Raw genomic sequence first — 70,899 nt, 5'->3', positions numbered from 1 at the left:
AATATCAAGATGAGTAGCATCTATATGGCCATAATCAGAATCACCATCTCATAAGCAAAGTGTATTTATATGTTCTTCTCATTATTTGTAAGATGCTTTGGTGTACGACAAGTACAACTCAAATGGCCTTTACCATCGTAATGATAATATATACTTTCATCTTATTTGCCAATATTTTCACATTTTCTTTTCCCTTTTTCACATTATTGTGCCACTTCAGGTGACAAAATTTGTCTGAAATTTTCTTTATAACCATGTCCATAATCAAATACCAATCATGAAAATATAAATCAAATGTTGTTGCATTCACTTTTAGGAATGGAACAGAACCGATTGGACAAGTTTCATGATTTTCCATCAAAATCTTAGTGCTTTGTTCAACCATACAAAGACATGAAATAAATTCATAATATTTATTGCTGCATTCACTTCTAGGAATGGAGCATATTGGATGGATCTTATGATTTTTCATCAAAAGCTTCATTGCTTGGTTCAACCATACAAAGGCATGAAATAAATTCATAATATTTATTGTTGCATTCACTTCTAGGAATGGAGCAAATTGGATGGATCTCATGATTTTTCATCAAAAGCTTCATTGCTTGGTTCAACCATACAAAGGCCTGAAATAAATTCATAATATTTATTATTGTATTCACTTCTGGGAATGGAGCAGGTTTGATGGATCTCATGATTTTTCATTAAAAGCTTCATTGCTTTGTTCAGCCATACAAAGGCATGAAATAAATTCATAATATTTGTGAAATCTCTATTCATAATAGTGTTCTCGTAGGAACAAATTAGTTACTCGGATGCTTTATTTCTTTCTTTAATGGTATCACCAAGACCCATTGCATCTAAATGTATTTCAACATTTAATATCCAATATAAATAATTCTTCCTTGTAATATCAAGGGTCACAAATCCAAATTTTGCAACGTTTTGCGTGTTTAGAACTAGCAGATAAAATAATAATAATAATAATAATAATCACCATCATAATAAAAATAATAATAAGATGAAGAAGAAAATTGATAAAGTCAAACAATTATTATCCCAAGAATAAGAATATAAGATAAAATTTTAAATGAAGAAAGAATTAGAAAGAGCCTGGATTGAGACACGCAAAACATTGTCCTTAAAGAGAAAAAAAACTTCCACTAACCCTTAGTTGGTTGAAGCATCGTATTGATAACGTATTATGAAATGAAGCTAATAAGAGAGAAGGGGAGGAAGAATAGAGGATGAGAGAATAGGGAGCAACTTTCTGTGTATTATTACTAATAGGAAAAGTCATATTTATAGATATAATATGTAATCCATAAAGAAAACAAATCAACTAATTATTACAAATATTTACATAAAGAGTAATGAATCATATAAGTATCAATCATATCAATCATATGAGTAAATTATCAAATCAATGGACAATCATGAATTCATAACAAATATCTTTTTATTTCTTTTATAACACAACATTTAATGTTAATAAATAATAAAACATTAATAAATTATAATAAAGAATAAAAATATTTATTAAGTTATTTTTTCATTTTCTTTCTTATTGTCTTTTGAGTTTGTCACATATTGTTCTCATCTTTCAGTCTTACAATTTTTTTTGTTTATGAAGAAAAAGATAAGTTAGACACAAACTCACTATTTTTACTCTCATTTTTTCATCTATTTTCTTCCATTCTTAAAGAAAAAAGTAACTTTTATTTATCTCACTTGATACTGAAATATTAGTTCAATAGTTAGTATTATCTTTTTAGTCTCATGAGCCTTTGTATATTCATTTTTTATGAATATAAAAGAAAAATAATGTATTGTTTTTTTCATTATCGATATTTAATTGTGGTTCAATTATCATAATTTTTTTTAATAATTGTGTCTTTGAATTTTTTATTTGATTATGATAAATTATTTTTTAATCTTAAACTTAAAAAAATAGATATATTGATGAAAAATAAAAGAATAGATTTATTTTTTTAAAGAATGGATTCAACTTCTTTAAATACTAGTAAGCATGATACTAATAATCTAACCGTTCAATTAGAGGAGTTCTTTCTTAAGGTTCAAATAATAATTACAGGTGAGAAATTTTGTATTTATTCTTTGGAATGTGATTCGAGGAAATGTCTTCAAATATAGGAATATCCTATGCATGATTTCTTTTGTACATTACAGTTATTTTCTTTTGTAGGTACCATTATATTAAATTATATTGTATTAGAGAGAATAATTAAATATATAAATTTTGAGTGTTTTATTTTGACTCCTCCAAAAATTATTGACCAAAGATCTGCCATTATATATATATATATATATATATATATATATATATATATATATATATATATATATATATACACACACACACACACGCACGCACACACTTTTGGCTTTTAGGGTTAGCTTTGTATGTATATATATCACCTCTTGTAACATTTTATATACACTCAATAATACACAATCCCTTTCTCCATATATTTCTTGTTATTTCTTTTCTATATAGTATCAAGAGCCCCAAACGATCCATGATTAAGAAGGGATTCTTGTAGTAGCTCCTCTTTCCTAAACCCTTAGCCCTAAGCCTTAATCCTCTTTTGTAAATTTTATGATTGAGAAGGGATTCTTGCAGTAGTTCCTCTTTCCTAAACCATTAGCCCTTAGCCTTAAGCCCTAAGCCTCTTTCACAAATTTTATAATTGAAAAAGGATTCTTGTAGTAGTTTTTCTTCCCTAAATCCTTAGCCCTAAGCCTTAAGTCTCTTTCGCAACTATTTTATGATTGAGATGGGAGTAGCTCCTCTTGCCTAAGCCTTAAGCCCTAAGCATCTTTCGCAATTTTTCAAGTTTCATCTTATCATAGTTTTGTTTTCTACTTTGAGGCATTTTAAAGGTTTTGCACATGTTCTTTATGCCATTTTAAGGTATTTGCATTCCTCTAATATTGGATTTGTATTATGTTTTGTTTGTTGCTTCCCTAATGTGGTTTGCATATTTTGTATTCACTTTGTTGTGGTGACTTGTAAAATAATTCTCTTGAGTCTATTAGTGTGTAATTGGATAGTAAAAATTATTCCTACTGGAGTTATGTTATGAAAAACTTTATTTGTAGAAAGTCTATGTGGGATTATATTTCAGGTGCTAAGGCAAAATTGATTGACACCGAAGCCGATGATTATGCTACTACTTTAGAGGTATGGGAAATTGACAATTCTAAAATTATTGCTTGTGTCAATAATTCTACCATATACTCGGTTGGCGCTCAATTGACAAAATATGATACTGCAAAGGAGGTATGACTTATTATTAGCAAAGGAAATTATACTTGTTTTCCAATCACATACCAACATAGCTTTGCAATCTCAAGGTACATCATCACCAAATATATCCTCTGACAAATGGATCATTAACTCGGGTGTCACTAATCATATGTCACATCATTTGCCTTCTTTTGTTTCGTTATCAACTGACTCATCCATGTCAATCGCAACTGCTAACAATGATTCAGTTCCCTTATCTGGTATTGGTACTATGGCCACACCATCTTTGTCTTTGTCCGATGTTTACTGCGTACCTGGCCTTGCTATGAATCTTGCTTTTGTTAGAAATATCTATGATTCTGGATATAATGTGTGTTTCTATCCATCTGTATATTTTGTACAAGACCGCACATCTCAAAAGGTGATTGAGATAGGTCGTAGGCTAGGTGGACTCTATGTCTTGAATCAATTCAGGGAATCAATAGTTCCAGCCTCTAGTATAGATTTATCTCTATTTCGTTTGTCTTTTTCTTCACCTTTTTATTTGTGACATTCTTGTTAAGGTCATGTTTCTGCATCTCATTTAAAGTTTTTAGCAACTACAACAGTCTTAGGTACTTTGGACAATCATGATATTTCTGACTATAGTGGTTGTAAACTGGCAAAGTTTTTCGCTTTACCTTTTAATAAAAGTATTTCTTCTTCTCTTGGTCCTTTTGATCTTGTGCATTCTGATGTGTGTGGACCTTCTCCTGTATCCACCAAAGGAGGTTCTAGATATTTTGTCTCGTTCATTGATGATTTTACTCATTTCACTTGGATCTATCTTATGAAACGTCAGTATGATTTTCTCATAATTTTCAAAAAAAATTAATGCTTTTGTAAAGACCCAACACTTTGCTACCATAAAAACCTTTCATTGTAAGTTACAGAGTGAATACACTTCTATGATTTTACCAATTTACTTGCCTCTAATAGAACTATACATCAAACATCTTGCAATGACACTCCTCGACAAAATGGTGTTGCTGAAAGAAAGCATCTTCATCTTGTTGAGACTGCAAGATCATTCTTGTTATCTACAGATGTTCCAAGTGTCTTTTGGGGGGAAGCTATTCTTACAACAATCCATGTTGTGAATCGGATCCTGACTTCACATAATTCTAGTTTGTCTCCTTTTAAAAAATTGTATGGTTATGCACCTGATTACTCTACTTTGTGTGTTTTTAGATGTACCTGTTTTGTTCTAAAACCACATGTTGAGCATACTAAATTATCAGTTAAGTATGCTTTGCACGTCTTTTTGGGATATAGTCTTGGTCAAAAGGGATATCGTTGTTTTAATCCAGTTAGTTAAAAATTGTATGTCTCACGTCATGTGTTTTTAGAACATATTCCATTCTTTTCTATTCCAGCTAGCTCACATTATTTGACTACATCTAACCTCATTAAAATTGATCCTTTTGATATTAATGACACTACACCTACTTCCTACAAACTTCAAAACCTGTCTTAGCACCAATTACAGAAATCGCACCAGAGATTGTACTTGTTGATTCCCCTACTATGCCTGCTCAATCATCCCTTGGGGTTGTGGTTCCTTTACCACCTGTTCAACCCAGTCGTAATCATAAGTCTACTCAACTACCAAATTCTGTTTATTCCTCTTATTCTAGTTCATTTGTTGTTTTTATTACCTCTATTCATCGTCTTCATGAGCATTCATCTTATAGAGAGGGTGTTTGTGATCCACTTTGGTAGAATGCTATGGTCGAGGAACTTACTACTCTATATCAGACTCATACATGGGATCTAGTTCCATTACCACCAAGAAAACGTCCTATTGGGTCTCATTGGGTATACAAAATCAAGACAAAATCAGATGGTTCAGTTGAAAGGTATAAATCTAGATTTGTTGCTAAAAGATATACCCAAGAGTATGGCATGGATTATGAGGAAACATTTTCCCTTGTGACAAAGATGACTATTGTTCGTACCTTAATTGTTGTCGCTTTTATTTTTCAATGGAAGATTTTTCAAATGGATGTAAAGAATGCCTTTTTGAATGGGGATCTACATGAGGAAGTCTAGATGATTCCACCACCAGGTGTCTCTCACAAATTTGTTGAAGTTTGCAAACTTCAAAAAGTCCTCTATGGTCTTAAACAAGCACATCGTGCTTGGTTTCAGAAGTTTTCTACAAGATTTATCTCTCTTGGTTCTGTTGCTTGTAATCATGATTCTGCATTATTTGTCAGGAAAACTAATACAGGACGTATTTTGCTAACCTTATATGTTGATGATATGATTATTATTGGTGATGATTTAGATGGAATTGCATCTTTTAAAACGGCATTATCCCATCATTTTTCTATGAAATATTTGGGTGTATTGTGTTACTCTTTGGGTATTGAGGTTGCTTCCCCTACTAGTCCATACCCATCCTCATAGAAAAAAAAATCATCCCTATCACTGTACCCAAACCCAACGGGTACCAAACTTTTGTCTCATCCCCATCCCCACTGGGTAACAAGTATATTCTTGTACCCATACCCATATTTATTTTCTTACCATTTCAATATTAATTAATTATTTTTTATAAATATTAAAAAATTATGGTAAAGAAAACATAATATTATCAAATATTTAATATTAAAAGAAGGGTTGTTTATTTGATATCAAATATTTAGAAATAAACTATAATTGTATACATTTCAAATTAGAATATCAAATAAAATCTCATGAGAACCAAAACATTTATTAAATTTGTAAGCATTAATGGAACCTAGTTAATAAAATTTAAAAATATTTTAAAAAAAAATATAAAAAGAAAACAAATATTTAAATTAAAATATATTTGAAATGTCTCTTTACTTCAAATTTTTAAATTAAAATGAATCTCTTTTTTTATGTACTAATAGGAGTTATAATACATCAAAATCTCACAAAGAACAAATATTAAACTAATAATAGTAAAATTTAACATAGATCTTATACCTTTTCAATATATCTTAGATGGTGACAAAAAAAAAAATCATAACATTTAGATTAAATTTTTATATTATAGTAAATTAAATTTATTTATACAATTATAGTGACAAAATTATAGTATGATTGATAATGAGTTAGAAAATAAAAAATAATTATATAAAATATTCAAAATAGTATTCTACATGATAAAAATAAACAACAAATAAAAATATTAAAAAAATTATCAAATGTGGGTCTTAGAAACAATTTGAGAGACTATTGGATGAAATTGTACAAAGGAAAATAAATGTATAATTATGGGTATGATAAAATGAAAAATACCTTAGAGATCTAAGGAAACTTTTCAAATATCAACATAGTCAATGGTTGAGAAATAACGAAATTTTTTTTAGTGAAAGAAAAAATTTCTTAAAATAAAACAAAAATTAATAGTAATAGATTAAAGAAGATATTTTTTTTTATATTACATAGTAAATGAAAGGTTTATGCTATTGAACACTTAAATTGAAAGTGTTAAACATTCTCATGTGAAAGAAAAATATACAATAAATAAAAATATTAAAAAAGAATAGAAATATTCAAATGTGATACATAAAAAATATTTAATTGACATACATCATTTGAACATAATTACATAAAAGTCATGATAAGTTGAAAAATGTATTGGAGATGCGAATGAATTTCATGACAAACCAAATAATTAGAAGAAATAAAAAATAGAAAGTGTCTAGTAATATATATATATATATATATATATATATATATATATAAAGATATATAATTAATTGTGAATATTTTAATAATTTAAACGGGGATGGGGATATGGCGGAGACGAGTATTATGGCGGGTATGGGAATGGGGACGAGGCGGATATATACATCCTCATACCCATCCCCATACTCAATTGAAAAAGTCAGGGATTCCCCATACCCATGTCCATACCCAGTCAATGCGGAGATTCTCCGTCAAAATGGGGACGGGTTCGGGCAATATCCACCGGAGCAGGTTGCCATCTCTACTTCTTCTCCCAAAGATTATCTTCTATCTCAGTCCAAGTATATTGCTGACCTATTTGAGCGTGCTCGACTTACTGACAACAAGATTGTTGATACTCCTCTTAAGACATGTGTACGATATTCTTCAGCTGATAGTGTTCCTTTAACTGATTCTACTTTATATCGAATTATTGTTGGGAGTCTAGTTTATCTTACTATGACTCATCCAAACATTGCACATGTTGTTCATGTTATTTGTTTGTTTGTTTCAGCTCCCACAACAGTTCATTGGAGTGTTGTTCTTCGTGTTCTCAGGTATCTTCGGGGCACTCAATTGCAGTCTCTTTTGCTTTCTTCTATGTTGTCTTTAGACTTGCGTACCTATTGTGATGCAGATTGGAATGGTGATCCTAATGATAAAAAATTCACTACTGGGTGGTGTATTTGTTTTTGGTGATTCACTTATATCATGAAAGAGTAAGAAACAAGATGTTACATCTCGATCATCCACAGAAGCTGAGTATCGCGCCATGACTTTGACTATCTGTAAGTTTATTTGGTTGCGTTGGTTACTTGCATATATGAGTATCTATTTGAAAGATCCTACAACTCTACATTGTGACAATAAAAGTGCTATTCATATTGCTCACAACTCTATTTTTTTATGAGTACACCAAGCATATTAAAACAGATTGTCATTTTACTCGTCATCATCTTCAACTTGATACTATATCTTTACATTTCGTTCCTTTGACTCGACAGATTGCAAATCTATTTACCAAGTTGCACTCCATTTTACGCTTTCAGTTTTTATTTGACAAACTCTCAATGCATTTAGCTTTAGCATTGTGAGTTTGAGGGGATGTTAGGCTTATATTTTAGGTCCATTTACTTTTGGCTTTTAGGATTAGCTTTGTCACACTTCTTGTAACATTTTATACACACTCAATAATACATGATCTGCTCTCCATATATTTCTTTGTTCTTTGTTTTCTACATAAATAAAGTTGAAATACTAAACTCAATAAAATCCTTTGCGAACTTAATCTAAAACAAAAATCAAACTTAAAATTATGTTTCAAATCAAGTCCAACTAAATCAAAGTGGACTAATTTTGAATCTTTCTTCCAAAGATAATCATAAAAGGTTGAGCAAATCCATGAACTTGGGATAGCCTCACTCGTTTCCCCATGGTGGCTTTGTGCATTGTTTTCCCAATGGAAATGAATACACTTTCTTCACCTTATTTGCATGCGGTAGATGCGTTCATTAATTTATTATTGCAAGTTTCCAAACACACCTTAATCATTATTCTAATGCTCAATGCAAATTGCAAGGGATAACTACGACAAAAATGGCAACGCCAGAGAATCTTTACTGGTCAAAAGTGAAACACTTGAGCTAGCATCAATATTCTAAGAGCATATGATATGATAATGTTGATATGGACGACCTAATTTATGTGATTATTATAGCTTTCTTGTACGACTCAAACTCATACATGAGTTACAATATCCTTACACCTTACTCATGAGTTACACTATCTTTATTACTCTTTCCCAAGTAGATATATTACAAATATTTGTGTCTATCATCTACCCTATAGATTATTATAAAATATGCTTTTTATTCTTCTAAAATATGTACAAATTTTAATATTTAGGTTTTATGTTATTGTTGGTATCCTAATTGGTTTAGATATATAGCTATTTATAGCAATATTTTAATGTTTGCATGTTGTTGTTGGGAAGCACTTGGGTAATGAAAGAGTTATTACCAAAATAATATGAAATATGTTGGCATCAATGTCAATCAGAACTTTGTGTCTTTTTGCCATCAATGTTGTCAAGGAATCCTTTCATGTCATCTACACACTATACTATAATACTCAGATAAAAGTTGGAATCTTTTATACTCTTAGATCAACCCTAAATGAAAAAGCTTCACTTTAAGAACTTAATCATGGATTCTATATAGCTTTTCTTTGTCGATGAAGGAAATCGTATGATCTTTCAGTTCCAAGATCATCACATACCAAATTTTTAAATATTCTTTGATTAATATCTTTGTTTAAAACATTAAAAAAAAAAATCAATCATAGTCCAAAAGCATCGACTTACATATATTTATTGATTGATTGATTTTAATATAGTACTTATTTTTAACACAATAACTAGGGTTTCTGAATTCTTCTTACTTGAACTGCAACATGATAATGATTTTATGTAGGTGGAAGATTTCATAGTCAAAACCCAAAGCCAAAGAAAGGTTAGGTTTCCCCATAAAAGTCATTGAGATGCAACACGAGGCAGAGAACAAAGCACCAATTATTTTATTTATTTCTTTATTTATTTATAATATATGGTGCAAGTAATCGAGAAAAATAAAAAGAAGGAACAGTGTACGAGTGCGAGATTAACCTGTCACGTGCACACGTGCCATGCCAGAGTCGGTGCATCGTTTCTCATAAACAACAACGAACCGCACCAATTACGGGGTTGCTCCACCTTTTATCCCACGCGCTTTCACGTCACGTGCCTCGGATCAAGCCACACGGACATACCCTGAACGATATCTGAAAATTGAAGTTGCTCACGCAGGGTGTTTGTAACACGCGCCATGGTTAGCACGTGGACTGAGAAATTGATGCATCAGTCTAAATCCTCGGTGTCTCTCTCCTCCGTATTGGACGGCTCAGGCTTCGGTCTGGTCCCCACGACCGTATTTCTGGTGGGGCCCCCTTTATAATTATTTAAATTAAACCCTTTCTTAATAAACCCTAACCCTAACTATTATGACCCAAAGACAAACAATTCACTGAATTCACGATATTAAGTGTACCATACCAGTGGAAAGTCCATATTTTTTTAAAGAAAAAAAAATGAATATAACTAAATTTTGTATAAGAATAAAATTAATTAGGAAATTAGTTTTTTATTTTTAATTCTTTTAAACTATTTAAAAATAATCATCATTATTTATACTAATAATAAAAATAATTATTTTGTATTTTTTTAATTTTAGCTCTTTAAAAACTGTTAAATTATTAAAATTTGACAATTATTATTTATATTAATAAATAAAAAAACTATTATTATATATTCACGGTTTATATTTATCTTTATTGATTGTCGAAAGTAATTACAAAAGTATACTAATTGTCAAAGGTAAAATAGTCAAAAAAAATATGTTTACATTAAAAAAGTAATTACAAAATTGTCAAAAATATTTAATTTCACGGTCAGAATAAGAGTTTGACCTTCTCAAGCAAAGCAAACTCGTAATAAAGGAAATTTAACTATTGGTACACGCACGAATCGGTTATAATATTATTTAAACTTAGTCGATAATTTCAAATTCTCAATTACATTAAATAATACTTTTTTATTATATTTATAGATTTTACATGACTCGAATGAACTTATTTGCTTTACAACAAACTCATGATCTCATTACAATATAAGAAATAGTTTTTTTTATATATATAAAAACACACACACGCACATAATAATTTTAACCATTATATTTAAAAGAGACAATATATTAATTCAACATTGTGTATTTTTTATTATTAAAATACGATTGATTTTATGGTATATACTTTAATAAGCTGAAATTTTAATTACGTCACTTATATGTAATGTGTGTTTTTTTTTAATTTTTATCGGAGGTCACTTATATGTGATGTGCTTATAAAATATTAAACCTGCCTTATTATTATAAGTTGTGAGTAAAGTATGATTAGTCATAATTTATATTATAGTTTGCTTCAATCGACCAGCCTCTGTTCAGTCTTTTATTTGTTTAATAATGTTGGTTGAGATTTACATTTTGAAAAAAAAAAAACAAATTGTTCTTTGACAATATGTATAGTTTTGTAAAATAAAAAAATAAAAAATAAAAAAAATGTGCATGCAGTCTTAGTTTGGAGATAGTGATGTGAGGAAAGTTAGAAGAAGCCAAAGTGTAAGATATAATAATTGTGAAGTAAATCTTCTGAGATTTTGATTTATATCTTGTCTTTAAGTTAGGTTGCATATGGGACAAAATCAGCAACTCATATGCATATGCCTCAATTTCTCTAATTTATTTTTTTTCCTTTTTTGTGTTCCAACTTACTCACAATGCTTGAATTCTGCTGTTAGCTCAAATAGGGGTTATGTGTTTTTCTCAAAAACTTTCTATTTCAAAATAAAGAAAAGGCATACAAGTATTTTTATAATTTATGTTTTAATTTCGATGTTTATAAGAAATTAAAGATGTCAAAAAACCAAAACAGAATAAAAATATTATACTATTGAACAATTGATAATTATGCAAGGTGATTGTTGTTAAAAAAAATTAAATCATTATATATATAGATATAATTTTGGTATTAAATGAATGTTAAAGTGTACACTATCCATACATTTATGATTTAAATAAAAAAAATTGGCATGCATTAAAAAATACATCGGCTTGAATGTATTTCCATATTTAAACAATTATATTAATGGGAGTTAGTTATATTGGTTGAAAACTTCATAGAGATGGTAAATAAACCCGTCCCCGTGGGTATTGCCCGAATTCGTTCTCGTTTTGACGGGAAATTCCCGCATTGACTGGGTATGGGTATGGGTATGGGTACGAGGAATCCCCGACTTTTTCAATTGGGTATGAGAATGGTTATGGGTATGTACATATCTCCGCCATAATATCCGTCTCCGCCATATCTCCGTCATCATTTAAATTATTAAAATATCCACAATTAATTAAGTAACCCTATATATATATATATATATATATATATATATATATATATATATTTCAATTTTTTATTTCTTCTAACTATTTGGTTTGTCATGAAACTCATTCGCATCTTCAATATATTTTTCATCTTATCATAACATTTATGTAATTATTTTAAAATGATGTATGTCAATTAAAATTTTTTTATGTCTCATATTTGAATATTTCTATTATTTTTTAATATTTTTATTTATTGTATATTCTCCTTTCACATGAGTATGTTTAATACTCTCAATTTAAGTGTTTAATAGCATAAATATTTCATTTACTAGGTAATATAAAAATAAAAAAACTCTTTACTTATTTCTATTAATTTTTGTTTCATTTGAAGAACTCTTTTGTTTCGCTAAAACAATTATTTTTCAACCATTGAGTATATATGTTGATATTTGAAAAGTTTTCTTAAGGTATTTTTCATCTTATCATACCCTTAATTATACATTCTTTTTCCTTTTGTGTGATTTCTTTCAATAGTTTCTCAAATTGTTTCTAAGACATACATTTGTTAATTTTTTAATATTTTTATTTGTTGTTTATTTTCATCATGTAGAATACTATTTCATTATATTTTATCTAGTTATTTTTTATTTTCTAACTCATTATATCAATCATACTGTAATTTTTCACTATAATTATATAAATAACTTTTATTTACTACAATATCAAAATTTAATGTAATTGCCATGAATATTTTTTTATCACCATCCAACATATATTGGAGTTCAAAAGATACAATAATCATGTTAAATTTATTTTATTATGTTTATTATTTATTATTTGTGTCATTTTGATTAAGTGATGTATTATCATTTTTATTAGTGTATAAAAAAAGATATTCATTAGAATTTAAAAAATTGAAGTAAACAAACATTTAAAATATATTTTAATTTCAATATTTGTTTTTCTTTAAATTTTTAATTTTTTTTTAAATTTTATCAACTAGGTTTCATTAATGTTTGCAGTTTGCAAATTTAATAAATGTTTTAGTTCTCATGAAATTTTATTTGGTATTCCAATCTAAAATGTAAACAATTATATAATTTATTTCAAAGTATTTGATATCGAAGAAACAATCATCCTCCTAATATTGAATATTTGATAATATTATGTTTCCTTTACCGTAATTTTTTATTATTTTATAAAAATTAATTAAAATTTATATTGAAGTAGTAAGGAAACGGGTACGGGTATGAGTACGAGATTATACCCGTTACCCGGTGGGGATGGGGATGGAATAAAACTTTGATACCCATTGGGTTTGGTATGGAGATGGGGATGAATTTTTTTTATAAAAATGGGTATGGGATAGTGAAATCCGTCCCCGCCCTGTTGCCATCCATATTCATATCTATATCTATTAGATATAATTTTCAAACTATTGTGCAAATATAAATGTTATTTTATTAATTAAATTTTGTGAAATTGAGTTAAATTTAAATATTTTTTTAATATATTAGAATTATTAAAATACTATCATAATCAAGTTGTTGACTCGAATATAAAGTTTTCCTGTATTTTTATGATTAGAAGTCCAATATCATAATCAAGTCCAATATTTTTATGATTAGAAGCACAAATAAGGTTAAATTATAAAATACTAACCTAAAGATTAGTAATGTAAAATTAAGATAAGTTTTTTGTTTTTATACTATTGTCCTCATTGTAAAAAAAATTGAAAAATAGTTAAATTATAATACACTAAATTGATTTCCAAAAGTTAAATTACAAAAAAAATATCGGAAAACTTAAAATACTGTGATGTATCATGTAAATAAATCCTTATAATAACACTTTATAATAAATATATAATATGCACCGTAAATTCGTCTTGTTTTTAGTTTATGCGAAATTTCTAACACATTTTCATCAAGACATATATATATATATATATATATATATATATATTTTGATTGTGAAACTATTTATTAATAGATAATTTGATAGAGATTCGATAACAGGTGAAATAATATACCGAACAAACTTCAATAATAAATTCTAATTCATAACTCTAATATGATGTTAAAAAATTAACTTTAAATTTAACTCAATCTTATAAAATCGACTTGTAAGATAAATTTTACACCTACTTGTATATTATAAATTGATTTTATCTCTTAACATGAAACTTTCAACAAAATCTTAAAATATATTTCTACATACATTACTATTTAAAAATTATTTTTAATTTTTGTGTAATACTTCAAATATATTTTATTGGTTAATAATAATTTTATGTTCAAATTATTAATGTTTATTCGGTAAATTCCAAAACAAGCCATGTCTTTCTTTTTCAATTTCCTGGAATTGATTCTCTAATTAACAGTTAAAGAATATTTTTAAAGTAAATGGATGGTTTAATATTTTCTTTGAAGGGCAAAATGGATTATATATCACAGTATACAAAGCAAAAGATTAAGGAAAAAATAATTAAAATGCATTGATAATTTCATTCTTTTGGCTATTTATTTTCTTTTTCCAAATTAATAAAAAAAGTGTCACTTTTTATACAATCTAAATGTATTATCTTTGTAACAATTATTTTTAAACTTATATCTACGATAATACTTTAATTAATTGACTATATTTTGTTTACAATAGCTGTGTAACACAAATAAAACTAATAAATAAATATGTAAATATGCATGACTTAAAAGAGTAATTGATGACAGATTGTACCTAACTGCAAAGATATACAAGTCTAAATTGTTGCTTTGAAAAGCCATTTTTTAGGTAAGAAAATGATGGAAATGGTTAAAGTTTAATTAATCTGCATCAAATCCACAGTGTCGGCAGCACTAGCTACCTATCTATCTATGCAGTAATTATGTTTATCATAATAATTGCATTCCTAATTATAGTTTTCATAATTTCTTAATATATCAAAGATATATAACCTAATCTTATACGATACTTCCTCCATTCCACAATTAATTTAGATTGTTATTTTTTAATTTAAACTAAGAAGAATGATGAATATACTATTTTTCAAATAATTTAATTAATATAATCTCATTTTTTATTGAATAAATTAATTGGATTGAAATAAAAAGAATAATTAATTTTTAAAAAATTAAAAAAAGTAACGGTTCATTAGGACAAAAAACTTTTAAGCGACTTAAAGTGAATATTATGAAATCGAGGGGGTACAATAGCAACAAATAATATACATTCTTTGGAGCACGATATAGATTAAAATTTGTTAAAAGTAATAAAACTATACGAGTTTTACAATTTATTCAATGACAAAAAATAACAATTACAGAGTTATATGAATTTTACTCTTTATTTGATAAATATTAGAAAGAATTTAATATTGTTTAATTTTTTGTTATAATTTACGCACTATACTCATTATTGAAATTGAATATTTATATAAAAAAATCATAAGAACTTACATACTTTTTGTTTAATTTTAAACTAGTCTCCTAAGAGAAAACAAATAAATATAAAAACTTACAAAATTAATATTTTTTTAGAGTTTGGACTGAATACTGTTTTTAGCGACTTGATAAGGAAGAATATTGTAAAAAAGAAAAAGGAAAGAGACATAAATTAAAGATAGTGCTGGTCCAAAAATGAATATATATATATATATATATATATATATATATATATATATATATATATATATATATAAAATTGTAGAAGTGCGTTTTTGACTCTTTGACTTGCTTAATCGCACAAGTTTTGCGTTTCAACGTACTTCCATTTTGGCCTGAAGCAAAATCAAGGAACATAAAAGCTGGTCCACCAAATGAATGTGTTGTCTTTTGGATAAGTTTTGTTATAAATAATTTTACAATATGAAATTAAAAAATAATAATTTACACGCAAATGAAAATATTTTTTTTTTTAAAAAATAAAGTGAGAGAATTTTACAATATTAGTTCATAGAATATTAATTTCAATTTTTGAAGAGTTTATTTTCTTGTTTTTTCGAAACTGCTGCTTGTAGAATGTATTGACTTATATAGCTTGGTTTACAAAATCACTTACTAAAGTGCTGGAAATCAGATAAAACAAATATAGCATGAAGCTTGAAATGTATTAATTATTTATATTTATTAAATTTTTTTCGATTTTTTTCGAAACTGCTTGTAGAATGTACTACTTCTTTTTATCTTTAAATTATTTATTAATTATTTTTTCTTCAATTTATTTCAATTTGTTAATTATTGGACTTGCTATTTTCCTTTACAAAAGTTAGTTGACTAACGAATTGAAAAAAAAAATATATAAATTAAAAGATAAGTTGAAGACAAAAAAATTAAACAATATTTCGCTAATCGATAAAATTGACCAATATATCATATTTAAATAAAAATAAAAAGATATTTTAAACATTTAATAAAACAAATTATTTTAATAAAAAATACTTAACTTTATAAGATATTTAAAACTTAATTAATTTTAAATTATAAGATTTTTTTTATAATCACATTAAATATCCTAGTTATTACATTTTAGTTTTTTTTAAAAGAAAAGTATTATATTATGTTACTTACCTAGCTAGGTATTATGAAAACTCCTGTTCTATCTAAAGAACTAATCAATAGTTGGTCAAACTTTTTACTAAAAAGAAGTTAAACTATTTTTTTAGGTCAACACTGTGGTAAAGGTTCTTTTTCTAAGGTCATGCATGTGCATCACAGAAATTGAAAATTCTCATCCAACTCGTGAATTCTTTTTCTCTCATTCTTAGCATAAACCATTCTCCTAACTCTTTTGGAACCCAAATTCAGAAATTTCTAATATTTTTATTTCATGTATCATTGAATTAGATTTTAATAGTTTTTTTATTAAGTAAAAGCTTGTGGTTCAAAATAACCTTATATTATAATTTAAACAATTTCTATAAATTCCAATTATACTTTACATTTGAATATAAATCTGATTAAAGGTATTACGAATATTAATGATTAATGAAAGAGTGAGTAGTACTACCAATAACATGGGTATAGAAAAATATAATAGGTTATCGAGAGAGAATATATCAGTTTATTGGAGAAAAACAAAATCAATCTGAGGGACTAGACATTAATTGGTGATCTGATAGTGGTCTGAGATAGCAGGTGAAACTATGTGTCTAAGAAATATAAATCTCACTAAAATAAATTTTTTAAGAGTGACTTTGATACCATGTTAATAAGTGAACTTTAAACATAGTTCAATCTCACAAAACCGGTTTGGTAAGATGATGTTTGCACCCACCTATATACTATAAAATTGTTTTATCTCTAATCGATATGAGACTTCCAACAACACTTTAATATGAACTGATGAACTAAATTTCAAATGTTCTTAAAGAAAGTCAAATATCGATAACAATTCAAAGTTGAATAAAACTTAGACTGTTGATTAATCGACAAATAACCTACTTTCAACACCGAATAAAGTTGTGAAATTTGTTTGTTGATGCACGCATGCATGCATGCCAACCAGAGCTAGCTATAGCTTGTGGTGTTTATATGCAACCATGATGATGAACATTTTTGACCAAGAAAACTGTTTCATATTGATCTGAATCTGGAATTGGTGAAGAGCTTATAGTAGGTGGAGATGGTGAATACATTCAAACTTTAAACCCTTTGAATGGTGTGTATGTGAGACTTATTTTAGTCGCAATGCACTTTATAGAGTGTAACATGTGTTGCAAACTCTACATGAATTTTTCACAACCAAAATACTGCTTTAAAATTTGTTAGAGTTCATATATAGGTAAGAAATATAACAAAATTTCTATTATAAAAGTAGATGCAAACTTACATTAAATTTAAAATTTACTCTTTCATATAATATTCTTAGAGGTAATTACCGAATCGATTTATATATATAATCTGTTTTGAAGTTTCAAACTTTTATATATTACAGTTTTATTTTTAAAAGATATTTTTTAAAAAGTTGAAGAAAAGATGGAGTGTATTAGAGTTATAGGTAATATATTAATTAGGTATATAAATTTATACATTTAAATTACACTTTATAAGAAAAATTGTCAAATTAGATATTATTAATCAGGTTAACTATACACATTCTTTTTATTAATTTTTTAATATATGTCATCAATGTACTTTAGTTTAACCACTCATTATTATTATTTTTTTTGTAATTTTTGTTCTCTAAGTACCTTTGTTAAATGGTTTTCTTATCACGTTAAGAGCACTAAATATTTATTAATGTTAGTAATGGCTACTTATTTTTACTCAAAATTCAAACCTAAAGCCTTAAATAAAATATAATGTTAATATCATATAAGATCAACGAAATATTTAGTCTTTAGCCAAATAGTTTAGCCAAGAGGTTTATTGCCAATTTTTTTTTCAAATTTTAAAATTTACTTGTGATGTTTTCAGTTTTTATACATGTCTTTTTTATATAAAAAAAAAGTATTCATGGTTTAATAAATTCTGATGACATGCTCATCAATATTTTTTCTTGGCTAATGAGGTACGGTAAATATGCTAAAAGGTTACGTTTGAGAAAAATTTTAAGCTAATTTACTTTTTTTTACTAATTAAAAAGCTTAGTTAATTAACACTGTTATTAATATTCCGTAAATACCTTATTTTTGGTTTGTAATATTTATCTTAAATGACATCTTTTAAAATGTCAGTTTCTAAATTTTCATATTTTATATCATTTTGTCCTTTATTAAACTTTTTTGTTACCATTTTTAAATATAAGATGGAGTTTTATTATTATTATTATTATTATTATTATTATTATTATTATTCTCTCTTCTTACTCAATTATTTTAACTATTATACTGTTTATATTACTTATCATATTAATGTTTTTTTTTTCAATGAAAGGAACTAAAACTTAAATGTAATCTTTATGCTGTCAATTTATTGCATGGAAATTTAGTATGGAACTTATTTATATTTTTTAAAACATTAAATTAAAAAGTATGTTTAAGAACTAAAATTATAGTATGCATTTGATAAAATTTAAAAATTGAAATGACCATGAAGCATCACATAAGTATAAACTTAACTCTACAGAAAGTATATTCTAACAGCAGAACTAATATAATAGTTTTTTTTTACTCTAAATAAAATAATTGATGAATTATATTTTTTAAAAACTTAATAATTTTAAGACTTAGCTAAAACATAAAATTACACTTTAAAAGAAATAATTGTGAAAAATATTCAAATAATATTTCTTTTCTATAGCAACAACGTTTTCCCTATTTAAAATGCATAAAATGTTCACTTCCTCCATTTGTATTCAATTTCCATGAACTTGTCTTAACATACTATACAGGACAAAGCTACATTCCCTAGGCCTTCAAAAATATCTTCATTTTGTGTATAAAATTTATTTTAAAATAAAAAGTTAATGTGAGTTTCATTTTACACCTTAAAAAATAATCATTTATTTTATTCAATTCAGTGGAAGTTTTCAAAACATGATATTATCTTCAGAAAACAACAATTTTTATCTGCAAGTAAATTATTATTTTCGAAACAAGCTTGAAGGATAGAATATGTTTAAAAGAATTTATGAAAAAATTATAACAGTAAATTATGATTATTATATTCTCTTATGATTATTATATTCTCTTAGAAAAGTTTATCCTAGGTATTTTAACTTTTTTCAACAAAAAAATTATAGTTAAATGTACGATATTATTACCGTGTTGAAAAAAAGAAGAAGATAAGAACTTAATTAAGTTATTTATTCTGTGTGCACTCTTAAAAAATTCTTTATAAATATTTTATTTGTTTGGACCTCTATAAACACTTATGGAAAGAAAATAAAAATTAAATTTATTTTAAAAGTTAAAAAAAAATTTACATCGAGTTAAAATCAAATTATACACTCAATTTTTTTTATACAACTTAAAATGAGTACAATAATTTTAACTGGTTAACGAAATCAATTTATTTATTTTTTCTTTTTATTTAAGTATTAAAAAAAATTTATTACTAACTCTAGTACTTCCTTTACATGTCGGTGGCCTCCAATTATCTTTTTTTTTCTTGAATTTCTAATCATTTATCCATTTTTTTTTTCAAAAACATATTAAGTTAATCTATGAACCTATCAAAGTTACTGCAGAAATTATATGATTTAGCAGGTTGATTATTACAAATTGTGGACCATCTTTGTAAGGCATCCTATGTGTCCTAATATATATATATATATATATATATATATATATATATATATATATATATATATTATTCTTTTGCATATATGAAGTGATAAGTTTTTCTCCTAATAACTTTAAAGAATGTATTTTTTTCAAAATTATTAAAGAAATGACTTAGCTTTAACATTTTCATAGTAGATTTTTTTTCATTAATTGAAAAAGCATATTATATTTAGTCTTTAGGAAGCTATTAATTATTCATGTCTAATTAATGGACCTTTTGAAGCCTATTAGAACGAAGCAAATCCCTGTGGACCAAGAAAAAAACAAAAAGCCCTAAGAATTATGAGTTTCTATTTTTCTTTTAGTGCTTTACCTTTATGGGCCTTTTGAATGTACTTTTTTCGAATCCAAATGTCCATCAAAAAAGACTATAGAAAATGTTGGTGTCGTTATTAGCTGGAGAAATAATGATGGTGAAGTTTATGATTTCTTGCACCTATGTTACAATAATGTTAATAGGCATCATTTTTTTTTTCACATCAACAAAAAAAAAGACATCATTTTTTCAGTTGTTGTTTCCTACCTAGGCAATAGGGAATGAAAAGAGCATTGAAAAAAAGTTGTTTGCGATTCCTTTTTGGTCACGTAAAAGGTGTAACAAATAAAATGGGTAGAAAAAAAAATGCAACACCTTACATTCAATTACATTGACACCATATTCATAATTGTAGTTAGGTTTAATTCATTTTTAATTCTCTCATAAAACATAAATTTGGATATTTTGTTAGTTATGTGACATCATTGATTCTTTGCTCTTATCTCCATATTAAGAATTATTAAATTTTATGATTAATATAAAAACATTGAAGACAAGTAAATAAGATAACGAAGTAATATAATAGTTATTTCATCCAATTAAAAAAAAGCAGAGACTCAATTATAAATTATAAAAAATTTGAATACCTTACAAACAATTTTTTTTCAATAAAAGTTCAATTGAAAATATTTAAATTTATAAAACATTTAAAACTTAACTATGTTTTGTAATAATATTAGGTGTAGTAACACATGATTTTCATAAAGAAAGTCATTTCTAAACCAGAAAATTGCACCAACATGTTACATCATAAGCAAAAGAGTTAATAGTAAAGTATAACAACAAATTCATCTAAAAAATGTGAAATGTTGGCAAGTTAATATTCAAAAGATAAAAAAATTATAAATAAAAGGTGTTTGATGGATTTCAGATTCTTAAAAATAATTTGATGATGAAATATTATATTTTTTAATATATTTTAAAATATCAAAATCATTGTCAATTAGTATATTTTGAATACACACTAAAAAAGACAACACAAAAAATTCAAAAAAGAATCTAAATTTGTCTTTGGTGAGAACTTTAGATATGGTATAACAATAGTGGTAATCTTTTAATAATAAAAGTTGAAAGTATAAATAAATCTTTTATTATCCAAAATTCATTTAATAAAAACTATCGTCTCTAGATTTTAATAACTTTCTTTTAAAATTTTCTCTAACCTCGCCTTAGATTTTTTACTCCAATCTTCATTCTTTTAAAGATTAGGTGTGTTTCTTTATGAAGAACTCTACATATTGACCCAATCAAAGTAAAGAAAAGATTAAGCTTCCTTTTTGCCCTTTTTAAAATAGTTTTACTCTTTGGGTTGAGAGATAATGCATGTGACTCAAATATACTCTAAGTGAATTTCTATTACTTTAAATGTACTTTAAGTGAATTTATGTTGTTTTGTGAACACATTGATATGTTTAGATTTCCAGATGGGGTCTTACTTGTCATCCCGTGAGAAAAAAAAGCAAAGCTCTAAGGAGCATTAGTGAGATTAGAGGTTGTTTATCCAAAGTAAGGGAAGTTGATTTTAATCTTTACACATTTGATTTATATGGTATGAATTGATTGTTTGTTATTCTGTTAAATAAATGTTGAATTGTGTATTGTAATAGATTTGAGTAAATTTGTGTTTAAATGATTGAATTGGTCTCTAAGTTGTGAAATTTGGGTTGGATATGTGGTTGACATCCTTATCTTCAAATGAGTTATTTTGACTAAGTTGGCACTGCTTTGATTTGGATAAAGGATAAAAATACTCATTAGAGCCAAAAAAATCCTCTTTTATGGAGAATTGTGAATGAGTGAGCCCAATTCTCATTGAGTAATTGTTAAATTTGAGTTTGACATAGAATTACTGAAGGTATGCTTACATTATAATTAAATTTGTTGGTCTTATTGTATTATCCATCCACATATATCTAATATTAGGTTTGAAATATTTAGTTCTATGTGTTCAAGATTTCTCCTCAATTAGAAATATGATAAATTTAAAGTAATAAATAAAAGAACTATATATAATAATAGTGTAACAAATTGAATAGATTTAAACAATAAAAAAAGTATATTTTATGTTAATGAATGAAAAACATGTTTTAATTATCTATAATATTTAATTATATTTTATTTATTAATTTCTATACTTTTTTTTCTTTTGATATATGATTCTACATATTATATTATATTATATATATATATATATATATATATATATATATATATTAAATTAAATTAATAACACTGGTTGTTACAAATATGATAAGTTTGAATTCAATTTTTAGGATAAATTTCCATCATAGAATACTTCTTGTAATCATATTTAAAAAATTTAAAGAAATTTAAATCATTTCAATATTAGAATATATTGACTCAAATTATGCAGTGAATGTGTAATATTTTTTTATTTTAGTATAATTAACATTTAAAATGCAACGATCACGTAACTTATGTAAACAAATTATAAATAAAAAGTTAGTTATTCAAATTGTATTTCATAAAAAAAAAATCATTATCTTTCTAAAACACTTTTTTTTTCCTTTCCTCTATATTTATGATATACTTGTTCATGTTTTCATAGATTTAAGTCAATCATAGAGTATCATAGAGTAGAATACTACTCTATGATCATAAGTTGTTTTTAGATAAATTTCTCTTTGCTCTTTTTTCTTGAGTTGGGTTTATGGGAAGAGTTGCATGCCTAGGGTTAAGGCTTTGCATATGAGGTCATCTCTATTAGTCTAAAAGTGTGGTTGTATGTTTAAATTGTTGGTTATAATATTTTATGTATTGTGAGTGTGGTGAAGTTTGGAGCTTAAGCTTAATTAAGAAAGTTGTAAAGGTGAGAGAAACTAGTTATAATTTGACAATATCTTAGGGTAAAAAAATTTGGACAATGTATGTAACTTGGTCACAACGTTTTGAGTTTGTGTGCATGAAATTTGTTTAGTTGAATAATATTCAAATTGTTTTCTTATGGAAAGTATATATGATGACAAAATATTTTATAAAATTGTGATAATGATTTTAGGTTTGAAATATTGATGTTCTTGATATACATCACAAGATAATAATCACAAGATAGATAATACTGTTATATGAATGAAATATTAAATTGTTGAAAGTGATGAATTTGTGCAATTTGTGCATGTGAAACTTTAAATGTGTTATAATATGAGATAATGGTTAATGCTCCAATGCAATCAATTTTTCTTGCAAGTATACTAGGTAATTTGTAGTACAACAAGTGTTGTATCCATAGAGATTTTGTAGAAAACACAAGGTCTAACTAGTTTGAGTCGAATAAAACAGTGTTTGGGTTGCATAGAAAATATGAGAATAAATTTAATAAGAAAAATTGTATTGATCTAAAACAATAAAATTCGATTAAAAACATATTTGAGTAAGGGTTGATTTCAAAGTTAAAAGATGTGTTGAAGACAGATTTCAACACTTTGTCCTTCTCTTGAATAAATTCAGTTAATATTATAAAGATAAAATCAATCATGTCCTGGTAGTTCTCTTTAAATGTAACTCTAGGTCCATTTCTAACACCTAGAGCCTAGGATCATCATACTTTAGTATGATTCCTTAACGACTGCTTGAATGAATCACCTGCATTAAGATCACAACTCTATAACCAGCTAGAGCCTTATCTATTCCTAACATCTAAAAGCATGAGGAGAATTAGTTGGACCATAACTTGAAACTAGTTCCCACTCAATCCCAAGTCAGTGAAATAAGACAAGTGATTTTTTCATCCAAAAACAAAATAAACTAATTCACAAACATGTAATAAAGCATACATTGATAAATAAAACAGTAACAATACAAGAGAGTTCCAAATAGATTATATCTTTGCTTCAACACTTAAAGAGATTTAACTCTTCATACTAGATGGCAACAATACAACATATAGAAGAGTCATCTTCTCTTTTACCCTTAAATAATGTTTACTAAGTACATGGGAAAGTGTCTCCAAAAACTCTTTAAGAGTCTCTCAAAAGAACCCTATCAAAAGTATCTCTAAATAGGGGTGCAAGTATGCTTTTATAAACTGTTCAGGGTAGTGCTTAATAGTGCACTTGTGGCTCCAACTGTAGAGGTTTCCTCCCTATGTGGGTTTCCTTTATTGCTTAAGCCTTGTGCTTTGGTGCTACAGCTCCTGAGATAACTTCTTAAAGAAGGAGTCTTCATGGCTTAACCTCAGGTTCAGTGCATGAGGTTTCCTTCTATAATGAGTTTGCTAGTGTGGCTCAAGCCTCAACTTTGTTGCTTAGCTGCACCAGTATTAGTTTTGTCCAAAATTGCTTGAAATTCATCCATTTTCTTTATTTTTTCCACTTTAACTCTATTGATATTGGAAATTGCAAAACAAACTAAATTGGGGTGATTGATACATAAATTAGTTAAAATAAAAAATAAGACAAGTGTTAAATTCATCTTTAAATTATCTCATATTAGACACTTATCAATAATATGTTGGTAAAAAAAATGAAAGTGAGATTATAATAATGTTTGAACTAAAAACATGCACTCTTGGGATGTTTTGAATTATATTTTTTTAAGTTGAATTGTGTTAGATGAAATATGTTGAATGTTTTGATAGTTAAAACGTAAAATATTGCAAGTAGATCAAATTAGTTTAAGATTGTCTAATTTAGAAACAAATGACCAATTATATGTATGAAAAAGGAACTAAAACATTTTTAGAAAAATTTGGCACAATCTATGCAATATGCATAAGTGATTTTTGCATATAGTTATTGGTCAACCACTTGCGTTGAATACAATTCATTTATTTGAAGTTTAGTCATTGGGTGACCATTTGTTTATCAAGAGAACTTAAAAGTCTTTGGGCAGGAAAAATAGGTAACTAAGGAAACTATCAAATGAAGTGAGTTAAAGAAGGATCATATAACCTAATACGTAGTGTAAAAAAATGTACATGGAAGATCCACTACAAAAATATATAATTTTAGTGGAGGTTTATTAACAAGGGTTATAATAACCTCTAGAAAGAAATGGACATAGGAGAGATTTTGGAAACCCTTGTTAAATACCAAGGGTTTTCTCAAGAAACCCCAGTAAAACTTTCATTTTCCCTCTTTTCATAATTTTTAAAATTTTTACTCTAGTATTCAGTGTCATTGAAAGTGACCTAGAATTTACTCGTGCTCACGCGTGTTTGGGAAGCTCTTTTCGTTCTCCTTCATCACTCTTCCGTTCTCATCAAATTTGAAGCCTAGGTAACCAATTTTTCATTCTACATGCTTTCTCATTCGATTTCATCACTATTTCCCTTTCGATTTCATAGCTATTTCTCTTTGCAGTTTCATCTCGTGCTTTTATTTTCTGTGTCACTACATCATCTCCCTAATTTCAAGTTTGATTTCGTATCCCTGTCTCTTTCATTTTCAAGTTTGATTTCGTTCCTAATTTCATCTCACTACCCTGTTCTAACCTAGTGTCGTCAAGTAGCAGCATTGACCGCAACCACTGCAACCAGATGTGATGCTCGTATACCAAAATAGGTATAACTTTCAATTCACAAATCTATTTAGCTTCTCACAATATCCAGTTCGCACTCATGCCTAAATTTTCTTAATTATTTTTCAAAATAATGTGTTTTTGCTTTTGCAAAAGGTAAAAGGGGTATTTGAGTTTGTATTTGATGTGTGGGCTGCTAGTTAGACTAAAACTGGGAAAATTCCTACTCCATGGTGACATTTGGTAATCCACATTTCTGAAATTTAATTTTATTGAGCCTATTTCTTTTGCACCACTGAAATTAATTGAATGTTTATTTTGTTTTGGATGTGAAACTTAATTTTTCTTTGACAATGTCATCAACTAGGTTGAACATATAAAACTTACTATATTTTCATTATTCATGGCAGAATCACCACCTTTCATTAAAGTACGATTTCCAGTGCTACACGGTTCAATATATGGAAGAGGAATTCCAGTGCACTTTTATGTGCATTCATATTATCTTAAATTTGCAAGATGACCTGTTTTAAATATAAATATCCATTTACTTCTATTTAGTGTTTTAAGAAGTAGTTAAATTTTCAATGTTATATTCATTGCAAATAATAAAAATGAGAAGGCAATAATATAATGTTTTGAATGATTAGTTTGAGCATCTTGGACTTATTCTCCTTAAATTTTCATTACTTTAGTTTTTCAACAACTGATTCTCATGAAGTTAAAAGTTGGTTGTCTGTAAAATCTTGCAGTGCCCTGTTCTAGGGATTTGTTGTTCGATTCATGCTTTTCAATACTTAAGGTAAAGCCTATTATAAGCAATCTAGGAGAAAATCAATTTATAATTCCTTGAATTTAACATGCTTCTTGACCGTCCCTTAAAAACGTCTCTTATGTTATACTTTCAGTGCCTTTTCTCTGTAAGATTTACTGAAGCATTGTGGTCAAGTCAATGTTTGTTCTGCCTGATGTTAGATGAAGCTTACAATAGCTACTTTTGGGGGTGTTTGATGTTAGGATCGAACGCTTTACCACTAGGCCAAAAGTTATAGCCAATAGTCAAGGCGCAACTCTTTTTACTTAAGAGTGTAACAGCCCAAGTGCCACGATTCGATTGTGACCCGACCACTTGGTCTCTATCATGGGACAATTAATGTCACCTGCAACAATCTCCCCCTCAACAATTGTCCTACTTGTAATCCTACTCTTGGATTGTGACTTGGCCCACCTAACCTTTACCACGGGACAATTGTGCAACCTGCAACAATCTCCCCCTTAACAATTGCCCACCAAGAATCGAACTCATGATCTTAGCTTTGATACCAATTGTTAGGATCGAGCCGCAACAATCTCCCCCTTAACAATTGCCCACCAAGAATCGAACTTGTGATCTTAGCTCTAATACCAATTGTTAGGATCTAGCGCTTTATCACCAGGCCAAAAGCTATAGCCAGTAGTCAGGGCACAACTCTTTTTACTTAAGAGTGTAATAGCCCAAATGCCACGATTCAATTTTGACCCGACCCACCTGGCCTCTATCACGGGACAATTGATGCCACCTACAACATTTTATGCATGATCTAACCTATATTTCTAGACAATTATCATTCATGTATTTGTAAGTTACTTCGTTATGTCCTTCATTTTTGTTTTAGATATCCTAATTGCATCAAATACTAGTATGGTGGATAAAGTAAACTTTTAAACTTTTGTTCCTGAACCATTTAGATGTTTTGAATGGCATGTGGTTAGTTCTTTGTGAAATAGTTGGTGGGTTTTTTCTTTCACCACTAGCTCATTCTTGTAACCTGTAATAGCTATGAAAGTGAATCAGAAGAAATTCTATTTTATGCATTCTACTTTCACAATTGTTAAAGGCTTAGTTTTAATTCCTTGTCTATTGTTAATATACCGCTATCTTTGAATATTTTAAAATATTAAATGATTTCTTAATAAAAAAAATACAGTTTTAAGTTGTTGCTTTGCATGCTTTAGAATCTTGTAGCAATGCAAGCTTGGCCTAATGCACATATAAATACAGAAGTAGTTAATGAAGTTTTATATTCTAAATACAAAAAAAAAATGCATATAAAAATGTAAACCAAAGGTTCTCATACTCACTATTGGTTGTTAGGAATGTTGACATTCACATCATGAGAAATTGATATTTTTTTTGTCTCCTCACATTTCTTTCAAACTTTAAAGTATATCATTAATTATTTAATGTTTTTTTAGAAAATAGAATATTTAATTAATGTTACGTTTATCACTTACTAGTAACTTTTTTAAAATAGAATATTCTATACATTTCTTAAAGTACCTCATGTGTTTGATACGGCTTTTGAAGATTCACATGAGGAATTGAACTTTTTCCTTTTTGTCTTTCGAAAGGTTCTTATAGATTTTACAAGCAAGGTGAGTGAAATGTGTTGCAGGAATCAGAAGTGAGCCATGAATGTTGAATCCCTTTTAGCCTTCAATTTATCAGAAGAACTTTTTTGTCATATTAGACAAAAACTTTCGAAACACCTCTCTATGCTAACATTAGTATACTAAGATGCTAAGAAGAGGAAAAACCAATCAAAATCAAAACCATATTTAAGGAAATTAGGAAGAAAATAACAATATAATGAAAAGGCTATCATTATGTACAAACACATAAAGTATAGGCAGCATAAAAATAGTAGCACATGTTTGCTACCTTGTAAGAAAACAATGCATGCAGAGTGAGTCACACGTGTGCATACCACTAACTTTTTTAGGTTAAATCAAGCTTTATGTTCTAAATTATTTCATAATATTTTATAGTGTTGTTGAATTATTATTTTCAATTAGTCTTTTTTTATTGGTTTTTTACAAAGCCAATTGTATGAGTTTGCAATTCGAATGTTGTGGGTGTGAAGTCTAAAGGAAATTCTAAAATGTATTTAAATTGAGCGAACTTGTAGAGGTGAAAACAGTAATTGAGAAATATAAATAAAGAAACTAGTTGAAAATATTGGTTTCAAAGCCTGTGAAAATATTGACATTTATGATGTGTTTGGATGAGGCAATTGAATGATGAAGAATTTGAATTTTTTTTAAAGTAAAATGATCGGCCCGACGTCGCAATGACCCTAACCAGCCTGACAACCCAAATGGGCTGGGTTAGGCCAATGACCTAAATAGGCCAGGCCAACAACCTAGGCGAGCTAGGTTAGCTCGAAAACTCAAAGGAATCAAACAGGATCGACAACCTTGATGGGTCGAAAAACCCAAACGGGTTTGACTGGCCCGACGACCCAAACCGGTCACGCTGACCCGACGACTCAAATGGGCTTAGCTGGCTCGACGACCCAAACGGGTCGGGGCTGGCAATGACCTAGACGGGCCAGGCTGAGATGACACGATAAAGATCCAATCGGTGGATTTGTTGCCAATGGATTCATCAACGTAAATTGTGTTCATTTATTTGGTGGGAACAAGCATAACACACATACAAGGAAGAACAACGCAAGAACAATACTCTCACGGACGCGAACATGTAAACATCACCAAGAACCACAATTACATGCATCAAGAATGAGTGATCCTATGACTGAACTAAGAAACACAACTGCATTCATCAAGAACCAACGATAACAGGGAAAATGAGAGAGAAACATGACACTTATTTGACGTGATTCAAACATAATGGAGCCGAAAGTAAGTGTTGATGCACATGGGCTATGAAAGGGAAGTGTGGCCACGCCACTTGGAGTTGCGGAGTTGCATAGTTGCTCCAAGATGAGTGAGGAATGGATCTTGCTGATCCCGCTGACTTGAAAAATCATCAAAGTTATGCCACATGCTCGTCTTGCAAGATTAGTAGCGACTTCACTGCCATACACGCCACTTGATTGCTTCAAGATAAGTGTGGGCTCACATGCCACCCAAAATCAATTCAGGATAAGTGTCATTCTTCACGCCACTCACAACCTTGCAAGATAAGTGAAGAATAAAGGAGAAATTGGAATTGTGCTTCACCAGGCCACATGTGAAACAAGAGATAAGTGGAGGAGTTCCACTAAAACTACTAGCCAATATGAACTCACACACATATGCACTAAGAAATTACATTAAGCACCATTGCATGTAAATTCCAAATCTATTTTTGTACAATGAAGCCCACTTATTTATAGTAAAAGCTATGCAAAAGCTACTGAAATGAGGCAACTAAACAAGAGTTAGGCTCCTAATGCTACGCCACTAATCACAGACTAAAGATGCACGTGGAACCATGCGCAAAATTTGCTGCCAAAAGCTTCGTCGCCTGACGCCAAGAACATGTCGCCAAGCGTTGTTCCTGTTGGGTGTTGAGACATTTCTGCTGGACGCATCACGAATTTCCAACAATGCAAAGTCATAGCACTATCCTGGATCACATCACGACACAATCTTAAATTCGTCCAAATTTGGCTGAGTTGACCTCGACTGAAATTTAAAAAAATTTGATCGAGTCAACCCCGGTTGAAATTTGGCAGAATGTGATCGAGTTGGCTCCGACCTAAATTTGGCTAAATTGGATTGAGTTTATGCTAACCAAAATTTGACTGAATTTGGTCGAGTCGGCTCGATCAAAATTTGATCGCATTTAAATATTTTAAATTGACAATTATATTTGTTAACTTCAATTTCAAAATTTATATATTAAAATAAATATTATTAAAATGAAAATTTATCTCACAAGAGAAATTCAATTATTTTATCCAAACAAGAAATTAAAATCTAAGGTATTCTGATTAGTCCATCCAAACAGATTATTTAGAAAATGAAGGGAATTCAATTGCAAGAATTTCAAATGCAATACATTTCAATTTTTTAGAATTGTTGAAATGTTTCATCCAAGCACAAGGTTAAGGAAAAGGAAATCTCATTACATATCAAACTATTGTGACATTTAAAAGAATGATTGTTAATGTGATTCATTGCATGCACATATGGAAGAAAAAAATATTGCCCCAATAAAGGATATTTCAAGCTTCCAAACTATGATGGAAGAAAATGTGGTGCAAGGTATGATTGCTTTGTTACTGTTTCTATTTGTTTTTCTTTAGAATTATGGTAAATAAGCATGTTCTTGCAAACATGTAATGTTTTATTAACTACTAAATGATTGATCATAATTTGAGCAACACAGTCACATGGAACATAATGGCACTGAAATCAATGACTTCTCATTGGGTTTCATCAGGATGTTTGTTTTGACTCGTTAAGTGTTCAACAAAGGGTTCCTTCAAAAATAGTCCAAGTTCAACTTAATCTAGTGATGACACACAATCATTATGTGGAGAATTCAAAGGCAATGGTGTTAATAATGGAGGACCAAAGGTATTTAAGGAAGGTTAAGGCCTATGTTATAGGGATGCTAATAAAGCCATCAATGACAATAGCAAGTGCGATTGTGTTCGTCTTTGCACTCGTGTTAATGAACTATGCTTTTATAAAGGGAGAAGTGAAATTTTGGAATGAGATATGTTGTAGTAATAGTGGTAGCATCATGAAGAAAACGAGTCAATCATCTCAGATAATGAAATGGAATGAGTCAAATGAGGTTTGGTTTATTGGTATCAAAAGTGAGAAAGGTTTAAGTGTAGTTTTGAAGAAAATAGCATTTTTCTCACTATATCCTTCGTTGTTGTGTCATGTGGGCTAACAACACTTGATCTCCTAATATTCTTTTAATTTTGTCTCTAACTTAAGAAATTAGTTTGAGAACACTAAATTGTGCTTCTTCTAGTTAATTAACATTGAAGGCTGATGTATCCATACACACACTTGAATTTTACTTTAGCGTCACTTATTATTTGGTTAAGACTTAATTGTATTCAATCACAATTATGAATAGAATGTGCACCTTTAATTCTTACACACTTGAAATTTATTTTAGCTCATATTCCGGTGTTGATGCAAAATTGGTTTATTAAAATCTTAATATGAAATGTTTAGACAATCTAATACAATACAACATTGATTACGTAAAGGCAATAACGGGGTTTCAAAAATCCCAGGTGGTAATGGGGGTTTCAAAAACCCCAAGCAGTAGCGAGGGTTTCAAAAAATCTCAAACAGTAGCACGAGTTTCAAAAACTCCAGGCAGTAGTGGGGGTTTTAAAAATCCTAGGTAGTAGCGGGGGTTTCAAAACCCCCAAGTAATAGCAGGGTTTAAAAACCCCAGGTATGTTGTCTTCCAAGAGAATTGTAAACCCTGAATAAAGCCATTAGTGTGGGTTTAAACCTCAGAAACGTCAAATATAACCCCTACTAAAAACAATTACTTTTGTAATGATCAAAGGGATTTAAATGAGCATATATGTTCTTATTATGTAACTTTGTTGTGTGAGGCAACTTAGTGAAAATAATGTAAGAGGTACAAAAGTAATACCTAATTCAACACACATATATCTTTAAAAAAGTAAAATAATGTCAAACAATTTTGACAAAAGATGTAGCCAATAGACTAAGAGTTTGTGGTATATATTTAATGAATAAACTAAATGTGTATGTTTTGATGAGAATGTATAATGAGATATGAATAAATTATGTTAATTGATAAATATGTGTAACCCTAAACCACTATCTTACCTTATTTTTATGATTGTGCGTTGTTTTCAAATTTATGATGATTGTGTTACAAAAAATAAACAGTATTTTAAAATAAAGATATTTATTTTATATTTTATTTAATTTGTTTTATTGAGATAACATGTATTTTAATTCTTTAATGATCGTGAAATTTATTTTCTATAGATTATTAGTAGGATGTTACATAAAATGGTTTTAGAAAATTATCAAAAACATAAATATCAAAAGAAGCATTCTCATTAATTAAAAATATTTTTTGCAATCAAAACTAAACTAACTAAAATATTTATACCAATTATATATGTTCACTGTTTGACCCTAAGAACATTACCATCTTCACCCTTAGGAATTACCCTATTAATAAATAAATAAGATCAACACAAGAGATACAAAAATATAACGTGAAAATCCGAAAACTGGAGAGGAAACCCCAAAACTAGAGAAAAGCCACAACCATTATCTAAAGACAACCAAAGAATAATACTATATGAAAATTTGTACACTCTCATGCCTTTTAACCCCAAGTATACCCACATTCTCAAAAGTAAGAATTTAATCCAAATCTCACGACACTTCTAAGTAGTTTGCTTTTAACTGTTGTTTAATTTCTTAAACTATGTAATTTAAGATTTGTGTTTGTTTTCAAGAATTTGCATTCCATTGATTCTAAGAGCATGATGGATGGTTTGAGTGTCGGTGGAAGCATTTGTTAGTCTCGTATCATTGGATAAGTTAATCTATCACAACATTATGATTTTGTTAATTAGAAAAAGAAAGTTCTCACATTCAATTCCTTTTTAATAATTGATTAAATTATACTTTTAGTCCTCATTTTCGTAGCAAAATTTGAATTTGGTCCCTCAATTATTTTTTATCTCAATCTGGTCCCTATTTTGGGAAATTTGACCCAATCAAGTCCTTTCCGTTAGTGGTGGAGTAACGGTGTTAAATGGGGTGCCACGTATCAACTTCTGGATTTTTTGAATTTTTTTATTTTTATTTTTTGAATTTTTTTTATTTTTTATTAATTTTTTTAAAATTTTTAAAAAAATTATATTTTTGCCACGTGTCAAGCTGACATAGTGCCACATGGCAGTGACAGTGCCACGTGTCACTATTTGGGAGGTGTCATTTTCTCATTCTCAATTTGGTCCCTGTATTTTATCTTTTGTCTCAATTTAGTCCCAATTTTTGTAAAAATTATGCAATTTCGTCCCCCTCCAAATTGAAACAAAAATTATAAAATGTTATACAAATATTTTTATTAAATTTGATTTTTTTTATTCAAATTGATATTTTTATTATATATTTTCAATAAAACCAAGTTTCTTTAAATTTGTTTCACATTAAATTTTACTTAAAATTGTTTTCAAATTTTAAATTTATTTGTTTTTTATTGTTACATAAACTAGTTAATTTTTCTTAAATTATATAATTGTTATTTTTATACTAACTAAAATATTTGTATAGAAATTATTGAATTTTACACATTTTAAAAATATACAATTATTTAAAATATAAATTCAAATAAAAAACAATATTAAAGTATAATGTAATAAAATATCAATATAATTTAGGAATTTTTTTATTAACATTATTTTCTATTAACAACTTTAAAACAATTTTAAATAAAGTTTAACGTAAAATATAAATTAAAATAAACTTAATCTTGTTAAAAATATTTACTTGAAATATCAATTTTGATAGAAATATTTGTGCATATTTATATAGAAATGAAATTTGGTTTCAATTTGGAGAGGGACAAAATTGCACAATTTTTACAAAAATTGGGACTAAATTGAGACAAAAAATAAAATACAGGAACCAAATTGAGGATGAGAAAATGACAACTCCCAAATAGTGACACGTGGCACTGTCACTGCCACGTGGCACGATGTTTGCTTAACACGTGACACGATGTTTGCTTGACACGTGGCAAAATTTTAATTTTTTAAAAAAATTTAAAACAATTAATAAAAAATAAAAAAAAATTCAAAAAAAAATTCAAAAAAAATTCAAAAAATCCAGAAGCTGACACGTGGCACCCCATTTAACACCATTACTCCACCACTAACGGAAAGGACTTGATTGGGTCAAATTTCCCAAAATAGGGACCAGATTGAGATAAAAAATAATTGATGGACCAAATTCAAATTTTGCTACGAAAATGGGGACTAAAAGTATAATTTAACCTTAATAATTTGCTTCAATGACCAAGCCATGTCTCCTTTTCAATTTCTCAACCCAATGCTGAAATTTTAAAGTAAATGAAACCAATTTGACCTAAATTTTAATTAGCTTTAAATATATTTGTAGTTCTTAAACTTTGACGCAAAATTAGGATTCTTTTGTGTTCTAAATTTTGATACATTTTGATCTCAAATTTTAAAAAATAAATGAATATAATCATTTTTAATTCAGCTACGTTAAATTTTATTGACATGTCAAACGCAATTCAAGTTAACATTTAAATTCTTTACATCTTTTAATACGTTTCGACTTCCATGTCAACTGAAAATATTATTTAATACGCTCAAAACAATTAACATCGTTGAGTTAAAAAAATTATATCCATTTATTTATTAAGTTTGAAACCAAAATATATCAAAATTTAGAATTATGACGAATTTTAATTTTATGTTCAAGTTTGCAAACTAAAAAAAATTTAACTTTTTTAATTATTAATAAAAAAATAGTTAAATTAATTAATTCCATAATTATCTTAAAATTCACACAAGAGAATATAAATATACAATTTAAAATTCAAGGGTAAACACTTTTGGTTTTATCTTATACTATCATTATAGGATCCTAAAGATTAAAACTAACCATTAATGCACTTAAAATATTTGAAAACCAAGTCCATTTCTCTTTTAAACTTCTTTATCAAGTTAGAAAAAAACATTTCTCTAATAAGTTAAATAATCCATTATGATTGAAACAAATTTACATTTTTTTTACCACAATCATGGCCACATCAATTCCTAAATTTTTACAAAATATTGTGACTATATTAATGTCTAAAACCAAATGTACTACAAGCTACTAATATATTTATAGTTATATTTATTATTCTTGTTAGTATACATTTTAGATAAGCGATGTGGAGCATTTGTTAAAAGATTAACCTCTATTCTTCCTAATCATCAACTATCATACACAAATCACGCACAACCCAAACACAAAACAAAACCAAACCAAAGAAGAGAGACAATAACAATGAGCAACAGATCTGTCCCTTAAACGGTCACGGATAGTCGGAATCGTATTCATTTATGGGTGAGTTTCAATCGATTTCGGATGCTGCACTATCGATTTGGGTGTTGCCGTTTCGCATTCTTTTCCTTCTTTTTTCTTTTTCCACTGCGAACGATATCTCAGTGTCATTCGCTCCATTCCATTTTGTTGCGAAGTCAATTTTGTATCCTAACTTCCACCTAACAATTGTTGCATACTCCACCGAGTTTGCATGCTTTGCTTTAAGTCCACAGTTTTACTGCATTGGGCATCTGTTCTTATTTGGTTTGTTTTTTAAGTTTTTGATTTGATTCCTTGAGTTGCGGTTCAATTGGGGTTGTGCAATTGCGGGTAAATTTGGTTTTTTATTTGATCAATCTATTGTTGTTTGTGAAATATGATATTTTTTGAATGTGAATGTTTGTTTTTTTATTTTGTTAATTTGTTGTTGTTGTTGTGAAATATGGTATTTTTGAACGTGAAAGTTTATGGTTTTTATTGGTGGAATTTGGAGAATGAGGGAGGATTGGGGATATGTGATTTTGACCATGCGTGTCTGAATTTTGTTGTTTGGATTTTCAGGTGCATGTGGTGTAGTTTTTGTCTAAGGCTTCCAGGAGTTGCTGCTGAGAATGGCTGACGTGGCAGGTCTAGTTGAGGCATCGGGATCGAGATTCACTTCATTGGAGCTTATTGGGCAGGGATCGTTTGGAGACGTCTATAAAGCGTATGTGTTAGTTTTAGGACTGGTATCATGAGACCTGCCGACTTAAACTGACTTTGCCAATTGAGTTTAAATCATAGTAGTTTTATATGCACATTGCTTGCTCATTGGGGTAATGAATATTTTTTGTGTAGGGATTTCTTTCTTGTTTCTTCAGGTGGAATAATGTTAAGCATTATTTTGTTAATAAAATTCTTAATCTTGTTCTTTAGATGCTTATTTGATAAATGGTACTGAGGTGTATGAAATCTAGATTTGATGATTGTGTGAATGAAGTGTCATTAATGGATGCAAACATTATATAAACATTACTGTAAAATGAACTGGAGGGAAATTTGGATAATAGTTTTTGTTGTAAAGAAAATGTATACTATGGTATCTGATCAAGGGTTAGTTTGAATTCTTTCTCCTGAATTCGTCAAATAAGCATGAAGATAAGCCGTAGAGAATGGACTGAAAGTAAAACCGAGCCTCATTTTTAAGAGCAAGAGTCTAATTGCAACTGTCTGCTACTTGAAAGAAGTAAATCAAGTGTTTTGTTCATTTTTGATAATTGATAAGTGGTTTTAAATGTTACTAAAAACAACAATGACAGAAGTTTTTTCTATTATATGAGGTTGGCTACATGAATCAGATATCCAAAACCAATTCTTTACTCAGGATCTCAGGCTATTAAATTATAGATACTTTTTAATGGTTTCACTTAGAGCCTTGCTTGGTCTATTGGGCTACCCTTCATTTGATCAACTCTTCTAATTGAAGTTTGTGTTAATCTTCTGGTAATAAGTACAAACGATGTTACAGACATTTTTTAACCAACTTTTCCTAATAGATATCTTTCAAATTTCTCTCTAAGGCATGGGTTCCCAATTTTTTTCCCTATGTGATTGCTTTTCAAATACAGCATCCTCATCTATTATACTCTCACATTCTTGTTGGCCTTTCATCACCGATTACTGAACATGTATTGTATAGTCTCGCATGTCTATACTTTAAAGCATTCCTTTTAAAGCAGCACCTGTTAATCACAAGTAAAGCTCGAAGCTTTTATCTGTTTCAACTTCTTAGTTGCTTTGTATGATAGATTTGGGACATCTAAACTGTATTACTTACTTTTGGTGTATATGATACCCATAGATAATCTTCAAGGTAATGATAGAGCATGTCTTGCTGAATTTTCATGTACTGTGTTTTTTGTTTCCAGTTAAATCAAAACTGAGATTCCAGGGGTTTTCTCCATATATTTAGTTTACCATTTATTTTCTCTCTTGACCCTTCCACTAGAACTAGATCTAATGCAAAAAAATGTGTATGGAGGCATTGTATCCTGGATATGCTGAATATGAATGTCCAAAACTATGGTAAAAATGCAAGGGTTGTGTAAACCTATACAACACATAAGCATGGTCTATCCATGCAATGTTACAGACATTTGACAAAGTTTAACAGTTCTTATTTATTGCCTTACTCTATCCTCTTCTTTTATATGGGTTTGTCATTATTATCCTTGTGAAAGTTTGCAACAAAGTACAACATGGATTGTTAATATAAAACGAAGGATATATGTCCTTTTCAGATCAGTTTCACTTCTTAACTTTTCCATTATTATAACAATTTCTTATGTTTGTTTTCATATTCATTTTCTTTTACTGTTTGTATTTGTTTAGAATTTAAAGTGACACGTACAGTCTAGAGCATTATTCTCTGCATATATACCTAGAAAATTCATTGCTGGCTTCTTAACATGGCATGTCTAGTTCTGAGAGCTACATCTTGGTGGCTGCGTAGCTAAGTGTTTATGTTTTGCAAGCTTTTAGTAGTTAATAGTTGTATTTGAGTAACTATTTTTTTTTATGGAGTTAACAGTGTTATTGAAACTAGAATTCACAAGTCATGACCAGTGGAAATTCTTATGTTTTGCAAACTAAAATCCTGTTTGTGTTTACTTATTTCAGATCTGTTCAGAGAAAATATCTGATAATAGAATTTTACTGGCAATGATAAAAAAAAATCTACTGTTGCAAGTGTGTGGATATTGTTTATATAATCAAGAGAAACAAAATAATAATAAATGAATACGTCTAGAAACATTCACTAGATTGTTTGTTTTTTGTTGTCGGTCATCGTTGTAACATAACAAAATGTTTAAATGACATGGTCTAACTAGTTTGTTAAATATAGAAAAGAAAGAAACAATGAGCTGAACCCGTGTGTCTGAGACAGCACGGATGTTTTATTTATATTGAGAAAAAAGAGTCTACATAATGAGTAGAGGATATCCTCTAATAATAAGTATATGATGCGGGAGTAAATAAAAATGTTCCCAATAAGACATGTATAATCTAGATATTCTTGATTTTATAGGATCAGTTCCTTATTTCTATAATTATAACATAGTTATTATTCTTTGAACATCTTTTATTTACTGGCTTTAAGTTAGACATGGATAATGAGTTGTCTGTCTCTTTGTTATACTGTCTTATCTCCAGGTTTGATAGGGAGCTCAACAAAGAAGTCGCCATCAAAGTGATTGACTTGGAAGAATCGTAAGTCTGTTGTCCCCCTTCTATTATTTTTTTATGAATGTTTTAGTTCTTGGAACTGCTGAGGAGTGGTTACCAATTTCATAGTAATCAGAACCTTAGAATTTTGAGAACACATTTCATTACATTATTAAAGATTGTCTGTCTATTAGAATTTTATGTTAATAACACTAGGAAAATCTAACTAGTCAATCCTGGAGAGGGGCACGGAGCAGCCACCCTGCCGAAACACTATTGCTGGATGACAGCAATTGCAAAGTCAAAAAACCAATATAGGTAAACTGATACACTTGGAGAACTCACCCTTATGAAGCTAGTTATTTAGAGGGGAGAATCAGACACTTAAATACTCTACGGAGCATCTCAGACTACTTGGTTCTTAGGAACCTCATAATTCCTAAGTCCCCATCATAATAATTTTATATCACACACATGCAAATATTGAAAAATATAAAAAATGCATAAATTTAAAGAGTAAAGACATACACATAATGAAAATAATCACAATCCATTGTCATTGCCATGCCATTCAAATCCAATACTAGAAAAGGCTAATTGTCATAGTTAATAAATAGTTATCATACCGAAATAACAAGTCCAATTTTTGGTATTAAAGAGGAGCTGGGAATAGTGTCACGTACAAAAACTTTTAAAGGGGCTGAAATTTGCAGGCCTCATCTAGCAGTGACAACAACACTAGAAAGGAGGTGATTGGTACAACATACGACTCAAAGATAGGAGGAAATTCAGTAATAGGTATGATGAACCAGGATCAAGAAGCATTCCTTACCCTGAATATCTCAGAAGAAGAGAGGAGGGAAGGTGTTTTCATTGTGAAGGGGCATACAGTCCAAGGCATCGTTGTCTGGAAAAGAATTTGAGGATTATCATATTGGTAGAAGAAAAGGGATATGGAGAAGTAGGAGTGAGAAGGAGGGAGAATGAGGAGTATTTGGATAATTGTGAAGAAGAATTCGTTGATTTTGAACATCAGCACATAGCAAGAGGTTTGACCCAATCCCACACTATGAAGCTACAATGAATGATGAAGGGAAGATCGGTGTTGATATTGATAGATAGTGTCTGATCTGGTAACTCTTCTAGGTTTGAGAGTGGAAACAACTTCATCCTACTGTGTATGATTAAGAGATAGGAATAGGAAACAAACAAGTGGATGCTGTAGGGAAGTAGAGGTGCAGCTGGAGAAGTATGTTGTTAAGGAGACCTTTTTCTTATTTGATTGAGGAGGGGTGGATTTGATTTTAGGGGTAGCTTGGTTTGCCACTCTGCATGATGTTAAGGTGAATTAGAAGACTTTAAATATGAGTTTTAGCACACGAGGTCAGCTGGTTCAGATTAAAAGTGACCCAGCTTTAGCAAAAACATTAGTAACCCCACAAGCGTTGATGAAAAACAGAAATAGAAGCTGTATCAATATTGTGGGAGGTAAGAGCCGCAAAACAAAACACAGGTAATGATATGACAAATGGTTTAACGGATAATCAACAAGCAAAACTGAATTTAATGTTGATGGAATGTGAGGAAGGAACCTCAAGAAGTGCCACCTTATAGAGAATAGATCATAAAATCTCAATCAAGTCCAAGATAGACCCTATAAATGTCAGACCTTAAGGATATCCTCACTTGTTGAAAATGGAGATTGTTGGAAGTCTCACATCGACTAGAGATAAGGCTAATTCACAATATATAAGTGAGGTGCAAACCTCACCTTACAAGCCGGTTTTGTGGGGTTGAGTTAGGCTTAAAGCCCACTTCTAACATGGTATCAGAGCTGGAATCATATAGTAAACCTTTTCCAGGAGAGTTTTTGATATACTTTAATATGCGAATGACTGCATTCCAATGTTCTTCACATGGGGAATTAAGGAATTGACTCACCACGCTAACAACAAAGAAAATATCAGGACGAGTAACAGTAAGATAATTCAACTTTCCAACTAATCGTCTATACTGTTCAGGATCTTAGAAAGGCTCCCCGAGTTTAGGTAGAAGTTTAATATTAGGATCCATGGGTGTTTCTACAGCTTTAGAATTCATTAACCCAGTTTTCTCCAGAATATCCAATGCATATTTCCTTTGAGATATGACAATACCACTATTGGATTGTGCTACTTCAATACCCAAGAAATGCTTGAGTTTTCCAAGATCTTTGGTCTGAAAATGACGACAAAGATTTTGTTTTAAGAGGGAGATGCCAAGGTTGTCGCTTCCTGTGAGAACAATGTCATCAACATATACTATTAAGTAGATACATCCAGCACTGGAGTGACGATAAAAAATTGAATGATCCACTTCACTGCGAGACATGCCAAATTGTTGAACAACACTACTAAATTTTCCAAACCAGGCCCGAGGAGACTGTTTTAGGCCATATAAAGATTTGTGAAGACGACAAACCAATCCAAAAGACTCCCCTTGAGCAACAAAACCTGGAGGTTGCTCCATATAAATTTCTTCATTCAAATCGCCATTGAGGAATGCATTTTTGACATCAAGTTGGTGAAGAGGCCATTGGCGAAGAGCAGCCATGACAATGAATAAGCGAACAAATGCCATCTTGACCATTGGAGAAAAAGTATCACCATAATCCAAACCAAAGATCTGTGTGTAACCTTTGGCAACAAGGCGAGCTTTGAGACGGTCAATAGTACCATCAGGGTCAACTTTGATAGCATAGACCCACCTGCAACCAACAACAGATTTTCCGGATGGTAATCGGACAAGATCCCATGTTCCACTATGCCTGAGAGCACTCACTTCATCAAGCATGGCCTGACGCCAACCAGGGTGGACTAATGCATCACCTAAAGATTTTGGAATTGACAAAGAGGAAATAGACGAAAGGCATGTATAGAAAGATAGAGAGATTCTATGATAACTCAAAGCAGCATAATGAGGGGAATGATTACGGGTAGAACGCATACCTTTACGAAGGGCAATGGGAAGATCAAACTCAGTTGTTGGAACCGGAGGAGACAAATAACTCGGCACTTGATGTGTGTCATGTGTTGGTGGTTGGCAACGGTGTCTTCTGCTATAAACCTGAAGAGGTGGTCTATCCGCAATAGGTACACTCGGAGGTGGCTGAGGAGAATCCGAGGTGGCACTGGAAGTGGGCACACTAGGAGGATCACACACAACAGGGATATCTATAGTAGTAGATGGTGGCTCACAACGAGAAGAGGGGTGTGTGAAGTAAAAAGAAGACTCGTTAAAGGTGACATTAGCGGAGATAAAATGACGGTTGAGGGAAGGAGAGAAACACTTATACCCTTTTTGTGAGCGGGGGAATCCTAAGAAGACACATTTGTGTGCTCTCGGAGACAACTTATCCAAGCCAGGACTAAAATCATGAACAAAACATGTGGACCCAAAGGCTTTAAGAGGTAAAGGGTGAAGAGGGTCGTGAGGAAATAAAATAGAATGAGGAACTTGGTTATGCAAGACTGAAGAAGGCATGCGATTAATAAAATAACAAGCAGTAAGAACCGCATCACCCCAAAAATGTGAAGGAACTGCATAATGAATTAAAAGAGTGTGAGTTGTTTCAATAAGGTGCCTATTCTTGTGCTCAGCCACTCCATTTTGTTGGGGTGTATAAGCGCATGATGTTTGATGAAGAATGCCCTGAGAAGCCATAAAATGTTTGAAGGATTGAGAGAGATATTCACGACCATTATCACTCCGCAAATTTCGAATAGAAATCCCAAACTGTGTTTTAATTTCATGAACAATGATTGAAAAATAGAGAACAACTCAGAATGATTTTTCATTAAATATAACCAAGTACATCTTGAATAATCATCAATAAAAGTAACAAAATACTGAAAAGCTAAGGTAGACTTAACACGACTAGGTTCCCAAATGTCTGAATGAACTAATGTAAAAGGGGACAAAGCCCGTTGTGAGACACTACAAGGAAAAGAACTACGACTATGCTTTCCTAATTGACAAGACTCACACGACAAACTAGATAACTTGGACAAGCTGGGGACAAGTTGTTGCAGTTTGGCAAGGCTGGGATGACCAAATTGTGCATGAAGAAGGGATGGTGATTCCATAACACAACGTGAGACAAGAAATTAGTGGGTGGTCCGTTAGCGGCCCGATATCGGGTAGAACAGAATGTCCAAGAAAGTTCGCTAGGATAGACTCTAACTTGGCTCTGATATCATGTTAGAAGTGAGTTTTAAGCCTAACTCAACCCCACAAAACCGGTTTTGTGGGGTTGAGTTAGGCTTAAAGCCCACTTCTAACAGAGATTGAGAAATATGTAGGGGAAATGTTGAGATAAAGGGGTCATCAGGCCTAACAATTGCCCTTATTCCAGCCCACTTATTTTAGTCAAGAAAAAAGATGTGAGTTGGAAGTTTTGTATAGATTACCGAGGATTGAATAAGGCAAAAATTCCTGACAAATTACCTATCCTCGGTCATAGAGGAATTACTTGATGAGTTGCACTGAGCTCTTTTTCTCTTTGAAAGTGGATTTGAGAGTCTAACATCATCAAATTCGCATTCAAATATTCAGATGACAGCTTTTCGGACACATCATGGACATTGTAAATTTTTTGTGATGCCATTTTGAGTAATGAATGCACCAGCCACGTTTCAATGTGCCATTAACACAATTCTGCACCCATATCTAAGGAAGTTTGTTCTAGTTTTTTCTTTTTTTTTTATGACATACTAGTTTTCTCTCCCTATTTCATCACAGATCTTATTAACATCGTATAATTGCTGTGTTGCATTCAGAATCTGTATGCATTTCTTTCGCACTACTTCCTAATTTGTATTTCCTCTCTTTTTGTCACTTGACAGGGAGGATGAAATTGATGATATCCAGAAGGTATAATGATTTTGTAGATTACTTGTACTTTCATTTTCTGTACTCAAATAAACATGTTTTGATTTAGTTTACTATTTTTCAGGAAATTGCTGTTTTGTCTCAATGTCGATGTCCATACATTACTGAGTATTATGGTGCCTATCTCAATCAAACAAAACTTTGGATAATAATGGAATACATGGCTGGTGGTTCAGTTGCTGATCTAGTAGGTTACTTCTGTTTCAATTGCTTCTATATGTTCAGTGCATGAAAATTGAAATTGATGTATGTCAGAATCATCCTTTAATGAAACTTCCCCTGCTTATCCATGAACTGTGATATATTTTTTACTTTTTTTATGAAAGAAGAGAATCTGAAGACAAAGAAAATTGCCAAGAATTAGGACTTAGGAGGATAAGATGCCATCCTTTATAAAAAGCCAACCAAATTCTTTGCAGAGAACTAAGAGAAAAAATATTACTTGAATTCTTGGGGCATAATTTCTGACTATAGAAAATAGTTGCCAGCGTGTATAAACATTCAGCATATATCGGAATGTCAATGGTTGTTACTCAGTACTCCATCCTCGTCCAAGTTTCAGATTCCTTTAGAAGTTTGCAGCAGCAGGGGATGTGCAATTTTTAGACTCAAATAGACCAAAGAAAATGATATGCATAAAACTGGACTATAATATTATATATTTGTGTGAAGTTTGATGTTTTCATTGTAATTCTTGTATGATTATAATATAACCTTGTTATTTGTATATGGAAACAGAATTTGTGGATACGCTGGTTGATTTTGTTTGCATGAGTATGGATGTTTATAACTTTTTGTTTCGATATTTTTATCTCATTGGTTATTCTGGGGAGCTTTGTTATCCTTCTTTGTACATTTCGGGTTATTAAATTTTCTATCATTAAAAGCGAGAAAAAAAAAAGTTCATATTTTGAACAGTCAGTTTTTCTGTCGCTGTTTATCATATTTATATCTGCTGACAATAATTTCCAATATGATTTGTATGTTGTATTATTTCTGTGAGGTTAATTCTGGTATTGCTTCTGTAGCTCCAAGCAGGTCATCCCCTTGATGAAATGTCAATTGCTTGCATTCTACGTGACTTGCTGCATGCTGTTGATTATCTACACAGTGAAGGGAAAATTCACAGAGACCTTAAAGGTCAGCAACAACCCCATCCCCTTTGAATTTCTTTCTCCTTGTCCGTATGTAGTTATGGGGTTTCTTTTTGTTTTGTATTAGCTTTACAATTGACAGTATTTACATGTCTATTATGCAGCTGCAAACATTTTATTGTCTGAGAATGGTGATGTAAAGGTACGTTATATACTGAAAGAGGTTATATCCAATTTGTTTATTATATAGAACTTCACTGAAAAATGATGCACTTAATAATTTGAGATGGGGACTTACATACAAGTGGAATGTCACCAGGTAGCAGATTTTGGCGTTTCTGCACAGTTAACAAGGACTATATCAAGGAGAAAGGTAAACATATTTCATTGAAGTCAATTCAACATGGATGGGTTATTCATATAGTATTTTTTTCATATTTAGATTAAAATTTATGTAAGTTATTTTATGCTTGATGATCTTAATATTAACTTCTTAATCTCCTTTCAAGAGCACAAAATATTTCTTTTTTCCAATTGGATAATCAAATTGAATGTGTAGACTCCCAAAGTAAGGAATTGTGGTGCAGGATATTTTGTGTAATTTGAGTTGGGCACTCTGAATTTCAAGTTGCTAGTTTTTCTTATATCGGCTGCATGTTTCTGTCATAACCCTCACTGCATTTAAGGCTTTGTGTGGTTGAAAAACACTACCTGGAATTCTAAATTATTACTCTTCATCTTAGGCTGGATATGCTAACATTTCTTTTATCATAACAGACATTTGTAGGAACGCCATTTTGGATGGCGCCTGAGGTTATTCAGAATACTGATGGATATAATGAAAAGGTTGTAATATATTTATTCTATATATTTTATGTATTGTTTCTCTTTGGTTCTATTTTTCATCTTTATTTTAGTTTCTGCTAATTATTGTTTTCTTAGAATCGTCACAGGAGTGTTCTGTTTATGCAGGCAGATATTTGGTCTTTGGGAATCACTGCTATTGAGATGGCAAAGGGGGAGCCTCCACTAGCCGATCTTCACCCGATGAGAGTGCTTTTCATCATACCCCGGGAGAATCCTCCACAGGTTGTGTTCTTTAGTATCAATCTAGTCAAACTTTCTAGTTTTGAACCATTTAAGTTTCTTGAGCTTTTTCAAACCCGGATGTTATTTTTTCCATCATAGCAGTCGACATTTAATCTCATTTTCTTCAGCTAGATGATCACTTTTCCCGTCCAATGAAAGAATTTGTCGCATTGTGCTTAAAGAAGGTTCCTGCCGAGGCAAGTGTCAATGCTTTTCATACACTTATTATTTCATTTTCTTTAGTTTTGTTGGGTATAGTTGTAATGAAAAGGTTCTTCTTTATGAGTCCAATTGAGTGAAATGATTTATTTATGGATTGTACGAGAGCACCCATATGATATTCCTTTTTTATACTGAATCTGCTTTTCTAGAACATTTAATTTTTTGGGGGAAAAGGTAATAATAAACAGTATTTACTGAAATATTTCGTTTACTGTAACAAGAATAACAGAACTATTGATTTATATTTTCCCTATTGAAATGTCAACTTGATGTAATGTATTATTTAGTTTTCCCTAATTAGAAGCTTTTTAGACTAGCTTGGAATCGAACTGGTGAAGTTGATCTCTCTCTGTCAGGCTCTTAATTCCCCCCTTTTAATGGATTCAATTCCAGAGGCCAAGTGCTAAGGAACTTTTGAAGGACCGTTTTATTCGGAATGCTAGGAAGAGTTCAAAGCTTGCAGAAAGAATAAGGTGTGAATCATTGATAAAGGTCTCGCTATATTTCATACACGTAATTGTGTCTAATTTTGCTTTTGCATATTAATTTCATCCGCCCTTTGTTCTTTCATGTTATATTTTCTTAAACTAATACTATATCTCGGAAAAAGTAAATAATGAGACAAAATTAATTTCTGAAATCCTTTTTCTATGCAACTTTAGCATGTTGTCCATCAAAAATTTAAAATTAAGTATTATTCCCAGCTTGTGGTTTACATGATCATGCTTTGTGATTATGTTATAGAGAACGTCCAAAATACCAAATAAAGGAAGAAGATCTGGAAACACCTAGAAAGGCCTCAAGAGGGATAGGGGAAGGATCAGATACTGTAAAAGTGGCTAGAGATGTCAGAGGTGAAGAAAATAATCGATCCAGGTAGGTTAACTGTTGGCTACTAGTTTTTAGTTTACATATTGAATTTTTTACGGACTATTTCTAATTTGCAGTGATCAGGGTAAAACCCTGAAAAGTGCTGGATGGGACTTCAATATTGGTGGATCACAGGGTACTGGAACCTTTCGTAATGTTTCTCGACCACCTCAGTTTAGAGAGAAGAAAGCTGAAGCTTCACATAATCAGTTAACCCAAAGAAAAGCTCCTGAGAGTGGTTATCAAGGGGGACCTGCTAATAGAAGGGCACTTAGTGAGTCACTTGAAAGTTCCTCTGGAAGAGATCGAGTTCCCCACCATGTTGAGCATCGGGACAATCACACTGAAGATGTAAATGACTTACTTTTCGTGTCCGTCTTTGTCAAATACGTTAACCTAATCAATTGAATGATATATTTAGCGGCCACATCTTTATAAAACATTGAATGCATGATCGAATGCTTAACCAGTTAACTCTAAATAATTATCTGATGAGCTTTCTTTATTTGAGCTGAAACTGATAATTTTCTGTACAGCCAATGTTTCTCCTCATTCAGCAGCATGAACAGCAGTTAAATTGTCTGTAGTGGTATAATTATTTGGAGAATTCATCTCGATAGTGTTATTTGAAATGTGCCAATCATGAAGTATTGATGGAGTTCCTATTAACTTGTTGAACTATCATTTTGAACGACCTGGACAGCTTTGACCTTCTGAAAATTTCAATTTGCAGGATGAATTATCCGGAAATGGATCAGGAACTGTTGTTATTCGATCTCCAAAAGGGTCAAGGTCATCTGTATTCGGTGACCAGAGCTCTCAAGTATGTTTAAGCTGTGTTACTTTACAATCTGATAATTTCTTCTACCTGTTCTGTATAATCCCAAACTGAGAATTTTAATTAAATGTAGTATAGTAGCAGCCATTCTTCTTTTGATGATGCCTCTACAAGTGGGACTGTTGTTTTACGTGGCCAGCATGATGAGCCTGGTTCTCCACAGCCACTAAGGTCTCGACTAGGACTTAATGACAGAAATTCAAATTCCTCAATGGAAGACAGTTCGGCAAATCTTGCTGAGGTTCTGTTTCTATGATACAAGTTGTAAATAAATTTCCCTTGCGTGTTGATTAATTTAGATCACATGAGCCTCCCTCTTTCTTATGTATAGGTTTCGTTCCGTTATGTAGTAGATTTATTTGTGGTACATTCTTAGACTATTTCTTAAACACATGTGTCCAAAAAAATTTCTTTTTGTTCAATTGTAATGTATTGTGAAACTTTGTGATTACTTATTCAAATTGATATTTTTCTTATAAGCACTATTTTCCCACCTGTTTGTCTTCACAGGCAAAGGCTGCTATCCAAGGAGGGCTCAGGAAAGTGGGTTCTCGAGAAAGATTGGCCCGAGGAAAAATCAACAATGATAGACAGGAGGACAAGAAAGATGGAAAGGCTAGCAGCTTTGATTCTTCAAGGTACATCCACAGCAATGGAGCTAGTAACTTTTCTGTTGCTGAGTTAAAAATGTCTTTATACATTCTTTAGGGATTTCTTATTCAGACTTCGTGCGAACATGATTCACACAGGGGCATGTCAAGATCACATCATGCTAATAATGATGAAGGAAGTGCTAAAATAATGTCATCCTCTGTGCCATTATCTGCTTTACTTGTTCCTTCATTAAAAGAGGTAAATTTGTACATATATTCCATTTTTTCGTTCATAATAAGTTTTAAATCCAAATAGAGCATCCTATACTGTTAGCATTGCTCCTCAATATTCCATAATTAAATCTTTCATATATTAATTATTTATAGTTTTGAGTACAATGCACACAGGCTTTACTTTTATTGAAAATTCATTATTACTATTAATTTCCTACATGATGACTTATTGTACTAAGGCTTGAGATTACAACCCCAGAGTGAAGTTGTATATGAAGAAACTACTATATTATTCTTTGGGTACTAGAAAAAATTGTTATGGCCTGCGTTTGTTATGCAGGCCATTGCTGATGATCCAGAAGGGGCAGTTTTGCGGGCAGTTATCAATTCTTTAATAAACATGGAGGGCTCAAAACCTAAATCCTGTGAAGCTCTTCTCAGACAGTTGCTTCAGCGATTGGCAAGGTTTGCCTTCTGTTCAAGTTATTTAGAAAATCCAAAAAAATAAAAGTATATGCATCTCATTCTCTTGTGGTGCAGTTCAAAGGAAGATTCATTGAAGGACCTGCAGCGGCTAGCAGGGGAACTATTCAGCAAGACCAAGTCCGCTGAAGAAACCCGAAATGCACAGGCTGATAACAGGAAAAAACAACAAAGCAAGGAATATAATCCTAATAGCAATTTAAGTCCACTAGCAAGATTTCTTCTATCAAGGTTTGTGGAAGTTATCATTTTAACATTTTTTCTTTTAATAACTATTCTTAAAAGTAGTACTAGTTATGTAATGGTTCACTTTTTCATAACACTCGTTCTCTCTTTATATTCACATTATACTGCATTGAATATGCTTATGAATGATCTGGTTCTTTGTTTGACAGATGGCAAGGCCAAACCTCCCGAGATCTAAACTCATCTTAAGGAGAGTTAGAAGATATCATTTTGTGTTAGTCTCTATTTATGCATTTTTTTCCGATTAATTGTACATATATTATTGTAAGAAATTGTTCTTCTATGTTCTATTAGTTTATTAATAATTATTTATTTTACTTCATTTTTTTTCTCATAGTAATAGTGACAGCAGTGCTGTATAATTTAGAGGGTTTTCAAAGTTACAAGCAAATAGTAAAAGATTCATTGATTTGTATTTTCTAATAGTTGTCTATTTGCAAAGTGGGATACTAAGCAAATACACAAATTATATTGTAAAAGATCTCATTGTTATTGTAGTTCCCTTTGAACAGTCAACAGTTCTGTCCTCTGACAGTTCATCTTTTGAATTTTATTTTCTAAATGTATTTACTTCACTGTTAAGGTTTCCATTGGTTGGAGCAATTTTGCCTATTGGAAAGACTTGGCGAATTATCTTAATATATAGTCGAACAAATGACAACTAATTCTTTTTAAGAATACCCTAACATACATGTAAAATATTTATGGTGACTTTCAATTCAGCAACCATTACTTTGCAAACACTTGCAAACTATTATTTTGCTCAACCTACATGTAGAGAAATGTACTTTTTGAAAAACACATCAAGTGAAGTGAAAAAGAAGTTTGGTTCAGCTGTGTATTGTCATTTCGTTTTGTGTAACCATTAATAACAATATAAAGTCCTGGCAATTCTTTTTCATTCTACTAGCATTTGAAAAACTCTTAAATCATCGTGTCAAAGAAGGGTTTTCTTTTTCCTTTGACGAAGAATTTGAGTTCAATATAAATCTATTATACTTTGTTTAACTGTAGGATGTATAACATAGTGAGTGGTAACTACAGTAGTCATGCATTAAAGATGTTATGGATAAAACGTTAGACTTGGACTTTCAAAATTACCGTGACTTCACTGGTGGCACTTACCACGCTAACAACTATAACTTTGCTATAATAAATTTACTTTGCTTTCGCTATCTGTGTTTAACTTGAAGAGGTAGTGCTGCTGCTTGCTCCATGTTTTTGTTTCTTCATCGCAGCAAGATATGGAGGCTGTAATGTTGGAAAGAGTTCAACTTTTGGAATGGTTGACTTTGGGTTCGGCGACGTTTATGTTGAAGACCTTGTTAGTTGGATATTAAATGCAATACTGAAAGTTATTGGTAAGATATCAAATGTATTAGTAGAAGTTGTTAGAACTTGTTCGAAGGTTCTAGAAATTTTATGTAATTAATACTTTAGGGTTTGAATTTCCTATATACAAAAGTTGATGTGCTGTTTGAAATGAATCAATTAAATAAAATCTTTTTTCTCTCATATCAATTCTTTCAAGTTGGTATCATGACTCTTGATCTTGGGAGTCTAGCTTCTGCATCTTTTCTTTACCATCTTAGTTACAATCCTTTTAGGGTTGTCTGAAGTGCACTCATTCTCTTTAAATATTGGGATTGCTTGCAATGCACCCAACTTGTGGTTCTTTCCGTTCTTTCTTCTTGTTTGTTGTCCACCGGAGTTGCTACCAGACCTTCACCAGAACTTTGTCGGAGCCTCACCGACCTTCGTCGAAATCATGGTTGGAGTTGTCCAAATAACAAAGATCAATAAAAAGATCATGAATTTCTTAAGCTCTTTTTATTATATTTTCAGTCTTAAGTTGATAACAAAGAAGGTTGATCCGCTCTACTAGTTCTGCCATTGTCGACCGTTGGCCACCATTTTACTTTGGTGCAGTCACTAACCACCTCTTTCTATTATGACCACTATGCCACCACGGGTGCCATCTTCATCCATTACGCTTAGCATGTAAAGGTCACATGCCACCTTCCCTTCACTGGAATAACTTTATATTTTCTTCACAAGGATCATTGGACATCCTTCTCCTTGTTTCAACCCTTATCTCTTTGGTTCAAATTTGATTACGAGGCTCTCCACTCCTTCTCATACTCTTCATCCACCATTGTTCGTTGTCTTTTACAATTGGCAATAGTTGTTGTGTGTGTAGATTGTTGTTGTAATTCTGATTGTTGTTGAATTCCTTCTTTTAATATGCCTTCCTTACTCAAAGTGGATACAAACATGTCAATTACATGTCTGCAAGTGTCACCATTTTTGAAGAAAATCCTTTATTTTCTTCTTCTACACAAGATGTTAACTTTGTCCAATAGGTTTCTTATAGGGATTTAATTGAGCCTTTGTGTATCATACTTCTAACATTGTTCCAACGTCTCATGTTAAGAAGTGGATTTCAAGTCTAACTCAACCCTACAAGGTCTATTTTGTGGGGTGTGTTGGAGTCCCACATCGACTAAAGATAAGGCCAATTCAAAATATATAAGTGGATGCAAACCTCATCTTACAACCGATTTTGTAGGATTATGTTAGACTTAAAGTTTATTTTTTAACATGGTATCGAAGCCATGAGTTTGAGCCTATCCTAATAAGATTTAAGATTTGTTGTTTGTTGGACCTATCGTGCCACCCACTATCGAACCATCATTTGACGTTTAGTCTCACGCTCGAGATGTATATACCTCAGCATGAGGAGGGTGTGTTAGAGATCCCACATTGACTAGAGATAAGGCAATTTCATAGTATATAAGTGAGTGCAAACCTCGTCTTACAAGTCGATTTTGTGAGATTAACATTTCCAAATAATTAAAATTCTTCTCATAAACCTATTTCACTTGGACCATCTCCTCCTCCTCTTATCACCTCTAACTAATGACTCTAATAAATGGTTCAATATCACACGGTGAGTCTTCATAAGTGTATGAAGAGGAGGTTTACAAGGAGCAACCTCTTAGTTTTATTGCTTAAGGGAGTTTGGTTTGGTTTGTAAGTTACATCAGTCTTATGGTCTCAAGCAATTTTCTCGTGCTTGGTTTGGAAAATTCAATTACCCGATTCAAAATTTTGGAATGAAATGAAATAAGGAAGATTGTTCAGTTTTTATTGTCATACCTTGCCTAGAAAATGTGTTTAATTAATTGTGTATGTTGATGACATAGTTATAACAAAAAATCATGCTACTAGAAACTCATAACTAAAGAAACACTTATGTAATCACTTTCAAACCAAAGATCTCGAAAGTCTTAAAATACTTTCTCGGTATTGAAGTGGCTTAGTCAAAGAAAGCCATGCAACTTCTCAAAGGAAATATGTTTTAGACATCATCAAAGAAATAAGCATGACTGGCTATAAACCAATTGATAGTCCTATGGATCCAAATTAAAAATTAATGGTAGATCAAGGTGAACCTCTTGCTAACCGAAAGAGATATAAAAGACTTGTTGGGAAACTTATCTCGTTATTAATATACCTTATCTATCTTTTGCAATTGGTATTATTAGTCACTTTATGCAAAATCCATGTATTAATCATTTAAATGTTATCGTCCACATCTTAAGATAGCTCAATAAAGCTCTAGGATAAGGCTTGTAAAATCATAAAGGGAATATCCAAATTTTTGGGTATTATGATGCTGATTTGGTAAGATCTCCCATGTATAGTCGCTTCACTAGCGGATATGGTGTTTTTGTTAGAGAAAACATTATTTCTTGAAAAAGTAAGAAACAAAATTTGGTTGTTTGATCTAGTGTTGAAGCTGAATATAGGACAATAACATCTCTCACTTGTGAACTTGTATTGTATGAGTGAAACGATTTCTTCAATAACTACAATTATGATATCGAACAAATGAAGATGTATTGTGATAAGCAAGTTGCTCTCCACATTACTTCCAATCGAGTTTTTCATGAGAGGTTTAAACACATAGGACTTGCCTGTAATTTTATTTAGTTGTCTAAGGAATTTATATTGAGTTCGTCATATTCAATAATCAACTTGTAGATGAGTTCACAAAATCCTTAAGAGGACTCCAAATTGAATTTATTTGTTTCAAGCTTAATATATACAATTTGTATACTCTAGTTTGAGGGGACATATTAAAATATGTGTAAAATATAAGTATTTAGTAGTTGTATTGGAAAATTGCTATATGCCACACCTATGAGTTTTTTACCAATTATCATTAATTATCTAGATATAGCCTTTTTCTTGTATCATTAAATGTTTCCCGTATAATGTCTTATAAACAACAAAGATTAGTTGAGAGACAATTAATCTCTTTAAGTTCCTTTTATTATATTTCTAGTCTAAAGTATTAGTGTTACTATTATTATTATTTCATATTATAAATATAAGCTTGGGTTAAATATGTTTTTACTCCCTTAACTTTCAATGAAAATTGGAGTTAATCCATCTTCAGAACTTTTGCCAAATTTAGTTATTCAACTTTACAAATATGTGGACTTAGTCCTTTTAACCAAATTTTATTAAGTTTATTTAACGTTTCAAACGCATTTTGCTAACATTGAAGCGAAAATGTATCAAACGGTGTAAACAACGCAAATGCTATCATGAAACACATTTAAAACGTCAAATAAATTTAACACAATTTGGTTAAAATGACTAAATACACACATTTCTAAAGTTGGGGGATTAAATTGGGCCAAAGTTTTGAGGATGGACTAATTCTATTTTTCACTAAAAGTTAAAAGACCAAAAACATATTTAACTATAAATTTAACAACTTTAACGTGTGTTCCTGCATGTTTAATAACTATATATGTTTGCGAATGACCTTCACAAGTAAAAAGATATTGGCACTGATTGAATCTGTATGGAAAGTGAAGTTTGAACGAGCATGTTGATTCTTCAGTCTGAGTTGAAATGCCTCGGTTGCTAGTGGACCGATAGGATTTGTGATAGGCTTTTGTGAAAGACATTTCACCTAAAGTCCTAAACTACATGTTGACAGATTTAGTCTCTCAAAACTCATTAGTCAAAACACGTTAAAATAAGTGTCACAGTGTAAAACTTCTTGGGCTGCTAAAATAATACTGATAAAATGCATTAAAAGATAAATATAAGCTAAATAGAGATAACAATCTTTTTATTTAAAATTTTATTCTATTTTTAGTTGACTGATATTTAAAATAAGCAATACTTATATGTTAATATTAAGATTTTGTACAAATGCAACCATCCCATTTTAGTGCATACACGACAAGAAAACATTTATATAGTGACTAATTTTAGTGACCAATGATGATAAGTAACTATAATAACCAATTTAGATATTAATTTACGAAACAAAAAATTATTGGTTATTAAAATAGTCACTATTATGAATAAAAAACTATAATTAGTCTTTAAAATTAAATAATATGATTTTGGCTACCAAAGGAAATTGATCACTAATTAAGTTTTGATTACCAAAATCACTTAGTCTCTAAATTGGTATTTAATTAATTAGTGAACAATTATAATTATTTATTTATAATAATGACTATTTTAGAAATTAATAATTTTTTATTTTGTAAATTGGTATTTAAATTCGTCACTATAGTGACTAATTATTTTTTGTCACTAAAATTAGTTTCTAATCGAGAATTTTCTTGTAGTAATAATTGATTTAGTAGGATTCAGATGCCACCTTATTTGCAAAGATTTTAAATTTTCACATTTAAAATGCGAATCTGAAACTTCAAACCTCAAAAATAGATCACAAGAGAACAAAAGAATAAAGGGACAGAGAAAAGGACACAAAAGCCACACCCTTGTATGTTTTGTATCTGTTTTCATCTAAAATCAATTCAAGTGTAGGATTTTAGAGTGGACTACTACTTCTCTAGCTCTTTAGCTTCCGACCTTGTTTAATTCAAACTAACTATTAAAGGAAGTTTTCCTTCACACAGTTTACGTTTGATTCATATCTGAAGTAAGATTAAACAATGAACTTCTCTGCTTAGAAACTTGGGCCAATATTGCTGTTGCAGTATACTGAAAAAGAAATCATGTACACAACTGAAGCATGTGGGAAAAATAAGTTATTATTATATCAGTACAATACAACAGTGTGAAACAGTTCAAGGACTATTTATCTGCTACATAAATTTTTTGTAGCAGGAAATAGCTGCTGCTTCACTTCTTCAGTGTTCACACTTAAAATACATAAAGCAATACAAAGATAAACCTCTTCGTAGATCTCTGCAACCAGACTTTGATTTGATGAGTTTGTAGGTTCACTAAACGTAAGGAACAGGTATTCTCTGTGTGCCAGGGCCAGTTACCATATCATCCCACATCAAATTTGAAAGTAGCATTGTTAATTCTCCAACACTTCCTGTCAAACATATATAATTGAATGAACAAAAAGAAGAGCAAATTGGAAAAAGAGAAGTAAATTTTTATCACTACTAACAGTCAAGATTAAACACAAAAAGTCTTGTAATTTTTTGGAATAGTCAAGTGATCTTAGCTTTAAGGCCCTATTTGAATACATTTGTCCATAAACACTTGCAACAGAAAAAGTAGAAAATAATGTTTATAGTTTCAAGTTAATTAATTTGTAAACTCTCGTATCTGGACCCAACTTACGTAAGGAATTGACACCTTTTTTAATCCAAAATTTTAAGATAATAGATTTGAGGATATATTTTTTTATATGATACTTAACTTTCTCATTTTATCCGATGTGTGACTTAGACCGATACTTAGAACCAACTTACCATTGCCAATGGGTTGATCATCCCACACTATGATAGGCAACAAAGGAAGTGTGCTTCCCACATACATCATTTCAGCAGCAGCTTTAGCTTCCTCCACAGTTATTTTTTTAGTCTCTACACTTTTCAGAAGCCCTTGATCAACCAACTTGGGTGCGAGTTGAAGAAGCCTTTTTGCAGTGCAACCATGTAGGATGTTATCAAAGGGAGGCATGACAAGTTCTTTGTCTTGAGTTATGAAAGCAACATTCACATTTGGACCTTCAGCAATGTAACCTTCCTCATCAACCCATACAGAAGAAGATGCTCCTTGCTCTTCAGCTTCCATCACTGAAAGGACATTTGGCAGATAATTCACATTTTTAGCTGTGGCAAATAGAGGAGGCTTCATTGGCACGTTTGAAGTAATCACTTTAACTCCCTCTTTGTGTTGGGAAAAATCATCGTCAATAACTACTGCATAAAATGCAGATGTTGGACACCCTGCTGATGACAGCAAAAAATCACCAGGACCTGCACTCAGCCAAAATCTTAGAGTTCCTTTCTTGCATTTTGATGCTGCAGTCAGTTGTATGATAATGCTGCGAAGTGTTGATTGAGAAAAAGGAGATGAAATCTTTGCTTTTGAGGCTGAGATTAGGAATCTATCAAGGTGAACATCCAATTCATAGAGGTATCTGGAGAGGACAAACATCAGAGACGCCAAAATCAGACAAATATTTGTTTCAAATGCAAAACAATTCTGAAAATTTAAAGTAAACTCAATGCTATGTTACATGAATATCCAAGTATTGTAATTGAGTTGCATAGAGTAACCTAAAAATTAGCACTACCTACCCATCTAGAACAATGGATGTATCAAACACACCATGCCCTCTGTGTACCATGTGATCATCGAGGGGGATTACCATCATTGCTGGATCAAGTGTGATACCTCCAAAAATACTTGAATACATAGCAGGGTATGGTTGTTTCTCCACTGCACTCCATTTTTCATGAAGCTTTTCAAGCAACTGAACACAGTAATCCGATGGAAATTGCAAAGCTTAATGGAGAATACATTACTTTATGAATTAATGATGGCAAAAGTATGTGATAAGTATAGATTTGTCCAGAGTAAAATTTTCCTGACATGAGATTTTGATAGTATATTCAACTATTATGCAAATACTGGAGAATTGAAAAGCAGATTCAGAAAATAAAATAAAAAAATTGATCCTCCCCACTTTCTTCCTTATCTGGTTTTCCAACTCCAATGGTGAAACAATAGATGATTTCCGGTTCTTCCACACAAAGATTAATCAATTTAACTACATAATAATCTGTTCATTTATAGAATAACCTGAAGAAGTTAAGATGGCACAGAAAGAAAAGCTTAAAACTAATCTCACCTCGGATGATGAAGAGAACACATGAACTCTAAGATCGTCGTCATTTTCAATCTCTGTCACACCCCAATAAAGAAACTAAGTAAAAAGATATAGGAGAGGAAATAACAGCATTACATTACACTAAAATAATTCAACTGAAAAGGCTAAACTTTTTTAAGTACCAATAAAGTTTAAATTTTTCAAAGGGATCACATAAACAAAAGATAACCCAGAAACTCAAAACTCACCAGGGGCCTTCCAAGGCACAGTGGGATTCACCATGTTGAAAGGAAACACTCAAAAGTAGTAATCAAGCTGTGTGTGTGTTGGAAACCACTACGTGCTTATATGGAACTGGAGCAGTAATAAGAACGGTGGTTGTCACAGAAAAATATTAATGCATCCCTTCCTTTTCAAAGTGTGCATTTTTTTAAGATCTTTTATTAAAGTTATTAACTTTCTGTATTTCTGAAAAGGAATCCTTGAACCATCTTAAAGGGAAGGAGTAACTAACAACAAGAACACGATAACATGAGAAATAGGCATTTGAATTATTGTTTGTTTGGTTTGGTGGTTGTTTCAGACGGATTAAACTCTAATGCTGTCGTTTTTGGTTGATTGCTTGTTGGAGTAGTTGTCTCATCAAAAACAATCTACAATCAATAGAATGAAATCATTGATTGTGGAATTTAGAAGTGTTGTGTGGAGAGAAAAAAACACATTCTTGCACAAAAAAAGAATCTTTCCGTACCTTATCTTTCCCATTCAGCATTCACTTAATCACTTTTTTTTATTAATTTTTTTGTCTCTGTTGGAATTAAATAATTAAATAAGATCATGACAAAATGATTTGATTAGAATTTTATACGATTTTATTAATAAAAAAGTCCTGCAAAATTCCATCAAAAAAAAATCAAAAGACATATATAAATCTTGTGATATGTTTTTTTAACAAGAATAATGAAATCCGGTTTATTCAATTAAGATTTTTATAACTTGGAAAAATTCAATAATATTTACGCAAAATTTGATACATTTCTGGTCACTTTGCAGTAAGATATGTAAATACAACATTCGTTAATTATAAACTTAACCAAGTTCTTGAGAGTTTTCTATTTTCTTTTTCTATTAATAGGAAGATTTGTTTTTTCTCGTCACAAATAATCTCTTCTCTATATGTTGAATTCACCTTATCTCCCTCAACCCAAAACTATAACATTACCTCAAATCCAACTAAAATAAATCTTCCCCAAGTTATAACTATCTAAATATCATTCCATCTAAAAATCCAAGGATATATAATAGAAGCAACTCCTTAGAAAATTTATATATTTATTAACTTCCAATATAATTTTCAACTTTTTGTTAATTTTTCTTGTACATTTGATTTAATAAGCATTGTCGAACAATGTCTAAAATCCATTGGATAGGACATTGCATTAAAAACTATACCAAAACTAATTTGGACTTACCATAATCAATTTTAAGGTAGAAGTCTCAACTTAACATACCCTTACTGTGTTCGCTTTTGCTAATGGTACATTTACCACAAATTTGCTGCGACAAATTGTTGAGTGAATTCATGTTCATATGTACCAATTTGAAAGAGAATGCAGAAACGGATTTAGAAAATAACCTTCTAATTTCATCTTCCTAAACAGCAGAGATTTGAGTAGATACATAATATATATATATATATATATATATATATATATATATATATATATATATATAATAAAATAAAATAAAACCACTAAACTATTTATGTGAATTAATGTTTACAATCATATTTTTTTTAATAATTATTATATATATTATTAATTATATATACATATTATTAATTATTATTATTATTATATATAGATAAATATATTATTATTTATTATTATAATTTATTATATATAATAAATAATTATATATTTATATATAACAATAATAATTATCATTAATAATATATATAAATATATAATAATTAAAATATTGTTAAAAATATAATAATTAATATATTAATATATCATAATTAATATATAAAATAATTATTATTTTTAAGTATATAATAATTAAAAATTATATATAAATATGTATAATAATTAATATTGATTAAAATATTATTAAAAAATAATATATGTAATTACTATTATTATTATTATTTTGTGTATATGATAATTAATAATAATTAAAATATTGTTTAATTTTAATTTTTTTAAATTATTTAATAATTATTTTATTTTATTTTTTTAAGAAGGATATTTTAGTAATCTTTAAATTTTATCTATTAATATTTTTTAATTTATCACATCACTCAAATCATTTGCTAACTTTCACAAAATTCATCTCTAAGGGTGTGTTCTTTTCTGTAGATGGATTAGAGGGAGAGTGTGAAGATGGATTTGAGTGGATAGATATGTGAGTTTTTTTTAGTGGATTTAAAGGATAAAATGAGTAGATTTAGAGATAAGTTTTATGAAAGTTAGTGAAAGATTTGATTAATGAGATAGATAAAATAAATTGTGAAAATAGATAAATTTTGAAAGTTACCAAAATACTCTTGATGAAGAAAGAGAATGATTTTGTAATTTGATGTTATAAAAATAATTAAAAATAAATAATACAAATTTTAAAAAATTAAAAATTATATAAAATTAAAATTAAAAATTTATTTTTGTATAAATGGGAAAAAAATTATAAAATTGAATAAGGTGTGCAGTATATGAATCCCAACATTGTAGATGCAAACCAAAATAATATACAGAGAAGGCAAGCATAATTGGAATCTGGTCTCCAGTGCAGAACCTTCACTGAGTAACTTGCTTTACCAAACTTATGCAAATCTTCAAGCTTGAACTCCGACAACGTCCACGACCAACGGATATCGTCAACAAGGACCACCACCTTTACCACCTATGGAAGACCTTATGAACTTCGAGCCACCACCTTTACCACCTATGGAGGACCTTATGAACTATGGGCCACCACCTTGACCAGCTATGGAACACCTAATGAACTCCGACCAACCTACGAGAACACAAAACAAGTTAAGAAAATCACCACACACACACACAACACCGGTTACGTAACCAGTGCCACACACACACACACACATTGCACCGATTATGTAACCGGTGTGCCACCCGTCACAACCACTCACCTACACTGGTTCACTTCACTCACACTGGTGCAAAATGTCATTAAATAACACCACCACACCATTGGTTCACTTCACCCACACACACTAGTGCATGTTCATAGTAAACAACACCACCAATCACCTTCAAACAATGAGAGAAAAGCTTAGTTCACGTACTTGGTAAAAATAACAAGGTTAATTTGGTAAACTTACCTATAATACACTCAAATCTGGGCATATAAGCGAAGATGGAATGTGGAATGGATCCCGTAAATCTGTGCCTGCAAATCCATGCATATCTGCTGAAAAGAACAAACGCGTTGCCACAAATCCGTATGTACAAATACACACAAACAGTGTTATCCACACAAAGGAACACAAGGTAAGTTCATACACTTTACCCTCTAAATCCACTCAAAAAAACATACATATTTATCCATTCAAATCCATACAAATTCATCTTCATATTCTTTCTCAAATCCATCTAACCAAACGAACATAGCTTAATCTTGAATTTTGGTACGTGACAAATCAACATTCATATTTTAATCTTATATTATACCGTATTAAATCCTTTAGATTCCAATAATTAACTTGTAGATAGCTTTTCTAGAATCAAACATTTTGATCCTTGTAATTAACGAACACAACTAAAGGCCAAAACAGATTACAATGCATCAAATTAATAACAAAAATTCTCAAAATCAAACTCTTCAACAAAAATACTAATTTGATAACTCCATGCATGAGCATATAGGAAGAAATGAAACTTGAACAAAGGAAGAAGCAAAATGAACTCAACCAAGCAAAAACTCAATATTAATTCTTTGCGTTTTCTTTTAGCTAATTTGTACTGTAAATCACAAAGGGAGGGAGAAGAAAGTGCGATTTTGAATTTGGAGAGGAACTTGAAAGAGAAATTAATAAAATGATTAATTTTATGAAAGTAAAAAAGGAATTTGCCAATAATATTTGCACCCCACATACTTACTAAGTTCACCCTTGTCTGATTCTAATTTTTGATACAATCCAAAAGCAAACAATAGAAGTGTTTACGGTTCAATTTGATTTAGTTTTTTATTAAATAATCATCAAAACTAAACATTAAAATCAAACGCATTTTAGTTTGGTTTGGTTCAATTTAATATGAAGTTTAAATCAAATCAATCTTTTACGTTTATTTCTGGATTGGTTTTTCGATTTCTGTTAATATAAAATTGAAAACAATTTTTTACAAAAAAACAAAACAACGAAAATTTTATAATGAAAATTTGTTAAATAAAAATACATATTGTTATTTTTTTATTGTTGTTATATTCATAATGTCAACTTCCTCTTATATACATATTCATATGTAAAGTACATAATCTTATTATAAAGAATTACAATACATATATGATAAATATAAATGTGTTGCAAGTAAAACATAATCAAATCATAAAGTAACTTTCAAGTGACATATTCGTATATGTTTAGTTATTGTTAATTAAATATAATTGCACAATATTATATTTAAATACAGTAAATGGTTGAGTTTAGTTTTTTTATTTTCAATCCTAGATTTGAACAAAACTATTCAATTGAGGAAAGAGCATATTCGAAAATTTCAAATAAGATTTAGATTTGATTGTTTTCAAATTTTTAAATTGATTTTCAATTATTTGTTTATATTAATTAGTGATGAGAAAACTATAAATTTTAATCTAAAGATAGAGTAAGTGTAAGACACTTTTTAACAATGAAGTCCCTCATAAAATAAAACAAGAGAAGGGTTGGAGTGAGCTGCTATATATTTTATCAATTATTTCTCCCATCCCTTAACTTATAAACAATTAAATTCCATGTGAATCTAAAATTAATCTAATCATGTACACATTTTAAATATATAATTAAATTGAATTGAATTTGATTATAAACTAAATTGAATTATCATCTTTTTAATTTACCCACACCTTCATTAAAACACAAAATATAACTTCTTGTAAATAAACTCTTATAAAAAGTTACACCTAAAATTATTCAATTTCTCACCTTTGTTCTGTTGCAGGCCCGTGAGCCACAAACCCTATTTTTCTTATATTATTGTGAGAATCATTTGGTTAGGTCAACAACTATTGTCTTGTGGCTGAAAAAAAAACTTTATTGTCTTATTACAAATTTTTCATTTTAGAATGGCCAGCTTAAAATTTGAAAAATATAAAGAAAGTAATATTTTCAGGCATATCAAACAACATTCCCATTTATTTCATTTTTATAAATGGTAGAGATAAATTATAAACAACCGGCCTCAGTTTATGTTTGTTCCCTGGGTCTTTAGCGCCTTTCTCGGTTTATGTATTAAATATAATAGTAATTATTATTATTATTATTATTATTATTTATTTATTTTTTTGTACTTGACCGATCGACTACGTCAAATATGTCTAACTCGTCAAGTAGATGAAAACTGATCGTGAGAACTACTTCGTAGAAGGTTTCCAGAAATATCATCGACTGTCTGGTAGCACTTTACTCAGTTTCTTACTCATCATCGGCTCAATTGAGAACTACAATTTGCGTTGCTCGGTTTCTCAGACACTGAACAGACTTTCCTAGTCGTCGTTAGTTGGACTGTCCATAGGATTCCACCCTGGTCCTTTATACAAATTATGTGGTCAAGCTAGTTAGTCCTCAATGACCGAACGGTGTGTCTGAAAACCAATTAATAATCTAATTAACGTGAACATATTAGTAATGAGGATTAAGAGTAATTGGGTCGTGATTAGGTCAATCCTAATCACGGCCCACAAGAAAAGTTATAAGTACATGTCAAAGGTATGATTGTTGGAATTTTTGTCTCGCATTAATTATAACATTTATTTCCTTAACCGATCTATCTCACGCTAACTTTAGCATCAGAACACCTTTAACAGTACACCTCGACCGACGGCTGACGAACAGAAACACATCACGGAACAGAGAACATAATAAGAGACTAGAAAGATTTGAAATTATTTAAGTGGACGTTTGTCGTTATACTTAATCAGTGGTGGATCTTGACTAATAATTTTGGAACCAAAAGAATACAGTCCAAATTTATAATTTTTTTAATATGAATACCATTTTAAATAAACTCTCATAATTTCATCTATTTTACTCATTGAATATTCTCATATTTAAGGAAATTTTTGTGTATCACATTCCAAAGAATTAATATCAAATTCATCACTTGTAATTCTTTGAGCCTTAAGAATGACTTATCTAATTGAATAATTAGATTATTAGTATCATGTTTCAAATTATTTAAAGAAGTTAAATTTATTTATTTTAATCTTCATGAGTAGCTTCTCTTTATTACTTTTAAAAAATAAATAATTTTTTTATTCTCATCAATCTTCCAAACTTTTTTAAAAAAACTTTAAAATTAAAAAATAATTTATCATAATTAATCAAAAATTCAAAGACATAATTACTAAAAAAAAATCTATGATAATCAAACCACAATTAAAAACTAATTATGAAAAAACACATAATTCATTACTTTTTTTTTCAATATTCATAAAAAAGTGAACATACAAAAGTTAACGAGATAAAAATAAATAACGTTAACTATTAAACTAATATTTATAAGTAAAAAAAATATATTTTCTTCAAGAATTAAAAATAACATAAGAAATGAGAGAAAAATGCTTTTAACTTTTTTTTTTCTTAAAAAATCTATATGTGAGAAACTAAAAAAAATAAAAAATTAAAAGATGTTTTTATTTTTTATTATATTTAATTTTATATTTTATTATTTATTATCATAGAATATTTTGCTTTATAAAAGACATAAGAAATACTAAATTTAATTTCTATAATTATTCAATTACATATATAATTTAAAAATTTCAAAATATTTTAAAAAATTAAAAAAAAAAAAAAGAATTGGGGGCCGTGGTCCCCTCCGACCCAATCAAAGATCCGTCGGTACACTTAATTCATATAACTTCTTTGTATTAATCGTTCTCTTTATTAGATATTTAATTTTTTTCATGAATAATTGTTCTTTAGTTATTATTATTTAATTTTTTAATTAATCTAATGAACTAATTATTATCTTTCTTATCGTCTTATTTATTTATATTCACGTGATTAAGATAAAAATTATATTAATATTATGAATAATATAAAATCATAAATAGATATATCTCGTCCTCGTATTTATTTTTGTCTAAATTAATATATATATATATATTTGAATTTTTTAATTTTTAAGAAATTTAAGTTAAGATCAATAATAAATATATATTTAATTTTTAAAATAGTTGTTAAATATAAAATTAAAAAAATAATATATATACAAAAAGAGATTTTAAAATAATGATTTAAGACAAAAGAGATTTTTAGAATAACAATTAAAAGTAAATTATTTATAAAATAACTAATTTTTAAAATAATGAAAGGTAAAACTGATATTATGAAATGTGGATACAAAAGAGGGAATCCTCTTTATATATTGTTATAGATATCACTTCATCCTCTGATACGTCTTTTAAAGACAAAACCGTGACGAAACTTCACGTTTCAAAATGGACAATACATAGGCAACGCGGTAGTTGTTCTTAACGATAGCTGTTAGACAGACTTGGGTCGTGTTGAAACATTGGCGCCCACCAAGGGGATCAACAACTCTCTTTCAACTCCCCTTATCCTCGATTGGGAGGTTTGTTCCAGTACATATGATAAGTCCCACATCTCTTAGAAATTAAGGTTGAGCGCAATTTAAATACTCTTTTCACCCTTTGAGGTACATTTTAAAGACAAAATCGTGATGAATCTCCATACTCAAAAGCGATCATTATTCCTAACTATGGTTGTCAAATGGACTTGGGTCTAGTTAGAATATATATATATATATATATATACACACACACACACATGTATGTATTATCCTAGTCTTTAGTTTCATTATTTTTTTTATCTCTTTCTATTTTTTTCTTGTTCTATAGCCATAAAATTCACTCATAAGTATTTTCTCTTTTATCATAACTTTAATTACATTTTTTTTTGTAAGGTTATTTTCACATGGTATATTATTAATTTCAGTTAATAAAAGAGTTTTAAGTATCACATTAGATAATTTATATTCCTCTTTAATATTTTTATTAGTTTTTATACATAAATAAAAATGCTTGACTCTCAATTTCAAGTATGCAATCATGTAAAAAAAACCCTTTATTTACTATGTAATATAGAAAAATCCATCTTCTTTATCTGGTTTAATCCTTTATTTGTGCTACATTTGAAGAACTTTTGTTTGGTTAAAATAATTTTTATTGTCTTTCAATAATTTAACTAGTTCAATATTTTATAAGTTTTCTAATATTTCAAAGGTACTTTTCATCTTATTACAAATTTAATTATATTTTTTCCTCCTTTGTGTATCAAATCATTTATAGGATGTACACATTCAATTATTCTTAATTTTTTTTAATATTTTTATTTTTTGTTTATTGTTATCATGTAGAATATTGTTTTGATGATTTATAATATAATTATTTATATTTTCTAAATCATTTTTACAAGTGTAATTTTATCGCTTCAATTGTAAAAAACATTTTATTTCCTATAATATGATAATTTGATGGTCGCTGTCATGAATTTTGTCTATCACACAATTCATAGATTAAAGTTTAAAAGATAAAAATTTATGTTTAAATTTAAATTATTAATAATTTAGTTTTTTTTTCTCAGCAATTTCATAGGTATTTTATTTGTTATTAAATTTTATTTATGTGTAATTATAATATTTTGATTTGAACTTTATTTAATTATAAATTCCTTTTAAATATTTGTCATTGAAGAAATAATAATACATTTTAATATTGAATAATACTTGATAAATATCATATTTTGTTTATATTATATTTTTTATAAAAAATAATTAATTAATATTAAAAGTATATGTATATATGAATGGAGATGAGATAAACATTTTATACCCACACCACCACCTCATTGCTATCGTCTGTAAAAACAATTGAATATCCTAAAGAGCTCATTATCCATTTAATAAGACCAATAAAAATCACTCATTTTACATAAATTATAAGTTTACTTTTATATTAACTACATAACCTCACTTTTTTTTCACATAAAATGATGTAAATAAAATGACAAAACAAAAATAATCTTCGTCCAATTAATACAAAAATTATTAAATAATAAAAATTCAATTGATAAATATAAATATTAAAGACTCAATGTATAAAAAAATTAAAAACAATTTAATTTAAAATACTCAAATATATTATACATATTAAAAAATGTCGGTGTCATCTTAAATTTTTAGTGTACAAGACACCATTATTGTTATATATTTTTATACGAGGGAAAAGTTAGGTGCTAATGACATCTGTGCATAGGTATTTTTATCATAATACTTTTAATATTTGTAATAATTTTTATTATTTAAATACAAATTTGTATATGAGTTTCAAATGTAATATTAACATGTATTTATTTATAGGTATAATTACTTGTATAGTAGCCAGTTTGGGGTCAGTGTGTCAAATAGGTACCCAGTTTTAAAAAAGTGTCAATTGTTTCTCAACTTTTGAAAATTGTTTCAATTAGGTCCTTTTCAGACAGATTTGACTAACGTCGTTAGTCAACGTGTCACGTGTCAATCTGTGGTTTTTTTTTTAATTTAATTTTTTTTAATTTTTTAATTTTTTTTTAAAAATTAAAAATACCACGTGTCAAGTCCCTGTGTGTGACACGTGGCATTGTCAGTGCCACGTGGCATTATAATGTCACGTGTCAGTGTCACTATCAAATGTCATTGTGTTGATCTCGATTTAGTCTCCATATATGTTTTTTTGTTTCAATTTAGTACCTAAGTATGTGTATCTGATTCAATTTTGTCCATATTTTTTTAATAATTAAAATATTTTTGTAATCCATTTTTATAAGATTAAAAATAATTAAGTACTAATACTAATATTTTTTTTAATAATTAAAATATTTTTGTAATCCATTTTTTATAAGATTAAAAATAATTAAGTATAAATATTTTTACAAAATTAAGTACTAATATTTATAATGTTTCTCTCAATTTACAAATACTTAATTTTTGTAAAACTTTTATACTTAATTATTTTTAATTTTATAAAAAAATATTTTAATTATTAAAAAATATTAGGTCAAAATTGAATCAAATACACATAAGTAGGTACTAAATTGAAACGAAAAAACATAAATGGAGACTAAATTGAAATTAACACAATGACATCTGATAGTGATACTGACATGTGGCATTGCAATTCCACGTGTCACACAAGGAACTTGACACGTGACATTTTTAATTTTTTTTTAAATTTAAAAAAAATTTAAAAAAAAAATAAAAAAAATTAAAATTAAAAAAAAAACAAAAAAAATCACAGATTGACACGTGGCATGTTGACTAATGGCGTTAGTCAACTCTGTCTGAAAGGGACCTAATTAAAGCAATTTTCAAAAGTTGGGATGCAATTGACACTTTTTTAAAACCGGATACCTATTTGACACACTAGTTTCAAACTGGGTACTATACGAGTAATTAAACCTTATTTATATAACTTATTTTTGTATTATACTTTGCTTAAATTTCATATATCATTTAAGACATTTGAATTTAAAATAAAAGATTTAAAGAAAACAAGTAAGACGTGAGAGAGTAAAAGGCTTAAAAGTTATAAAAATTAATAAAATTTGAGAGGTAACAGAGAAGCTATTTTAGTGTTAATTTTACAGAAATTAAAGAATATATTAAGAATAAAATGTGTGCATCATCCTTTCTTATTATTTAATTTATTTAAGCAGATATAACGATTTCAATAAGCTGGTGATAACATCTTTTAACGATATCATTAACATATCATTCATTAATATGGGATAAAGCATATATCATATCATATAAAATAAAATAAATTTAATTATTTGAAAATATTTCCTATTTGATCTATTAGTTTGTAAATACGATGGTATGATAAGTTAACATTGTTATCAATTACAGGATGTAATATTTAAATTAGAAATAGTAAATAAGGATTGTAATTAATTTAAGAAATCTTAAAATATTAGAGTGGTATTGATTTAATTTATCATTTTTATTTATACAATTAAAAAATAACATATTAATAACAATTATGATTAGAGTGATTGTAATTATTTTAGTAGAATCTTAAATTAATTATAGTGATATTTATTTAATGTTTCATTTTTATTTACACAGTTAAAAATTAACATATTAATAAATAATTATGATTAGAGTGATTGTAATTTTCACTTTTTCAAGTTATTTAATACACTTATACTGACAAATTCTTATAAGTTGTACATATGAATGTATGTGACAAAAAACTTCTTCTAAATATTTAATGCATCGATGTGCTTAGAACTTTGAAATTAAAATTATTGATCAAATTAAAAAGAACTTCAATTCAATTTTAATATTGAAGACAATTGTAAATATAACTCTACTGTACGATAAATTATAGATCAAACTTTCTCCATCTTTAATCTTAAATTCACTTTCTTTTATTTTGGAATGAGAATTCTCTAGAATATAGCTTTTACATTCCTGTTACTATTTTAGGATAAAAAGAGGTGGATTAAGATTTTTACAAAGTGCAGGAAAAAAAAAATCATGAATTAGGTTACTCAAAATTTGAGTTACGCCTAATTTTACATGTATTTTACATTTATGGGTCATGTCCAACCTCAAGCCCATGTAACATGTGAATAAACTGATGACAAAAGAAAAACAATTCTTCCTGTACCTCCATTGTTTTTTACCTGCACTCCCATACAAGAAAACTTCCTATTTTGTTTTTTTCCTTTTGAATAATATAATCTGAAAAACAAATATATATATTTCTCGATTAATTTGGAAGTTTCCTGGACCGTGCTGGAAATAAAAAATAACTTCCTGATTGCACAATTTTAAAGTCATTTTTTTTCCTAAAACTAAGAATCTTTTTATTTTTATTTTTTTGTTTTTTATAGTATTTTATTAAAATAAAAAATAATTAAACCAATTTTTAGCCGCTTAAAACTAATAAAATTAGAGAGTTTTATCATATTTCCAAAATCAATCATTCAGTGTACACAATATAATACAGTTTTACAAAAGATATGATTATAAAAATATATCACTTATATACTTACACTAAACTAATAAAAATATACCTAAACTGATCACCATTAGAGCTCTCACCTAAAACGATGGCTCCTCATCCTCCAGAAGTGCCTCTGACATTACAACCACATCTGCTCCCATCGAAAAGGTGATCATCGCAAAAGGAAACATACAACACAAGATAGAAACACAAAAGCAAGGGTAAGCTAATCTGATTAAAGGAATCATGCAGTTCAGTTATAAACAGAAATCATGCAATCTTTCTCATTGTTACCAAAATCATATAGACCACCACAAACATAGGACAAATACATGACTCTATACTCAATATCCGGATTATGTAAGCGACATTGGATCTCTTGGTGGCGTGCACCTGTGACGGTTTCCAAACTCTGCAGAGTTTGGGCTCAAGGGGTTATCACCCAACCACTCCCAGGATAAGTCCCCTTCGCGTCTAAGACTGATCGAGTCCAAAGACTAGGACCTCCTGCTACTCCTCACGACATAATCCATTATACTCTACATAAGCCTTAATGGTTATTGGAGTGTCAGGATACCAACCAAAACCGAGTCCTTATATCCTTACATGCACTAAAACATTCCCCGTAGAATTTCCCTTGAAATCCTAGTTCAACCACATCTTCTCATATTCCAACTTCATGCAATTTCACCACACATTTTACTAGTCACAATAATTCATGCATATCATAACTAAGTTTGCATTTTAACATTCAAACATAGCTTCATCCAATAGAAACAGAGAAATAAACATAATTATGCAGTGGTTCTCGCTCAAGCTAGAAGATCTCGTCTAGGCGAGAGGGCTATCT

The 70,899-nt window shown here is 29.6% G+C and overlaps 2 protein-coding genes across 3 annotated transcripts; one reads left to right on the top strand and one right to left on the bottom strand.

The window, feature by feature from the left end:
* Positions 1-35,712: 35,712 nt before the first annotated feature.
* LOC114183185 (germinal center kinase 1-like) lies at positions 35,713-50,179 on the top strand. Of its 2 annotated transcripts, none has more exons than XM_028070108.1 (21): positions 35,713-35,882; positions 36,423-36,567; positions 39,054-39,110; positions 43,949-43,976; positions 44,059-44,181; positions 45,023-45,134; positions 45,253-45,290; positions 45,408-45,461; positions 45,866-45,934; positions 46,061-46,177; positions 46,306-46,374; positions 46,793-46,872; positions 47,144-47,275; positions 47,347-47,620; positions 48,003-48,092; positions 48,181-48,348; positions 48,618-48,745; positions 48,857-48,959; positions 49,275-49,399; positions 49,475-49,648; positions 49,813-50,179. In XM_028070108.1, exons 2-21 carry the CDS (start codon positions 36,473-36,475, stop codon positions 49,850-49,852), a joined length of 2,076 nt encoding a protein of 691 aa, XP_027925909.1. In that variant the 5' UTR covers positions 35,713-35,882; positions 36,423-36,472; the 3' UTR covers positions 49,853-50,179. The 2 variants fall into 2 exon arrangements, with proteins under 2 accessions (XP_027925909.1, XP_027925910.1); XM_028070109.1 differs by lacking the exon at positions 35,713-35,882 and adding an exon at positions 36,097-36,191.
* A 5,555-nt stretch (positions 50,180-55,734) lies between these two features.
* On the bottom strand, positions 55,735-58,476 carry LOC114185727 (D-amino-acid transaminase, chloroplastic-like). The gene is made up of 5 exons (XM_028073605.1): positions 58,049-58,476; positions 57,822-57,874; positions 57,268-57,443; positions 56,434-57,107; positions 55,735-56,048 (listed from the first exon to the last, which is right to left on the bottom strand). The coding sequence occupies exons 1-5, from the start codon at positions 58,080-58,082 to the stop codon at positions 55,951-55,953; spliced, it is 1,035 nt and encodes a 344-aa protein (XP_027929406.1). The 5' UTR covers positions 58,083-58,476; the 3' UTR covers positions 55,735-55,950.
* Positions 58,477-70,899: the final 12,423 nt, after the last annotated feature.

This window comes from Vigna unguiculata, chromosome 5 (assembly GCF_004118075.2).
Source record: "Vigna unguiculata cultivar IT97K-499-35 chromosome 5, ASM411807v1, whole genome shotgun sequence".
Classification (NCBI taxonomy): Eukaryota; Viridiplantae; Streptophyta; class Magnoliopsida; order Fabales; family Fabaceae; genus Vigna; species Vigna unguiculata.
This window is presented reverse-complemented; position numbering and strand designations above follow the sequence as displayed.

Excerpts from the sequence above, each read along its gene's own strand:
- LOC114183185 (XM_028070108.1), top strand. The coding sequence starts at position 36,473 with ATGGCTGACGTGGCAGGTCTAGTTGAGGCATCGGGATCGAGATTCACT. Across the intron at positions 43,977-44,058 it reads AAATTGATGATATCCAGAAG|GAAATTGCTGTTTTGTCTCA; the intron begins GTATAATGATTT and ends ACTATTTTTCAG. Across the intron at positions 45,291-45,407 it reads CTGAGAATGGTGATGTAAAG|GTAGCAGATTTTGGCGTTTC; the intron begins GTACGTTATATA and ends GAATGTCACCAG.
- LOC114185727 (XM_028073605.1), bottom strand. The coding sequence starts at position 58,082 with ATGGTGAATCCCACTGTGCCTTGGAAGGCCCCTG. Across the intron at positions 57,875-58,048 it reads TGTGCCTTGGAAGGCCCCTG|AGATTGAAAATGACGACGAT; the intron begins GTGAGTTTTGAG and ends GGGGTGTGACAG. Across the intron at positions 57,108-57,267 it reads ACATCCATTGTTCTAGATGG|ATACCTCTATGAATTGGATG; the intron begins GTAGGTAGTGCT and ends TGTCCTCTCCAG.